Here is a 58587-nt window from a genome sequence, read left to right on the forward strand (position 1 = left end):
CCGAGGAGTACCGACCGCGCAGTCCCACCCAGGCTTTCGTCCGTAGAAATACGGATACCTGAGTGGAGGCTGATCCCGATCGATTTGCCTCCCGTACAAAAGTCAGGAGAGGAAAGCCGGGTGGAGGATACTCATTCCCAAGGGGGCCCCGAAATTATCATTATAGAATAAAATTTAGATTTTCCAAAAGAAAATTCTTCTATTTCTTTTCCCTGTTGCGATCCTCCCAGACGTAACAAGGGTCGTGCAAAGCTTTATAGGGTTAGCGTCGTACTTTCGAAAGATTATAGAAGGGTTTTCAATAATTGCCGCACCATTACATACGCTATTAAAGAAAGAAACAGATACTAAATTCGATGAGGTAGAACTACCTGCGTTTGAGGCACTGAAAATGAAACTTGCGGAATCACCGGTACTTAGTATCTATAGTCCGCACGATGCAACCGAATTGCATACTGATGCGAGTGTTTTAGGATATGGTGCCATATTATTCCAAAAGAAGGAAGTAGGAAAGAATGACCCGATATTTTACTTTTCAATGCGTGCGACCAAAGCCGAGAGTAAATATCACAGCTTTGAGTTGAAAACTCTAACCATAATATATGCAGTAAGGCGTTTTAGGATATATCTTCATGGCATAAACTTCAAAATAATTATTACTAATTGCGAAGCGTTAAAATCGACTTTGGCTAAAAGAGAGGTGAATCGAAGAATTGAACGATGGGCGATCGAGTTGCTTGCGTAAGATTACGTTACGGAACATCGACCAGGTGTGCGAATGAAACATGTGGATGCTTTCGGTAAGATTCATAGCGTGTTGGTGATTGATGCAAATTCATTAGAAGTAAACTTAACCTTAAGTCAGAGTAGTGACGTACGCAGAAAATAATTGGGAAGTGAACTGGAAAAGTAGGAGCATAAGTTGGCCGGGCCTCGCAGCCCGGCGCCCGGTTCCCGCAAGCGCGACACCGGCCGACTAGTACGCGCCGCGGCCGCTACGCGGCGACCCACGGCCCGCGCTCTCTCGCAGGCGCGCGAGACTCCCGAGCACTATAAAGAGGCCCGAGAAAATAGAGCAAGGCAGAGTCGTAGGAATGCAAGAAGCCGGCCTACACATAGACTCTCAAAGTTGATTCGCAGGACGAGACTTCGAATCACTATAGGCGCGAATTCACATCTCCGAAAATAATTCCGACAAGAGATGACACGAACCGAACCTGTACCAACGTGTCACCTCTCCGACCCGGGAGTTCGAACAGTAGGGTTAGAGTCATCACCGCCATTAACGAATAAGTCATATTGTAAAACCAGTAATAGTTAACCGCTGATTACACTTTTCCATTAACCAAGTAAAGATTCCGTATCAATTAGAATTAAGTACGATACCGCTTGTATCCGGTCTGCTTCCAACAATTTCGCTTTCATACCACAGCCGAGTGACGCCGACCGGCAACGGACGAACACCAACCAATAAACGCTGTTATTGTCATCGAGTCGAGAATACTTTACTCCACCCAGGCATTACTCCTCGGGGATACTCAAACGCCCCGAGCGGACCACTGTCGCGGGAAGAGACCCGAACGTGGACCGCGGCGCACGAGGACGCCACCTAACCCGCACGCCCCGAGTCCTATCGTTACATATTCCAAAAGGGAACCTACTGTTTGAAACTATTCATATCGACCATTATGAGCCAATTGATAAGGCTAGGCTGGCGAAAAAACATATTTTAGTGGTTATTGACGGTTTTACAAAATTTACCAAATTGTATGCAACGAAAAGTGTGTACAGGTAAAGAAGCTATAGGATATCTATTCCAATATTTTAACCACTGCGCTATAAAGACGTGCCACGCACGTCGAGATGCTTTTGTTCCAAAACTGCCAGCGACATGTATACCACGTCGATAGGCATTTGTCGCAGAAACAAAATCGATGTGTCCGGCACGTTGTCTAACAGTTGGATCGTTCATTATTCGAGCTATAGTTCCAGAGTGCACGACATCGCGTAGCGTCATCGATATCTTGGAAATATTTCAGAATCGATAGGGTATGTTGTACGGATTTTTTTTACACAAAAATTCTTGTAGTTTGCGATACATCTTATTATAACGCGGAAAAATTGAATAATAGATTTTTTTTATTTCAGTCTTATTAACCCATATTATAAAATGAATAATAACAAGAATCTCAGTAATATTGCTTCGACAAGTACAAAGAGAAAGCGATTAGTTATTACGTCTGATAGCGATACAGATAGCGACTGCGAGGAAATTGTTTGTCCTGTTCGGAATCGGCGTAGAATTATATCTGATAGTGAAGAAGAAAGTGACAGTGCAGATCGTAAAATTAATTTTACATCTGATGAATGGTCATGGAAAAACAAGGAAAATGAAAACAAAATTTGGCAGTACTCACGGGTTCCTGGAATGAGCATAGAAATGGGAGAACGAATCACAGCTTTGCAAATGCTAAACCAATTTTTATCAAAAGACTTTTGGAATATCATTGTTACAGAAAGCAATCGTTACGCGAATCAAACAATAGGAGATGTAACCCGAAAATTAAAACAATTTGAAGAATATTGGAGGGATACGAATATACATGAGATTCATGCTTATTTTGCGTTATGCATCTTGATGGCACAAGTAAAAAAGCCGAATGTCCAATCCTATTGGTCAAGAAGAAGCATTATCGAGACTCCCATTTTTCAGAAAACAATGCCATTACGGAGATTTGCGCAACTCTCCCGTTTTTTCCACTTTTCAAATAATGAAGTTGGAGATAAAGATGATCGTTTATGCAAATTACGAGTTATAATCGATTATCTCAATGAAAAATTTATAAGTATTTATACTCCCGATGAATATGTGTCATTAGACGAATCTCTTATGAAATATACCGGTCGAATGTCATATAAACAGTTCAATCCGTCAAAGAGGGCACGTTTTGGAGTAAAGTTTTATAAGTTGTGCGAGTCTATATCAGGATATTGTATGAAATTTAAAATATACACAGGCCAAGACAAAGTGAAAAATTCAATCACCAGTGCTTTCGAAAATGTTACCATGTTTATGTGCACACCAATAGCTAATTTCGGACACACCTTATTTATGGATAACTGGTATTCTTCGCCAAACTTTTCAAAAATTGCAATCCATGCAAATCAATGCCATAGGGACAGTAAGATCCAATAGAAAGAATATGCCGAAAGAGCTCGCAACGATAAAGCTGAAAAAATCGGAAGCTATTTTAAGATCGTGCAAAGGTATTTTAGCTGCAAAGTGGAAGGACAAAAAAGACATATATTTATTGTCCCCGAAACATAAAAAAATTGAAATGATGGAAGTGGAGAAGAAGAGATTTAAAAATAATATCACTGTTACAAAGCCCAATATCGTTTGGAATATAATAATGGCATGGGTGGGGTAGATCACGAAGATAACCAGTTATCTTCTTTCTCAATCATGAGAAAGTACATAAAAAGTTACAAAAAAATATTTTTTTACCTAATGGATATTGCACTTTTTAATGCTTATGTTTTATTTTCGAAGACATTGAATATACCAAAAAGCAAAAAATACACGTTTTCAAAATTTCGATTAGATGTGGCAAAACAGATTTTAGAAAGTGTATGTATGCCTGAATACACAAAGCGTGAAAGGCTGTCTGCTGGTGATACACCACTTCGATTGCAATCAAAACAATGGGGCCATTTTCCAAGGAATATTACATCCACAGAAGCTAAAGAAAATCCTCAAAGGCGGTGTAAAGTGTGCGCCAAACATAAAAAACGCAGCGAGACTACTTGGGAGTGCAAGGAATGCCTTGTGGCTTTACATATTCCCAAATGTTTTGAAATTTACCATACAGAAGTAGATTATTAATTAATAAAATGTTATTGTTGTTGTGAATATTTATTCATATCCGTGTAAAATTCTTTGTGTAAGACCCTACCAATGCGCTAAGGCACTGCTTAAAGCTTTGCGCTCGCAGACGCGGTGCGGCGTCAATGTAACGCCTTACCGCATGTTATATTGTAGAGCGCGGCACGGCAACCGAAAGTTAAATCGTAGCGCAAATGGTTAGTAGTTGCAGTAGGCCGAAAGTGATGATCTCGGATCGAGGTAGCTGTTTTACATCATCAGAATTTAGGGAATTCGTAGAGAAACGGCATATTGTGCATGTTCTTGTAGTGACTGCGTCCCCAAGAGCGGACGGGCAAGCGGAGAGAATTAATCGCATGTTGGGTCCGATGTTATGAAAACTCCTCGAGAATGATACCAGACGGTACTGGTATCGCATTCTGGATGAAGTCGAGTACACAATCAATAACACAATAAATAAAAGCACAGGGCAGACGCCAAGCAAATTGCTATTTGGAGTGAATCAACGGGGCAAAATAGTTGATAATATTGCCGAATATCTCGAGTCTGATGTAAATTTAGAATCGCACGACTTAGATTCAATACGAAAAAAGGGCAGCCGAAAACATTGTAACTTCCCATAATGATATCAAGGCGTACTTTGAAAAGCATTATAAGAAAAATACATAAATATAGAGAAGGCGGTTATATAATGATTAGAAATTTTGAAAACAATGTCGGTGCATCTAAGAAATTACTGCCATACTACAAAGGTCTGTTCAAAATAGTTCAAAATAGTCTGTGCAAAATGTTGCGTAATGATCATTCTGTGGTGGGTGACCTAGATGATTTCCGAGGGTCCTCTAGGCCTTACGATGGGACATAGAGTGCCGAGAACATGAGATCCTGGTTAGACGTAACGCAAACAGGTGATCCCATAGAGGAAGAGGAAGTCAATAGAGATATAAGTAGTTAGGTAAGATGCGTATTATTATTAATTAAAGTTGCATTAATATAAATTTGCGTTTATAAAAGAAACATGTAACTTCCGGAGGCCGAACTGTGTCAGGACCGTCGAGCTGTAAGTCGTTAGAATGTAAGACGGCGATCAGTGTGCCATCGAGCGACGGCGCACGAAAAGAAACAGTCTCTGGCCCGCGACGAAGAAGCACGCCGTAGATTGTTGTGTTTAATAAAGCCCTAATTAACTCAACGTGGTGTCATCCTGTACCCCTTACAGACATGCGTAGTAGTGGCGGTGAAATTACGATCTTCAAACCCGAGAACCATGCGGTTGCAAGTACGAACCTGCCAGACATATTTATGATTTACTGAGTACCGGTAGAAAATGAGGTAGATGAATCTCATGTGTTAAATGACGAACACAAGATTGCAAAAATGGGTCATGTCGAAAATTATAAGCCAGAAAAGAAGCACGAAATAGAAATATCGATGAAATCAATTTTTAAGGACGAAACTTCGATATATCAGAGACCTAAGCGATTATTTGCGTCGAAAAAGGAAATAGTAGATTCACAGGTAGCTGAATGGTTGAGTAGTGGTATTGTTCAGCCGTTACTTTCGGAGTGGGTTAGTCCCGTAGTGCTGGTTACAAAGAAAAATGGTATGACTCGATTCTGCGTTGATTATAGACGGGTAAACAAGAGAATAGTAAAAGATCGTTATTCGCTCCCTATGATAGAGGACCAGTTAGACTTATTGCAACTTCCGGTTTGAAAAGAGTATCAAAAATAGTATACGTGAGTTTGTCACTCACCTTCGCGAGTAATCGCCCATTTTTCTCCCTCGTTACGTAATGTACTATTCTGTACCTCTACTGTGATTCTGGAAAAATCTCATTGTATCATTGGTTGTCGCTGGTCGCTCCCGGAGGAATCTAGCAATAAGACTCGCAGCTTCTCCATAATCTAAATCCTCGAAGTTCAAAATTTTAGACTCAAAAACCCACTCGATCTCAAATTATGGAGTGGACAAAGAAAAAGCACAATTTCAGATTAGTAGTAACAGCAAATTATTCTATGATACTGCTCGTAACTCAGATTCCGCATAGAATATTTTTAGATGCCGTTCCTGAAAACCTTCTATTTTCTTTGGTGAAATACTTCAATTAAATTTTTACAGTTGCGGTGAAAACAAATCTTTTCTCACCATAACAAAAGAAAATAGTCACGGCAAATAAATCTGTAACAATATGCCTTGTGACATGGTAAATTTTTGCCGCGTCACGACTCCCCAAATTTTTGCCAATGGTTGCCTTTCTCGGGTATTTCAGAGTCCATGGCCCGACAGTCACCGACTTGGGGGACGGGGAAAGCGGACCTATAGTTGATTAATTTTGATTGCGTCTTTTATTTCAGGATAATTTAGCAATCAACGGGAACTCTCCAAATTTTCTGTAAAAGATTCATCCATTTACTGAGTTCCCAGGCGCGCTCTCGAGCACTCGCAAGAATATTACGATAATATTTGGCAAAGTATTCGAGGGCTCACAAATTTCTGTAACTCGTAGCGAGAGTCCGGTCGTCAGGCCGGAGTATAAACACCGTCGACCTCCCGGAGGTTGTGCGCACGCGCTACTGCTCGTCGCCCCGGCTACAAGAGAGAAGCCGCCGAGGAAGCCGCGGCGAGAAAGGGATCAGGACTGGATGCACCGGCCGCGGTGCTACGGCCAGCCCGGCGGGTCCACCCGGAGGGTCGAGTCGGCTCTGCTACGCACCCTGGATGCCTTTCCTGCGGGAGCGGGCGAGACGAGGCCTGGCAGCTTGGGTACGGCAGCCCGCAGGAACCTCGGGACTTCCTGGACAGGAGCCGGACCAGGAGAACGACCCTGGCTGCCACCGACGAGGCGATGGATGGAGGCCGCGCCCACGGAAGGAGCCCGACCCCGTCCTCGCCAGAGTACCTCGGGCTTGTCGGACAATCTACCCCGGGTGAGCCAGGAACCCCGGAGGGGAAGATTTGGGCCGCCACGCAAACCCAGGCATGCCGTGGCCCGACCGGCCACCGCTCGCTACATCGGTCGTGGCATCGCCGGCGGATTGGCGCACGCCGGGCGCGCATCAGCAACCATGCCACCGCAGCCCCCGGCCTTAAGAATTGGGCCGGCGCACGCCGATTCCGCCAAATTCGAAAATCACGGAGTCTTTCAACCAATCAACAACGTGGATTAGGATTCGGACTGACCAGCCGAATCCCTACTAAGGACAGCGCGCGAAGAGCTCCGGTCTTCTTTGCCTTCGACCGTCGGACCGAATTGATCATTGAATCAATAGTTTTCTTTGTGATTATCTGCCTGACTTGTCTATCGTCGCAGAGGACTTCGAGGACTTCCCAGCCCATCGAGGAACTTGAGCCGAGGGGGCGGCGAGCGGCGGCGAATTCTCTACCTAGCAGTACGTGCCACATGCCCGGGCGAGAACTGCCATTGTCGATACATTAGCTAGAGTCTCCGATTGTTTTTCTGAAGCCGTTTGGCCCATATCGTGTCGTGCGGGTGAGCGGAAGCGTACCGCGGCGTCGGTCTTCTAAAGTTTCAGGCAGACGATCTTTCGGATTTCCCTACGGCGGAAAGAAACCGAGCTTTAGGTTGGCCTCCCGGGAGACCGCAGACTCCTCGAGCGGACACGAGAGCGACTTTTCTTCTTCCGTCGCGCACCCGATAATTTTCTGTCGCGCCGTTTTGAGTAGGAACGCGTAAATCGAGATTTAGATTGTCTGGCCGCGAAAATGGAGCTTCATTTTTCTCGCGGAGACTTGTGAATGGTTTTGGTCTCCGTCGAGACCGTTTCTCAGGTATAATAAATTAGTTGGTTTTTCTCGCGAAGGTTTGTGAAAGGTTTTGGCATTCGGCGTGAAAATTTTTCTAACGCAATAATTTAGTCTTCTTGTCGCGGCCAGTGTTTAAGTCATAGGATTGCCTAATCATCTTTCTCTCGGGGCCGGAGGCGGAGGCGGAGAAGCCGTGCGGCGACCACGTGGTCGCCCGCATCCGCGACTTACTTTTCTCTCCCGTAGGACCCAATTGTCTTCCGGGTGCTATCATTGACTTTGCGTTGAGCTTTGAGGTTAGCTTTGCGACTCGTCCTTCGCGTAATTCTTGTGATTAACACGTTGTATAATTTAGAGTTCAAGAAGCGTTGAGATTATTTCGAGCCATTCATTCAGAGTAATATTTTCTCGCGTAACTTTCAGTTCGTCAGTCCATGAGGGTAAGCGCATATTATTTTCTTTGCGACTTAAATTTCAGCCTTGGCGACCCTTTCTTTTTGATTAAAGCCGAATCCTTTTTTCGAGTTTCCCGACTCGGTGTTTTCTAGTTCGATTGTCTCGCCCCTTGTCTTTCCCGGCGCCGAGAAGCTGTGAATCCCTTTTATCTTTGTCAGATTGCGTTTTATTGCGAACCTGCCGTACTTTTGAAGTCTCTCGATTCTGACCTGATTATCTTTTGAGGCGGCCTTCCGTCGAACCCCGTTTCTTTTGTTCTCTATTCTCTCCGCGGCCCAAATTGTTCGATAACTTATTATTCGAATTCTGTTATAGTTCGAATAAATCTGTAAATTTTCTTGATTTCCGTTTTAATTTTCTGGGCTGAATTCTTCCAAATTTTCCCCGACTCGAGTTTCCCACAATCATGTTGAGTTTTCCCTATCCCGTAGTCTGGTCTTACCCCACCTTCACCAAACCAAGCGCGTGCGCTATTCGAGCCTAGAATTTTGAGTTTCGTTTGAGTGTTGAATTTTTTTGAGATTGTCGAGAGTTGAGATTTTGTTTCTTTGGCCTCCGGGGAGGCGTGGCGCCCAACTTCGTGTCTCGTTCCTGAGGGAAAATGTTTGAGTGGCTCGAACGGCTCCGCCTAGACGATCGGGCGAAGGTGACTCGCGATCGTCCGGGCGCGTAGTGCCCGGAACTTATCCCCTCGCTCGTGTCATTCATCCCAGCATACAGTTTAGTAATCATAAAATGTACCCAAGTATACAAAGTTGCAAGAACAGAATATTTTAATATGTTGTAAATAAATTTAATTGTTATACTGACAAGAAGAGATCACATCAATCAGATTAGACATTTTAATGAACTTTTACACATTCATTTAGAGCCAAAATAAAAAGATGTGTCCGAGCATTTATTCGAATAGATCTTATATCTTGAGTCATAGAAATTAGAAATCCTTAGATATCCAGAATATATTATGCAGAACTTAAGGATAAAGTATTATTACTCCTTAGAATCGGTTATTGGGGTGGTTAGAGCATAGGTGCTGTGCTTGCTGGTGTTGAATCCCTGTTGCTGCGTACTTTTTTCGTTTTTAACATTTACCTTTATTTATCAAGAATGCATGTTAGTACCTTTTTGGCATGTTATCTGCCCAAATTAATTTAACTCATTGAAAAATTAAGACATTCATTAATAATAGAGTAATACAACAATTGGTATCTTACAACGAAAGATTTTAGACTTAGAAAGGGTTTAGTCTATTGTTTCTTTCGAAACGGTCTTCAATATGCACATAAAAATTCAGACTACAGGAATGAACCGATATGATTAAAATTTACTTTTACGAATGACACATGAAATAGAAAATAACTATTATGGTACAACTAAAACGGTTAAATCTTAAGGTACAACGAGTTTAGACCCAATTACTTTTAGCAATACGGTCATACCATATTATAACATCACAAACATTTTTTAAATGTACCTATTAGTAATATTAATACTACAATAATTATTATTCCTCCAAATGATGACATTAACATTTATTTTTTTAAATATTTGTACTTATCAATTGATAAATGTGTCTAATTCCATAATACTTGAATGCTACAAAAGATTTGAATGTTAAAATTTATTCTTAGCGTTACACTCCTATTTAACTGTGACCTTGAATATGTTCAATCTGAATCAAAATCAGTTGGAAAGTAAAATATTGTATCAATTATGTGGCAATTCTCAAACTCCGTGTGATCGGTTTAATTTTCTTTTTAATGCATATTATGGAAGCTTGGTTAAAAACAGTTATTTTAGATACGTGTCTAAAGTATCAATTTCATTTAGTTACAGATGGAATAGGGTTGAATATTAAATAAATTCTGTAATACTTTTAGTAACCTGTAGTAGTACATTCATTTAGTGTGCTCTAGTATCTGTACTTTACATGTTTAGCAATGAATGTTAACTTATGTAAACATATCGTCTTGTGGCCCTTTTATGCCATTTTAAACACATTAAATACTTTAATTTTTATTACACGAAACAAATATTTTATGGACCCTTATGAACTTCGATTAAAATTATGTGTAACATATTCTAAAATTATTCAACCTTTCAATTCCGCATTCAATCGCGCATGTCGTAAATAGCTCATTGCCATAACTTCGTTTTTAAATAATTTCGTTTTTCCTCTTTTCGGGATAATGATTCGCTGAATTTACATTTCATAAGTAACCAGTCAATGAATTTACATTCATATATGTCGGCGCGTGAATATTTTTCTTAGAATTTATGACAGGAATTATGGTGAAGTGAAACACGTTGATTAACTTGATCAACGTTGATAAAGAAGATTTTTCTAAATGCCTACGTTGCCGACGTTCGTTTTTATATCGACAGCTGTACCGAATTATATTGGGTATTGTACCAAATGGCATAATCCACCTGTCGTTTTCGTACAATAATTATAAAGAAATCAAAGTAAAACTCTAGAAACCCTCTGGATTCATGCTTTCTGGGGCCCTAATTGACTGCAGAGAGACCCCCTGCGCCATCTGTGATTTCCAGGTCAATTAAATTTTCACTCCGAGACCTCTTATTACCATCGTTTTAGCATAGAAGCGTATACAACACTTTTTTTGCCCTTATCCCGTTCAAATACGAGTTTATCGACTATCAGTGTTCTAAATTGTCATAAAATTGTCCTGACCGTTTCGATTCTCATATCAAAACCTTCGATAATTATATACTGATCGAAATATGAGAGCTCGACGCCATTTTGGTTCTGGTTTGGGCTGAGTTAAAAAATTTTGTTCAAAAATCCAAATTTTGAATGTCAGGACAATTCTTAGATGATCAGGAGTGATGTGTCAAAGTTTCAGACAGTTTAGTCTAATACCCTTAAAAAAAACTGTTGTATTCGAATCGACTGATTTGAAGGATGTTTCACTTCACCTTAACACCAAGTTTGATCTAAGTCCATTACTCTGTCTTTTCTATCCAAGTTTATGTTTCCGGCAACGTCTGGCTTTCCGCTTGGGACATACCTGCGAAGCATGGGAGAGAACCTTAGCCAAGGGCCTTTGTTTTGTCAAAAGCAATGAAGAATCGCCGCGTCTGGCCTGGACTGACAGATTGGGACACTGAATTGCGTTCGAACGAAGCGATTACAACGGAAGAGCAAAACTGGGAAAGTCCTGAATTCGAACGGTCCTAACGAGATTCCAAGCTAACGCCATGAGCCTTGCCCCGGCATCAGTAATCGATCAGTTGGGCTGATATCGGGGCGAGGTCCCCTGATGTTCTTTTGGAACAGTGACAAAAAGTACCTGGCTGCATACAGTGAGAAAGTAACAGTTTTGGCCCACTGTGAGCCTACTGGCCCTTAAATGAAATTATGGCTGCAGTGGTTGACTTTCACGATGAAGCGGCTGACAAGAGAGGTTCCCCAACGCGGAAATTCAAAAAATTTAAAAAATTGGGGAATATTCAGTCTAGGTAAGTTACAATATTTTTTTTTTGTTTTTCGGTAGAAAATTATTTTAAAGCTGTGACATCGTCCCCTGAAAATTATTCAAGTTTGTTTTCATTTTATTTCTTGCAAACGATGAGAGGTACAATAAAATGTTTCCAATAAAAGATATTTCTCTTAATAAGATTTACCATATGGTGAAAGCAAAAATTAAAACAATTGCAAAAAATTATTGCTGTTGGAATTATAAACCTGAAGATTGAGGTTTATAAATGAAACAAAAACCAATCTATGTTTAATGTGTATAGAGAGAGAGAGAGAGTCTGGCCCATGTTTAGTGGAGGGTTTTCAGAAACGATAAGAACCGTTGTTTGGATTAAGAGGCGACGCAGAGTCGCACCTCCACAAAGAGGGTCCAGAGAAAGAATTTAGTCATCACTGGTGCTGACCGAGATCAGCAGTTGCCCTTTTGTAGTTAGTTCGCTAGAGTGATTGGAGAAGTAAAGATGGGTCCTCTGAGCGTTATAGAAAGAATAAAGTCTTTGTTAAATTAAATACAATAAAAGTGTATTATTCTCAAATCCCATTTCCAATAATTGCAAAATTACAAATAACAATTTGTAATTACAAACACAATTTACCAGTTTGGTTTCTTCCTGAAATATTACTGTATATTAAAATGCAACAACATAGGCTCGCCACAATTTTTTTTATTCACGAAATTTACCGATAATTATTGAAAACTCTTACTTAAGGACAATTTTCAGAATTTCTATTTGTGATTTTAGTAAACCGCTTGTAACACCAGCCAGTTTCTTCATACTGTAGGAAAACACCGAGATTATCAGAAATAATATCCTTTATTAGACGAAGACGTCAACTTCATAAGACAGTTTTCAACTGATCCACTGTTCTCAGAATTTCTTATTATGGATTCAGTACACCATTTGTAACATCGACCAATTTCTTAATATATAACAATTCATATTTAACAATATCTATTAAATATGTAAAAGATATGAAAATTGTCACATAGTATAAATTGAAACAGATGTGATACATGTAACTTATCTGCAGATAAAACAGAAGGAAAAACTAGTTTTTTTGTTTGTCTAAATATACTTGCTTCCTGGAAAAATGGAAAAAGGACAAATATTCTCTGGAGGCAGTAAAACAAAAATTTGAGAAAGTAAAAAGTTTACCTCAATTATACAGATAAGAGAGTAGGTATTTTGTTTTGATGGCAACTTATAATGAAAATATTACAAGAATATTTTCTTTTGCATAGAATTAGATGGAAGGTAACTGTCGAGAGAGGACATTCGTGAAGGAATAAATTATTGCACATTTCTGAACATATATTCAATATTTTTCTCGAAAAGGCGGGAGCTTGTCTTATTATCCACGATTTGCATTTGTGGACACGGGCATTGGAAGCTAATGAAGAAATAGGTCTAGGATTTCAAAGCGTCAAAGCACTGAACTTGGAATTCCAAGAAACCGCATAGAATATTGTTTCAGAAAGTTAATAAATTTAAGTCGATCAACCGATTCGGATCCTGCGAAATTAGATGACATTCGTTCAAATTTTATAAATAGTGTGAAACCATATATCCAAACCTATGGTGTGGACAATATATATTTAATGCCGACGAAAGGGGTCTCACATTGGAATGGCACTTTGGTCGAACATTAACTATAAGACAATAAAAAACGGTCGTAGATGTAGTACAGTCTTTATGTGCTATCACTCATACCATATTTTCTATAATAAGCGCTTTAGGCAAACTTTAAACAGGCCATTATATTAAAAAAACAAATTGAAACTTTTGGAGCACGAGTTTTGGAAAGATCAGTCCAACCATCGAATGCTAATGTCGCGGAATCTACATTTGGAAAGTTAATAGCGGCACTTTTCCATGAATTCTTCCACAAATGTACCTACCAAACACTGGAATCTCGTAGTTTGACACTATTAGATTCGTGGACAGGTCACTGCTCATCTTCATTAACGGAAATGGTACCAGCCCTAGCAGGGATGTTTAACCCTTTTAGTGCCGAACAACGATATATCGTCGTTAACAAGTGCTAACGACTTCGGGCGGCACTAAAAAGGTTAAATACTTACAATGCTCAAAAATAAAACAGACATGATTCAATCCCTCAATGTTTACGGATTTCGAATATGAAAAAAACATCGTAAGAAAATTCTACGATATTGTTATATTCACTCATTATGACATCAATTTACGAACATGCGATAATGTAATAAAGTTACATTCTTTAGTACCTAACCAGCTTTCATCGCCGAAATAACACATGTTGTTCACCCATGTGTGGTATAAGAGGTAATAACTAAATGACAGTCGAGATGGGTTTGAAAATTTCGTTGACTTTGTGTTCAGACAAGATTTGTAACAAGCACCATGGTGTTCTATATGCGGTAATCATGTTGTAATTCATGAAGTGACAAATTTCTGTGCTTTACCTATTTCTTTGACACCATTTATGAAAATTGGGAAGAATTAGGAACAGAATTAGAATAATCTAAAAATGTTCGAATCCTCGTAAGGAAAATATTCTATGCCAGCATAATGAGCTTAAAAATTGAACTGTAGCATATGGCAAAATAAAAGTTGTATACATCAAATACAAATAACATAATAGCAACCAGAATAGTACGATATGCAATGAGTGCTCTGCGCAACTGGAATTGACGTACTTGTGTCATTTCAATTGCGACAAGTTTTCAAAATGCAAAAAGTCCATTCATTTTTATACTTAATACTAAGATAAAAAATAAGGGATTTCGTTCTGGCCTCCCTAATACATTTCTACCAAATTTTTTAGCACATTAAATTCTGTTAAGATAATTCTTTGCAAAATCGTTACGTCAAAGTATGAGATATATTGATCAATCTAATCTACTTGAGTAGTTGATGAAATTTGAATAGTTATGCCAACTAAAGTAATAGTTTGAAATCCAATAGTTTTTATTCACTATTCTGTTTTTACAGTACAATATACTGCTAAATGTTACGTTTAGGGGACCCACCTCCGATGACCTTGACATATATCGTCGGGAGGCTCCGAGGAGACCTCCAACCCTAGGGCACGTCACGGGCAGAACGCGTTCACGCACAGTCATCCGGTTGATCGATCTAAGGAGGACGTCACCGAATTGGGCTGCTGATCTAAGCCAGGTACAGGCCCTTTCGCAAGCTCGGGTCACCTTCATCTTTAATCCTAACCTCATCTTTCATCGCAACTAAAACCACCCGAATTCCATGCCTAGCTCCGGTTAACCGGATGGATTAAGTCCTTTGTATCTCCAAAATATTTCAATATCTTGTTTCGCGCTAGAGTCACGCAAACCTCACAAATTCAGAGTGCAAGAAGTGCCATGTTAGCAGATTAGGCGTCCAGTGACCTACTGCCACTGACCGCCTTATCTCGTCACCCGAAACTCCGCAACGCGGAACGAAATCGAATCGTATGAATTAATCGCGAGCACCCTCGAGGACCCTCACGATTTGTATAAACCCCATCTGACGGAAAGACAAATATATACATCCTCGTCAATTTATTGATAACCTCCATTTATTGGGCCCTCCTTAGCTCCCCATTCCTACAAATCCCACCAGAGGATTTGGTCTAGCCGCTCGGACCATCTCCTCACAATAATATCTGATCATTACGTGGACATTCGAGGTAAGACCTTATTGGGCAAAACCCGAACATTCCCCTCGGCCTCGCATCCCCTCGACCGCCATGTAACAGCGTCACAAGGTTTGCCTTATTATGAACCCCAGTCTCATTGTCAGCAGAGAGGAGTGGGAATACCGTAGCGGTATATTTTGAATGAAAATAACCGTTAGCTACGACTCGACAACGCCTCACGTTGTATGCATACTCTGCCTCACTATTAACTTTTTGCACTCGAGAGGTGACTCTCGCTCACCATTTACTTTGTTGCGGCAACTCTATTACGTGGCGGCCGAGGGGATGTGAGGCCGGGGAATTCGGGTAGGAATTACCTAGAATTCTCGCATAACGAATGTATTAATCATATGAGATGACCTGAGCGGCTAGATCAACTCCTCTGGTGGGATCTACGGAAATGAGGACTGGAGAAGGGTTTCAATGAATGGCAATGTGGGCACGTGTGCTATGATTGTTGTATTTGTTCGTTATAATCAGCTATGAGGGGCAGTCGAGGTGCCTTGGTTTTCTCTGGGTTTATCCTATGTCTGCGTCGCGGCGGTTCGGGTGTCGCGATAGCGCGCTTTAGCGGCGGTAGGTTGCTGAATGTCCGGAGTGCTGACGCGGGGATTCTTCGCTGTTAGAGGGAATACGGGCTACGCGGAATTCTATTCTTTCTCGCGATGCTGAGATTTCGAACTCAGCTGTTCGAAGGAAGTTAACGAAATATTATTCTATCCGATATACCAGAGCTAGTCATGGAAATCGGGAAATTGGTTAGTGTTAGATTTTAAACGGAGATGGGGGTTAGGAGGTAAGATTAAAATGGAATGAGGATGAGTCGAGTTTGCGAAGGATCTTCTACCTGGCTTAATCAGCGGCCGAATTCGGTGACACTCTCCTTTGATCGACCCAGCCGGATGACTGCGCGTGGACACCTTCGTCCCGTGGCGTGCTCTAAGGTTGGAGGTCTCCTAGAAGCCTCCCGCCCAACGGAAGTCGCAGTGTCGCCGTCTGTTTCTGACTCGGTGCACTTGGATCGCCGGGGTATCGGATGGCACTACTGCGGCTCGCAGGATAGATGAGCTTCGACAGGGAGTCCGGCGAGTCTCGTCCTCTGACTCGCTAGGAACGGAGTACCGAAGACCAGGAGCTCCACTCGAAATAGTCGACTAACGTCCACGTTGACTAGCTTGTGTCAAAACGGCTAAAAGTTGAAAGGCTGAGGCCCCGCTAGTTTGGCCGTTGTTGGTTTTATAGGTAGGGTGTTCTAATTGATGGAAGGTCCTAGGGCCCAGATGAGAGTGACGTTTCTGGGGCATGCTGATGCGCTGTATAGTAATCAGATTGTTTCGAATCGATCGTCGACTTTTGGAGTCGTCTTGGCCGATGAACTTGTCGTGTTAGATAGCCCGGTTTCTTTCGCAAGAGTTTCTTAATCGCATGCCCGTACTTGTATTTCCATGGCTAGCTTCCGGTGATCGGAATGTTTTTTCCCTAGATTCAAGGGTACTAAGGGCGCCTACGTAACAACTCGAACGGTGACTCAGTCACCATTCGGTTTGACGCGTTACATTGAGCGACGTCGATGTTTATCTCCGTTTGATTTCTTTGATACTCGAAGAATTGTACAATGTATAACCCTTCGACATGTAAAATAACGTACCTTCAAATAGCGATAAGATTTTCTTATTTTAAGGAAATCCTTGAAATGGTGGCAAAAACTATTATTTGGGGGGATAGAAATATGTTTAATGAATTCAAAATGCTATATAAGACAGTAAAAAAACAGAGAAAAGAACAGCATATTAGTCATCTGCGGTATGTGAAAACCTTAGTTCAGCAATTGAGTGGAGATATTCACCTGTTCAAGCTAATACGCAAAGTTCAATTATCTATTGCTATCACTTCTCACATAGTTCACATCATCCACGACCCTCTTCACTTTCTCCGTTTCATGTAAGCTCTTGAGATCCATAACTTAAAACCTCGAATTCTAAAACATGGACTCTGTTCAGATCAATAGGAAAAAGCAATTAGCTATTGACAAAACCAAATCGAATCCGCGTCTGTTTTCTGTTAACCCCACTTTTATTCCTGCAAATACGGAACTATTCGAACTAATCCATAATCTAATTATAACGCTAGATTTCAATTTGGAATGCTTTCTGCACCGATCTGGGTGTTCTATTTCTTCCGTATTTTAAGTTCCATTTATTTTTCCTCGTGTCTCTCATGTCATATAGCACCATTGATTCAGTCACGTATTAAGCTCATAATTTAAATTGATGTCTAAACAGAAACTCTAGCGCTTCGCTCTCTCATCTACTACCGTGGCCCTTTAGCCCATGATTTGTTTACTTCTAGTCCTATAGCCCATTTTTGTTATTTCCCACCTAAGCCTCCTTCAACACTAACTTTTCCCCTTCTCAGTACTCATTAACCAATCACTTTCGATTATTAATCCCTCTTTTATTTCGCTATGCCTATCAGCGAACGCTTTGCAAAAAACTCCGCCCTAGAGGACAGCATCTGAAAGCGCTTAAAAAAAGAGTCCCTCTGGGCACAGACAGAATCTCCTAGAAACTCCTAAGATCTCCGGCAAGACACTTCCTCGTCAAGTGACCAAAATCCACTCTCGCCAGTGATCCGCATATCCGCACTACTTAAAGCACGCGTCCGCCTCTCATCTAACCGTTACGATCGGTATTGATTCGTTTAAGTTTGTGAAAGATTTAAAACTGTTATCAATAAATTCTTGTTGTTGTTCACTCTTTGCACCCGGCACCGCTTTCATTTCTTGGAGTCCGCGATTCCTCGAACATACATATAAACATCACCAGACCTGTGATCGAGCTTTCACTTCAACCTCCTATTTCGAAGATATCCGTATGAATGGAAAACTGCATGTCATTTTAACAGGAAATAGGAAGGATTGCAGGGTCTGCTTTCGAAAAAACGAGTCCAGCGAAAGACACCAGGCATCATTTTTCTGCAATACGTGCCCCGACAAGCCGGGGATGCATCTCGGCAATTGCTTTATAAAATATCATACTAAACAACAGTACAGACACTAATGTTTATGAAATTTTCTTCTCAGTGAAGGAAACATTTCGAAGAGGCAAGGCAAATTATCGGAGGTCCATGGGCGGACCTATTCCCGAATCATGGGCGAGGAAAGGCGAGAATGTTTACAAGATATGAGCATGGCCTAAACAACTGATACGGCTAGACCAAGACGGTCCCTGCGAACAGTGGACGGGACGGCACTTGGTCAAGGAACATAGAACGGAACACTTGGATCCATTTTATATACGCCTCCTCGAGGATCATATCTACAGTTTTGAACAATAATCCAATTAATGTTCCGTAAATCTACAACAATATAGACTCGTTGGCGGTGGTTTCGCTTCGGTAATTTCATCTCCTACATCAGACATGTAAAAATAAATGAAATGTTAAAATATATAAGTTTTATACTTTAATTTATATGTGTAATCATTCTATGTTAGAGGTAAGCAATTCATCAAATATGCCGCGAAACGTCTCGAGTTACTGGTTCGCCCGAGCGAAAAAGGCCTTAAGTGCAAAGGGTTAAAAGTGGGGAGGTATGATGTATAATAGAACAGCGACACGTAAACCCATCACATTTTGTATTTACCCCCCTCGTATTCTCCATCGTGACTCAAATTAGGAATACCATGAATAATTGTACACCTAGGGTAGAAAATGTACGTTCAACTCATCAAAATTATTGTTCATAACTTTTGAACAAACTACGAGTGACGGCTAAAACTTTAGGCAGGTCACTTAAGCGGGTGACCTTGACAACATAGGTCAAGGACATCGGAGGTGGGTCCCCTAAACGTAACATTTACCCAATACACGTGAATATATAAATTCTTGAAGTTTTCCGAATTACTTAATATAACTGACGTCGGACCTTTAAAATATACCTATGTTGGCGTTTTACATAAAAGCCACATTGTTTAAAAATTTTTATTTTATACTTGACTGAGTCCCGTAACAAAATAAAAATAATTAAAGCCATTAATGCGCCAAGTTATCGGGCGAGAGAGTATATAAATACCTTTTTAAATTATTTTTCATCGGCAAATTAATTAATGGATTTGTAACATTGGCATCATATTATTAATTTCATTTTTCTGTCATATCATACATTACAAACCTCTATTTCTGTTATCACCCTTTCCATTTCAGGGTATTTGAAGATTCTGCTAACGGCATGCAACATCCATATACATCTATTAAAATAATCGTGTACAATGTGGCAACAAACGGCAGAAATCAGTCATTCCTTCATCGTTCATACAATTATGCTCCCTGATAAAAAATGTAGATTTATATTAGAAGACGTATTTTAGCCCAAGATTCGCGCTAGAATAAATTAAAATATTCTAAACACTGTTCTATTTATATGTGGAATGTTAGGTCCTTTGACTGAATGTTAGGTTCGATACATTTCCTTAATAGCAATAAAATTGTACTAATGGTTGAACTTAATGCATTTTGCATTTCAACACAGTTTAATTACCACCTGTCTTTTGTGTCGCACCTGTTCCATTAAAAATATTTTACTGATGTGTGAAAAAATTGTTTTCCAATCTCATAAACGAATCATAATGTAAATTTCATGCATAAATATACGTACAATCTCTTGAAACGTTATCAAGATAAAAAGGAAAAGTTCACCATTTAAAAAATACAAATCTTAAAAACTAATGGTCAAAATATGTGCCTAATTATAAGGACACTTTTGACCGATTTAAAAAGAGATGATAAGCTATTCATTGTTGCAATGAAAACACCAATAATTCTCTATTATCTTACTCCATGTCAGGAATATTCTTTCGAAGACAATTAATGTTAACTCGAGTGGTTCGAATTATTTTAACCCTTTGTCCTCGTAGAGCATCTGGATGTGCGTAAATTTTGTCAAGCAAAACTCGTCTTACCATCGCAAAAAGTTAACAACGTGATAAATAATTTTTCAAAGTTCTTAGAATTACATTTTTGGCACTTGAAACATCTCAGCCTGTTTTCAAAAATGAATATTTCTCGCAAACGTCCCTGTGAATTCGTTTCAATATGAAACAGTCTCATACGTGTGGTGCATAACGCGTCTCCATACTACAGACATTTATTAAATGTATTATTCTCAACATTACCACTGTGGTCGGTTCCCGCAAGTTGGAACTGTTTTCCTATTGTAGATCTGAATGTTCCTATTTAGGATCTTAACGACAAAGTGACGACATTAACTATAACCGTAGGTCTTTCTGTTAAGAGCGGAAATCACCTTCTGGTAATTTAAATATTTGCAATCGAAAATAAAATTCTAATTATTGTTTCCGTTGGAAGTAATATCACAAGTTGTATCGAGATCCATAATGAATGCGATAATATCGTATATGTACATAAATAATTTACTACAAGTATCCAAATTTTTCATATGCTTTTCTTATTACTTACTTTCATATCATCGCTATTTGAGTTCGGCTATAAAAGTGAATTATTAAATTAATAATTAAATCAGTAAATTAATAATTAACCCTATGGGCACCAGCGAGGTCGGCAGTGATTCGGCGCTACCGGAAAACAGTACTCTGCCGGCAAATTTCCAAAACGCACGACAAAACATTTGTACATTAAAGGAAAATAGGGGCTACCTGGAAAGGATAGTGAAACGTTTTAGCCTGGTCTTTGAGAAAAAACGTCAAAAGTATTTAGTGGGTCAACTCCTGGTGGATCAAATACGAATAATACAATGTTCTCTAATCAATTGACACGAGCTGAAAATTAATACAAATATCACTCTTTATTGAAGTTTTTGTATTAAAAGGTTGTTTTTTTTTGTTCGTGTATTCATTCAAGTGAAAATAAAAAATATCTATTCAAAATGCGTGGTAAAAGTCGTTTTGAAGCAGTTTAACCAGTTAACTGTGATTGACGAGTATACTCGTCATGGAGAAGTGGCACGATTTTGTGTATTGACGAATATACTCGTCATGCGTATAAAGTAGGGACCATTGGCTATTAAATTTTAGTTTTTGAGAAAAACAAAACATAGTCTCAAATTTCAAGATGTTTAAAATATTTTGAGGCCAGGCCGGAATGAAACAAACGAATAAAAAATATAAATAATTTGAGATAAACTCATGCGCCCCGTATGCACCGGCTAAAACAGCTTGCCGTCTATTAGATATTATTTGTTTGAATTCATATATATTATACAAAAAAATAATGAAACGTTATCGCGAATGAATTTTTTGCTAGAATTTGTTGAGGACACTATTGCATCATATCGAATAACACGGGAAAAATCGACACAAACTCGGCCATCTAGGCCTAATATAACACAATTACTCGGGAATCATGTTCTGGATCATATACCCAGAACTTCGAACACAAAAAATCCTACCCGAAGGTGTGCACGTTGTTATAAACGCAAGATCAGGAAAGAATCCCGTTACTGGTGTTCCATTTGCAAAGTCCCATTATGTGTAACACCCTGTTTTGCCGAATACCACGCCACGGCAGGAATTTAAATTCTTGCTATCATATGCATTTAATTTCTCTTGCGTTTTTCGTCTAATAAGTATGTAATATATGTTTAAGTTAACCAAATAAATATACATTAGTAATAAAAGTGTCAATTTTATAAAATAAACCCATCTTTTTGATCCAGTATCTTAACAGCGACACTTACTCTGTGATTGACGAGTATACTCGTCATCGCTCGATTTCGGCGACACATATAGGTGCGCGCTCGCAAAAGGGGGCGCCACAGCTAATTGGTTAAGGGAGTATTATCGTTTAGAAACTTCAAGAATTCGATTTCCTTTTTTTTTAATTTTCTTATAGTTTGAGGTTCTGAGAATGTGTCTCGAAAATATTAATTTGAAGTTCGTAGAACTCCCATAGTTAGAGGCTTAAAGGCTGCGGTGCGTTGGGGCGCGTCAAGTAGTCATCCCCTCGATCGTTGTGTGCATTGTACGGCTCAATATATTTTTTTTTAAGCTGAGGAAGGTGATTTGTATGGTCCCGGTATAGCCGATTAAAGTGTAAGTTACTCAATTCAGTTGTTATCCACCGTACGTGCTAAATGTATGGCAAACTTTAATCGCGTTTTTCTCGAAACGACATTTTTCAAATCGGGCGGACGTTTTTCTCAAAAACTATTGACTTCGGGTTTTGCACACATTTCGCCGGAACCTTCACCTATAGTCCGAACTAGAATGATACCGATAGCTTCAATATTTTAGCCCCGCTCTCATGTTTTAGTTGAAAATTTTCCGGGATAATGAAACCTTAATTTTCAAACAGCTGCGATTCTGACAAAAAATGTCGTACTTACTTTCAAGGAAACATTCCCAAGTGTCCGCCCCCGATCTTATTGATTTTCATATATGTTGAAGTTTTTATATCTGCAATGGTCCACATTTAAGGGGTGAAACAACCCCCCAAAGTTTGGCGAAAATTCGATTTTTATAACAATTTTCGTAGAAGCAATGGAGGGATTTCGACGAAATTTGGTATAAACGTATTCCTTATAAGGACGGTGAAAACACAATATTGTCCAGCAATGCTACACCCGCCCCCAAGGGGGTGAACTACCCTTCAGGCGACATTTTTTTGTAATATCTGTTAAACAAGCACTCCTACTTAAGTTCCACTTACGCCGTATGATTGCTCACAAAAAATGAAGAAATACGTGATTTTTGGTTTTTACCAATAAACATTTACACATCGGTTGTAAACAAGGAATGAATGTAGGTCGTATACGGGTATATTCCGAGTAGCTATATTGGATTATATCGTGACCAATTCATTGTAGATAAATCTTGTGAACGTGCTTATTCCTCAAAATGTCCTTGGTTTTCATAGCATGCAATTATTTATAAATAAATTTAAAAAAAAGTATAAGAAACTAAAATGGTTTCGCAACAGATCCGATGACGCAGTAATCACCCGTTTCCAACTAGTAATACAATCTCCTTGGTGAAACGGTAAAATTGGATTTTTACCGTTTTTACGATAATAGAGTTAGCGATATTCGTAAATAATTGCATATTATGAAAACCAACGACATTTTGAAGAATTAGCACGATCACAAGATTTATGTACAATGAATTGGTCACGATATAACCCAATAAAGCTACTTGGGATATACCCGTATACGACCTACATTCATTGTTTACAACCGATGTGTAAATGTTTATTGGTAAAAAGCAAAAAACACGGATTTTTCATTTTTTGTGAGCAATCACATCGCGTAAGTGGAATTTAAGTAGGAGTGCTCGTTTATTAGATATTACAAAAAAATGTCGCCTGAAGGGTAGGTCACCTCCTTGGGGGGGTGTAGCATTGCTGGACAATATTGTGTTTTCACCGTCCTTATACGGAATACGTTTATCCCAAGTTTCGTCGAAATCCCTCCATTGCTTCTACGAAAATTATTATAAAAACTGAATTTCCGCCAAACTTTGGGGGGTTGTTTCACCCCTTAAATGTGGACCATTGCAGATATAAAAAAAACACGTGTCTCTTAGATTTTTGTGTTCTTCAACATATATAGAAATCAATAAGGTCGGGGGCGGACACTTGGGAATGTTTCCTTGTTAGTTCCAGTTCAGACGATAACTACATTCATATAGGCTAAAAATGTTTTGTTCTTTCGTTTCGGACGTCTAGAATCGCCGCAACCCGTCCGCCCGATTGGACGAGCGTCTCCCGCAACGACCTGCATAACAATGAATAACTTGCACAGATTTCAATAAAGAATTTCATAACAATTTGTGTTGCCAGTTGAAACATGTCTTAATATGCGTCGAAAACCCCGGCACTGTAGGTTTGATAGTTTTCGCCAAATTAATTCCTAAAAAGTACTTAAAAGACAAGTATCTAGACGATAATACCCCTTTAAGCCTTATTGCGTTTTTCTGTGATTGTGGAAAACGTAACAATCTGGTAAATATAATGAAAAGTTTTGTAAAAAGCATGGCTTATTTTAATAGTAAAAAAAGGGCTGCTATGAGTCTAGTCGAAGTACTAAACGCCCTACAGGAGTCGCCCGACATAAATGACGCTGCACACATGGAATAGCAAACAAGCGACACAGAGAGCAGTCGCATTGAGAATTCAGGGTCCGATTCTGAATGTTTTCCTGATGCTGATAATGCGGCACAGGGTTAGAGAGAAAATCATTTTTCCTTGTTTCTAGAATTCTTGCTTTCTTTCATTTGTAACTATTTATATAATAAAAATACGGTAATCGGGCCTGTATATTCTTATTCTCAATATTTTGACGATTGAATTCTACTTTTTTTCAAATCAAAATACGTATTAAAACATGTTTTATAAACGATTGAATTTGGGAATGACTGGTAATTCTTGCTGGTACTCAACGGATCGCTGATAAATGTTGGTGCCCGGAGGGTTAATATATTAAAATCTTAGGTACGCTTTTCTTTGTGTATTTTGCACTGTCGAATTGTTCATTCATTTTTTTTTTACAATAAAAACATTTTAATCACATCGCTAACCTGAATGTCAAGATAAACATACAAATGAAACCAATAAGTCTGACAATTTATCGTTAAAAAAATTAAATAATAAAGAAGGTAAATAACAGAATGTGAAGTAATTGCAAAAACTTAAAAATGTTGATGCTCGATAAAGGAGTATGACGTGACAATTTGACAGTTAGCACACGATATATATCGTGTTAGTCATTCTCTTCTTAGTTTAAAGTATTGGTTTTTATATTCTATTTATACACGTTAAAGTAAATCGACAAAATCATTTGAATATATCTACTGCAGAAGTAGTTATTTATCGAGGAATGTTCTGTAAGATTATCATTGTAAATTACACATTTCTGGCACGATCCACTGTGACTGATCTACTGCACCTTTACAATATTTTATTCAATACTTATTTACTGTGTTTTGAGAGCGGGGCGAAACACTAATCTTACATTTTAGTAGGAGCGAAAATACTTCTCTCGCCACATCGGTTGTTATAAAATAAAATAATCCTCAACATTTGCCGATTATAACGATAACTCAGTACTTAAATACGTATGCCTAGTTATTCATTCCCGGAGGAAATTTGGACACTACCAGAAAGTAATATTCCTCGAAGGTGTTCAAAGCAATATTAATAAGAAATAGTCTCGATAAACAGTAAGCTATGTGATAAAAAATTATTTCTTTTCGATATCCAACGTAAAACATGTATTTCGTTTAATGTAAAAAGAAACTTTCCAAAACTGATCAACTTTTTTAAAAATGTAAGTTATATAATTTTAAAAAAAAAGTTATACAACGTAGAACAAAAATAAATAAACAGCTTAGAATATTTGACAGTATCCTGCTTCCGTTAACCTAAATACGTTTATACAAAAATTGTGCTCCCTCGAATTACCATTTTCCCACTTAAGAGAAATCAAATGAGAAAGTGGAAAATCTCGTTAGAGAAATTAAGTACTTGGAAGATGTCTTTCTATATTAAACACGATAATATTTTCATCGGATCGAATACAAGTAAAAATTCTACCGATATTTCTGTACATTTTAGTAGACATTCTAAACGGGCATATACTGATAGACACAGTAGACCAGAATCGCTTACGCGGCAAATAGAAAATAACCTGCGCAATACTTGTCGAATTCAAAGCAATTTCAGGATACAGTGTGTACAGATGAATAAAGTAAAGCCATGTTCATCAGGTATATTTTGGAAGCGATTATTATAGTATTATATTAAGAATACAATCTTGCATCGCCGAATTGTTTAGAAGGCCGACGTGAGGTTACTTGCCGAAGTCTTCAAGATCTTCTCTTGCAAAGTCTGGATCTTTTCGCCTGCGCTATTGGTCAAAATCTTTTCGAAGGGTCCGCCTACGCATGCGTATTGCCATATGATTTTACAGTGTTCGCACATTAGGATTAAGAAAGAATCCATAGAACAAAATGGTGGTATATGCATTATTTAGCCTTAGCGCCTTATGACATCTCAAAGATGCAGTTAACTCGATAAGAGTTGCTTTGCTTACTTTAAACGGACAAATCTTTTCAACTACAGCGGGATACATATTATAAGTATGTATATAATAATATTACTATAAACAGAATATGCTTACGATAATGGGAGAAACCATCTTAACAAAAAAAAAAAAAAAGAAAAAAAAAGATAAAGAAGAGGGAAAACCCGGTACTAAAACATGAAAATTGTGAAAATACATCGGTACAACGCGTAAAATAGGACATAGTGTAGCGTGCTAATAACGTGTGTACATTTATCTGTATCAGAATAGTTTGATTACGGGCTATACGCGATAGGACTTGTAAAATTTATTATAATCATTACTGACGGTAATCCCGACCTATAGTAATTTTTCGCTTTCGCTTTCTCACTCCTCCCGCTACACTGTAGAAAGGCTTCGCGTATATCACCTACGTGTAAACTTACACGAATATTCATAGATACATTACAATTTACATGAAGATATTACAGTATTCATGGAAATTGAACTTAGTGATCGAAAGCAACGAAACAATATTTTTCGAAACATCCTAGAAATCTGTAAATGCTGCACAGGACCTTTTTAATGTTCTCCCCCCCTCGCGTATATTTTTACTGAAGAAACACAACTTTAATATAATGATTACTGTAAATTATTTCTGGAATGATACTACTTTTCGCGGGTAATATACGCAAAAAAGTGTTTACAGTATGGCCCTTACATTCTCTCGCTTGTTCGTCGCGTACACACATTCGCCGCTTCCTCTGTCTACTCTTCCTTTTTTGAACATCTTTGGAGAACACAGAAAATTCCGTGTCATAATGTCAAGCTTTAAGATTTTTATTTAAGGAGCTGCAAAGCGCCTTCGGAGCATCTTCAGAATGTAGTCTTCAGTGTCTGGAACGATGCGAAGAATCCGCTCTCTCGTCACGGCGATCTCTCTCTCGTTCTCTCTCGCGTTCGGGCTCTCTCTCTCTCTCCGCTGGCCGACGACTTGATTCCCTTTCTCGATCTCGCTCTCTGTAGCGATCGTCATAATACCTACACAGCACACGTCAGCCATTTATCTTAGTACAAATTTTATTTAACAGTACTCTCGCTCTTTAGACTTCAATGATAACACGTAATGGTCCTATTTCTTAAGGCGACATAAAACCATGGGATAGATTTCAACGTCATTCAAACTTAACTACATTATTTTATACGCGTGCTTGTCTTGGATACTTATTTAGATCAAAAGGAAACCGACTGCTGATTCTCCCCCGTGCTGCAAAATACTGTCAATTACAGCTATCAGCCTCTCGATTACTTCTAATGATACATTTATGTTCTTTGTAAGTAGTAGTAAGTATAAAGGTCGATTTATACACGTCCGATCAGGTCCGTATCAGTTCAGTTCAGTATTGGTACTGTTCCGGTAGCTTCGATACGCGACTATTTACACCTTTCCAGTAGACTCCAGTGCTGTTCAATTCGTGAAATTATAAGCACCGGAGATTGGACAAACAGTGGCTGGACGGCACGGATACAAAAATGTCGAAACGCTCCTATTAGAGAACATTGTATCGTTCATGACGCATAGAATGAAACGGACATTGAACTGATACGGAACAGACCCGAGTAAATCGACTTTAAAGTCAAACGAGGTTTATTTTCAACTTCAAGATTTAAACAAATAATTGATACTTGAACTGAACAAGATCAGATAATAATTTGCATTGAAAATACTCACTAATAAGTGCAAACATTAACGATTCTTTCGGGTAATGTAATTACATTAGGTAATCAACCATTCATAATGCCTTAATATTTACATAAAAAAGTTTCGGGCAGTTTGTAGAGTAATTATCAAATATATCGGATAACTGATTTGACAGTTGTGAGTTAAATCCACTGCATAAAATCCGGGTTTTACGTCGCCCTAACAGTCACAATCAGCTGACTCTGACTTGAAGTTGGGCGCACTTAACTATTTTAGAGATTAAAAAACGCAGTACTTCATACTTATTGGAAGAAGTACGATGGATAGGAAGCTAATATCTAACGATCTGGATAGTTAGTAATGGGATACACGACTTTCGGATAAAGTGTATTTAAATACAGGGCATACAGATTTAAGATTATGCGGAAGAAGTCGAAACTTTTCAGGACCGACAGGCTCTCCTTTTTTAAGAAGGGTTGTTGAATCGACTAAAAAAAAATAACAATGAGAGAGCAGACAAACGTAGTGTAATTTTTTTTCTTTTAATCTCATTAAAGTCTTTCGAGTCTGAGCAAATACAAAAACTAAAATAGCTGGATAGAAGGAAATTTAAAACTTTTCATGAATAAATTTCCCAGATATCTTCATACTATTCTATTTTATGAGTATTGTACATTTCCAGTACTTATAAGGTCGCGAGACAATCTGCTGATAACATAAAACATGCATGGCTAGTATCTAATACTATAAGAAAATTAAAAAACTCAGAGAAAAAAAGTAGAGCTTCAAGTTAGTCACACCCTGCAAACGATGAATGATCTTAACGTTAATCTCGTAGCTTTCAAAGAGAAATCCGCCTTAACGATTTAACATTCTTCGAATAAAATCTGGAGCATTCGTTATTAAATTAACTATCGATTACTTGGTGGAGAACTAATTTTCCTGGATAATATCTGGAAGGCATAACGAGCGCTGAGAGAACTGTTAGCCAATAAGAGGCGATTTAGTTTTTCAACAAGTTCGGAAACAGATAATCCAATACCGTGTTAGTCGAGTTACCGAACGTTTACTTTATGCGCCTTGTGCTACCGAAAGAGTCCCCGTTATGTCAGAAGAACCCAATTGTCGCGGAGAATAAGTAATCTATTTATGTTTAAAACCAAATAAACTGTCAAAATCAGCTGAATCTGACGTGCGAAGCGCGCAGACCGACTTTATCTTATGTAAACGACAAGCTCGCATTCTATATATTCTATGTCAACTTCCCTTTAAAAAAAGTTCAGTCACATCATCAAAAACTACAGTGATTCAACAGTTCCGACTCAATTAGCATACCATAAAATGTAACGGACCTTTCATTTTACAGCAATGACAATTACGCTACTACTCAACTACCTTAACAAACATTTCGAAAATCGTGTTTCAATAACGAAAGTAGTCAAAATTATCCGCTAAAATTGTGTACAGCAAAATATACAGACAAAAGTATTTTCTCCAAAGGATTCAACAAATATCAATCTTTGAAACAAGTCGACAACATAGCGGAAAATCGTACGCCCATTTGCTGAGATCTAGACCACGTTTTTTCGTTGAAATATGTATCTTCACTGTACCGGTGCATTACAAATAATTATCATAAAAATGAAAAGTGTGAGAACATAATTGGATTTTGTTGAGCGATCCAGGGTATCCGACAGGATACATGTATTTTTGTACAACTATCTTACCTACCCGTAAACTACATCGACTAAATCAGGTTGTAATACACGGAAGTGAAATAAGTAGCGAATGTTCTCTGTACAGTGCATTAGTTTAGGGTCGCGTTTCGTCGCTAAACGCAATTTATTAGTATCCTCTGTGACCTAGATGTCCCGTTTTTACCCTGCTCGTGTAATGCGGCCAACTATTCGACGATACAAGTCCTTTCCGTTACGTTTATTACTATTCATAGATAAAGGAGATTGTTGTCGCTCGCCAACGGTCGACATGCATCCACTTTAATTGTAAAAAAGTGAGTTACCTAGACGTCTTGGAAGATGAGACAGGCGGCGTCTCTGGCGGCTCTTCTTTTACTCTTGGCCTGGCTGATTGACGTGTCGTACTAATGAAAAATGACATTACATTATAATATATTAATTTAGATATACCAGATGATGATTTCTTATTATATCCATTAAATTAGTTTTTCAAAGTAAGCAACAATTATTAAAATTAATACCGCGTTATGTGCGGACGTGCATGCGCACAGGAACAATGCAGGCTACTTATGTTATTAATAATGAGCGATTTATACTAATTTGGTGTCACGTATACGCAACGAACGTTGGAACCTAGTTGATAATTCAATACGAATAATTATATATTATATGTAATTATATATAAACATCCATATTCTTATACCGGGTGTCCCATTTTAAATAGTACAGTTAAATAACTTCTAAAGGAGGTGGTGTATGGAAAAACGTCTTCAATAAAAGTTTTGGGGAATCAATGCTCAGGCGGCGTCGATACACCGGGTTCCGTAAAATCATCAAAGTTAAGGTGAAGTGAAACACGTCGAGGAACTCGGTCGACGTCGATAAAGAAGATTTTTCTAAATGCCTACGTTGTCGACGTTCGTTTTTATATTGACAGCTGGGTCGAATTATATTGGGTATTGTACCAAATGGCATACTCCACCTATCGTTTTCGTACAATAATTATCAAGAAATCGAAGTTGAACTCCAGAAATTCTCTGGATTCATGCTTTCTGGGCCCTAATTGATTGCAAAGGGATCCCCTGCGTCATCTGTAATTTCCAGGTCAATTAAATTTTCCCTCCGAGACCTCGTATTCCCATCGTTTTTGCCTTTATCCCGTTCAAACGCGAGTTTATCGATAACCAGAGTGTTCTAAATTGTCGTAAAATTGTCCTGACCCTTTCGATTCTGATATCAGAGCCTTCGATAATTGTGCCCATAATTATGAAAGTGGTCTAAGTCAAAATTAAAAAAAAAAAAATGAATTTATCACTTGTTTCACACGACATGATTTTAAACTAAATTTATTCAATGTAATTTTTACGATATCGTCAAAAATGAGCCTTTAGATAGTAGTTGTAATTACAACGTTATACGGAATTCATTTAGTGTTAATTATGAAAGTGGTCTAAGTCAACAATTTAAAGAACTTATATAATCATAACTTGAAAATACCGCGTGGCCCTCTTTGTCGCGTTTCTGCTCTACATAATAAATCGATAAAATAAATGACAATCAAATAACAGAAATGCCAATTCATTCCGGTTTATCTAATAATATAATTCAGTTGGGCTCTTCGGAACTTATATTATTGGCGGCAAATAGTTTATATATTTTGTCACTATGTCAACAGATAGCGGTTCAAGTAAGTTAATGACAACGTACTTATTATGTGAATACGTGAATATTCGGATAATATGATGTGATGTGATAATATGATGATCTGCAGATATTATACGACCACGTAATACTTCCAAAAAATGGAAAAGAATAAGGCAATTATCATCTTCAGATGAATCATACCAAGATATCACTGTAAATTTAGGAACTCCAGAAATGGTACAAGGTGAAACAATAGAAATGGTGCAGGTAGAAAAAGATAAGAAAAGAAAACGGGCAAAAAATGAAGATGGTTACGCACAAAATATTAGAAAAATTAAGAGAAATAGTGGCGAAGAATACACGACAAAAAAATCAAAACTTGTGAGTGCCAAAATTTTTGTAAATAAGGATTGCTTTTGCTTAAAAAAATGTTTAGATCGCGTAGAATATAATGAAAGAAAATCTAATTTTGATAATTTCTGGAAACTAAAAGATTTTGAAACCCAGAATCTATACCTGTGTACTACAGTTCATCAACAATTAATAAAACAAAGGCGGCCCAGAACTTTTGAAAGACCCATGAGAAAATGCAGCTACAAGTATTTTCTGTCAAGAAGCAATAAGTCAGAAGTAGTGTCGGTTTGCAGAAAGTTTTTTTTAGACACCCAAAAAATTTCTGTAGGGCGGTTAACTCGTGCTCTGAATGCTGAAACTAGTGGAACTGATCGTCGTGGTAAGATCTTCGCGAAAAACAGACGAAATTAAGATAAAAGCTGTACGAGAGCATATTTTAAGTTTTCCAGCATACGAGAGCCACTATACCCGAGCTCGTCACACTCCTGGTCGAAAATATTTGAGTCCTGAATTAGATATTCGAAAAATGTATAGCCTGTATGTAGAGAAATGTGAAGAAAATAACCAATCCTTTGTTAAGGAATGGATTTACAGGAAAATATTTAACACTGAATTTAACTTAAATTTCCATGCTCCTCGAAAAGACACATGCCAAAAATGTGATTTACTCAAAGGAAAAATCGAAGCTTGCAATAATGAGGAAGAGAAATTACATCTTAGAGAAAGCCATGATGTACATTTACAAATTGTTTTTCATTTACAAATGTTGTTTCGATGTAAATTATTGATTTCTTCAATAAATTCGTGAAAGTATTCATCCAAATTATTTGATTTACTCGTTCCAAAATAGATTGCAACTGTAAATGGCTTGTAAATGTTCGGATTGTAATACACTTTGCATAATATCAGCCAACAATGTTTTTTGCCCGATTTCGATAACGGTAAACCGTAAAGTAAGGGATATTTTCGTTATACTTTATAAGTATTGCTCAAGTAAATCTTGTCTACGTAAGCAAAGAAGTGATTTCTGTTTTTGTGAATTTTAATTTCCTAGTAGCGTAAATTATTCTTATTTTAGAAACTTACACAGAAGCAATAAAAAGCTCGCTTCGCGAGCTACAGTTTAAATCAATTTCTTATACGACAGAAGAGATGAAGAGCACGCACAAAAACAGGTATCGACCACAGAGTTTCTTCTAAAAAATGGAGGGCACAGTAAACAATTGGAATAGATTATGACGATGGACAATTTCTCCCCAGTATTTGAGGAGTTACAAAACTCATACGATAGTATGCATTGTAAGTAATAATAATTTCATTTATCACTTTACAGTGAAGGAAATATTTCGAAGAGGCAAGGCAAATTATCGGAGGTCCATGGGCGGACCTATTCCCAAAATCATGGGCGAGGAAAGGTGAGAATGTTTACAAGATATGAGCATGGCCTAAACAACTTATGCGGTTAGACCAAGACGGTCCCTGCGAACAGTGGACGGGACGGCACTTAGTCAAGGATCTTAGAACGGAGCGCTTGGATCCATTTTTGATATACGCCTCCTCAAGGATCATATCTACGGTTTTGAACAATAATCCAATTAATGTTCTGTAAATCTGCAACAATATAGACTCGTTGGCGGTGGTTTCGCTTCGGTAATTTCATCTCCTACAGTTCAGAAGTGGGATAAGTCGCGCGTGCTGTAACAAGTTTGTCAAATCGGACTTGAAGTGATAAAAAGTGCGCTGAGAAATATCGTCCCACGACTCGTCATACCAGCGCAGGGAAGGACGACGCTCGAGAAGTCGACATCGTCATCCTTCGCGTAGCCGTCGTCACGAGCACGAGGAAGAAAGGGGCCTGAGAAGGCATGAGTCAAGGCGGTCCTACCATGAATCGTTGGATGAGAGTCGACCCAGGATTCGAACACTTAGTCCAATAGGTGTTCAAGTCAGAGATTATGGGTCCAGCAGCTCTGTAAGTCGTGAGTCGGATTTTGCCAGATTAAGCGATGTTTTGTCCGGTATAGTTAAAACAGGTTCGAGGAAGTCTCATTACATTAACGAAAAGATATTGCCAGAATTTGACCCCGAAAAGAGAAATTTATCTGCTAGTGACTGGGTTCAGAAAGTTAACACGCGTGGGGAGATGTACGATTGGGACGACAAGACCAAGTTATATCTCGGGATATTAAAACTAAAAGGAAATGCTAAACTTTGGCATGACGGGTTGCAAAACTCATTGTTATCCTGGGAGGTCCTTTCCACAGCGTTAGTTCGACAATTTCCGGTGGAAGAAAGTTTCGGAAAATTGATGGAAGCCGCAGTTTCATACAAGAGTTTGCCCGGTCAAGATCTTCAGACGTATTGCTTTGCCAAATTGGGAAAAATTAATAAGTTAAAATTGGAGCTTCCGGAAGAAAAACTAGTAGATTTAATTGCACAAGGCATTCACGACGAATCCATTTGCACGATTGTGTTAGCAGCTCGCAGCAAGACCATTGCAGAATTTAATAAATGTCTAAGCGTTTTCCCAAATAAAGCAAAAGAGAACAAAGATTTAAAGATTTCGAAAATTGTCAAACGTCCGTTTCCAAATTATGACGAGTCGGAGAAATCAAAGGTCCACTTCGGTGAAGGATGTTTTAAATGCGGGAAAAAGGGGTTATGTCAAGCGATTCTGCCCCAATTCTGAAGAGGCCGATTCCTCCAAAGAGCAACACGATTCTTCTTTTCCGAAAAGTTAGAAAAGGGAAGGGGGCAGAAGCAGAAAGAAATGTTCGTATTGTGGCATCTTGGGGCACTGGGACGACCAGTGCTTTAAGAAAAACAATAAGGAAAGAAAGGAATGGACGGCGTGACTAACCGGTGAAGCACAGTCCCTATCGGTTTTAGAGATAGAAGCGATAAGGATGATCAATTATCAAAACCAATGATGAGTGGACGTAATATACATGAAAAGGATGCAGAGTGCAATAAACTTGCATTACCATCAGGACCACTAGGAGCGGTCCATCTCTTCTTTTCTTTAGGTGTAAACCCAGAGGCATGGCGGATGCAATACTGTCCGCAGTAATTCAGGGTATTGTTGATCGGTTGGATCTCGAGAAGTTGAGGGATCCATTTCAACTTTTCTTTAGGTATAAACCCAGAGAAATGGTGGATGCAATACTGTCCGCAGTAATGCAAGGTACTGTTGATCGGTTGAATCTCCAGAAGTTCAGGAGAAACGCTAAGTGATCAACAGACTTACAGCAGACTGAGCAAAATCTAGGTTTGATGCTCGTCATTTTCGATCGCCAGAGTACAAGGTGGGCGACGTAGTAACGATAAGTTTATCGCTGTAAATGTATTTGGCTCGAAACTCTGCCGAGTTTCTTGGTAGCAGCTATTCTGGCAGCGACTGGCGAAATCAGGAAATTGGCGGCCAAGGCAACGGGACCATTTCAGGTGACTCCAATTTTACTATATAATACATACTAACACCTTTCGGATAGTCTCCGGGAAATGATTGGCGCCTAATTTGGACTTGAACACTCCGAATGGCGACGTCGATCGGGTCACGGTTACTACCCATTTGACTATATTCCCATTTTAGGTAACTCGAAATTGTTTGTTGTTATAGCCTAGAACACGACATGGGAAATAGAGTTGAGGACAACTAAGTGGTCAGGTAGACCGAATGAAGGAAATATTTCGAAGAGGCAAGGCAAATTATCGGAGGTCCGTGGGCGGACCTATTCCCAGAATCATGGGCGAGGAAAGGCGAGAATGTTTACAAGATATGAGCATGGTCTAAAGAACTGATGCTGCTAGACCAAGACGGTCCCTGCGAACAGTGGACGGGACGGCACTTGGTCAAGGAACATAGAACGGAACACTTGGATCCTTTTTATATACGCCTCCTCGAGGATCATATCTATGGTTTTGAACAATAATCCAATTAATGTTCTGTAAATCTACAACAATATAGACTCGTTAACAGTAGTTTCGCTTCGGTAATTTCATCTCCTACACAAGTCCCTTTTTCTGAGATCTTTAAGACGTACTCTTCAATGTATTCAATTTCTTGATATTAATTTTTTATTAATGAATCAACCGTTTACGTTAATCCTGACACTTGAAATTTGATCCTACACATATGTCACTGTTTCAGGTTGAATATTGTATCCGATATTTAATTTGTTGTCACCTAAGAAATATTTTAAATAAAAATTGTTTTGTATAAAAATATATTTGTTTACAAATCAATAAAATCTACCCGAAAAAACAGCCCATATAGCCGTTAAAATCATTTTTTCATAACCAGGGCCTTTAAGGAGTGCACTAGGGACCTCTTTTGGGCCTCTTTAATCTAGTAAGGAACAAATAGGGCTACCCTTTCGGGTCCTGTTAGGTCCCTACCTAACGTTTTATTTTAAGTAATATTAAGAAAGAGACTAAGCAACGCGTCTCGCGCTCCAAAGCGCTCCTGGAGACATGCTATCCCTCGTTCTTATCTCCCCTTTGTTTATCCGAGTACTTCCGCACCCCAAACTAGATGACAGCCCTGGGAAACGTCAAACATTCAGATTCTCTGAAAAAAGACACTTTCCACCTGTTTCCCCTTCGACCTGTCCCCAAGCCAATCACATGAGACATTTCCCTCCTCAATCTTAAAAACCCACCAATAAGCATCCTCCTCCGCGACTAGGAACATCTTTGGTCAGTATAAAAAGGCCCGCTCCAAAGGGCTCGCTCTCTGATCTACCGAAGTTTGAACTGTCTCCATTCTGTAACCTGCGTGCAAGGCACCTGTAACTCTCGGCGAACACTAGTCCCCTTGAGTTGACCGAGTCTACGAGTCGTTCCTGTAAAACCAAGAGGCATCGAAAATAAAGTGTCTTCGTTACTTTGGTCGACGAGGTCTTTGGCTGGTTTCAACCATCTGGAAGCGACTCCCCAAAAACAAACCCACGAGGCACGGTCCGATCGACATCCTTGGATAATCGCTACCACCGCTCCCGAGTAAACGATCCCCGACCTAACAGCCCATATAGGTACTGCTTTGAAGGAACCAGCGAGCGAGGTGTAACACTTCATTAGGCTCTTATGAGGTTTCTCGATGTGGGCTCTTTTTAAGATAAGGAATAATTATCAGGGCCTTTTAGAAGCCACTAACAAATTTTTACATGGGATATTACGTTATTTTCATCGATTTCAGTGATTTTCAGCGGTAAAATCGCATGAAAACGGATAATCATAATACAATGCAGACTTCGTAGAAGATAGCATGACCATGCTCCTGAATCTCTTTTGTCGCTAGTGTACTGTTTTGTAGTGCCATATCCCGTTTAACCAGAAGATGGCCGGTACGAATAGCTAAGAGATTGCCATTGTTACGATATCTCGACGTTATTCCTCACTTTTCCTTATTTAGGGAGGGCATTTCAGTGATTCTATATCATTTATACTCAGATTTCATTATGATGTACTCTGTCGGTGGTACTGTCAACATTTTACCTAGCCGTTTGAAACCAAACGGTTTCCATACGAAAAAACCCAGAACATTTGAACGGAATAGACAACTGACGATGTATGTACAGTAGGCACCCCCACATCGAAAATATGGAATGAAACCTATTAGAGAATTTAGTGCTCTTTTAGTGCTATTTTAGTGCCACAACCTCGATTTTAGTGCTCCACCCCTTATACCGAAAATCGGTGGGTGTGCTGAGTGAACGTTCACTTAGCACCCCCACAGTGCATTCTACGTTAAGGGAAAGATTCACGGGTAAAACGAGTATGCAGCATTTTGGTGCTTTTTTAGTGCTCTAAAAATATCCAAGGGCCAGATCCGAAGCATCACCCCTTCCACCCCAAAACTACCCCCGATCGTACAAGCGCCAAGAGAGAAGAGGTAGAAATAATAACATTTTGCATGTTCTCTTCTCGAATTTTTTTGGTGCTATTTTAGTGCTCTAGAGATGCTCAATAGCCAGGTCCGAAACATCACCTCTTTCATCCCAAAACTACCCCAATCGTATGGGCCTCAAGAGAGAAGGAACCGAAAACCTAATATTTCTCCTGTGCTGCTTAATTTATCGCTGCTTATTACTTTACAAGTACGTTAGATAAATATCTGCTGTTCTGGGGTTATTTTAAGCTTAGGAAGGGGTAGTGTTTCGAATGCGGCTCTTGGATATATCTGGAGCACTAAAATAGCACCAAAATAATTCGAGAAGAGAACGTGCAAAGTTTTGATATTTCTACCTCTTGTATCTTGGAACCTATACGATCCGGGGTAGTTTTGGGGTGGAAGGGGTGATGCTTCGGATCTGGCCCTTGAATATTTGTAGAGCACTAAAAAAGCACCAAAATGCTGCATAGTCGTTTTATCCGTGAATCTTTCTCTTAACGTAGAATGCACTGTGGGGGTGCTGAGTGAACGTTCACTCAGCACCCCCACCGTTTTTCGGTATAAGGGGTGGAGCACTAAAATCGAGGTTGTGGCACTAAAATAGCACTAAAAAAGCACTAAATTCTCCAATAGGTTTCATTCCATATTTCCGATGTGTGGGTGCCTACTGTACATACATCAACTGACGGTATACTCAGAGTCTATTGAAATAGCGAGCGCTATCGCGCCGCTTGGCTCTCTTCGCACTCAATTAAGATTGCGTTGTACGGCATTTTTCGACACTGCGTTTTCAATGACCCCTGGGACTCAAACAGTTAACCTAGGTGAGCATCGACAAGTGTATCACGCTGCTGTACAACCCTAGCATAATCTTAATCGACAAAATCATTCCACTGCAGTAAATCGCAACGTTGAAAGGAATTCTTGCCGAGGGAAAATTGGACAAGGACGACTGCACCGATAAGGTCTCAATCCCGATCATCCTCAAGTGTTATATGTGTTAGCAATAGTACAGATGAATTCTCATCATACTTTGTGAGGAATTTAATGAGATATGGGAGTGCCACACAACACAACGCATTGGATTTTGCAATCTGCTCTTTATCATCCATATCACATTACATTAGTGCAAAGTTTATCTGAACGGGATAAGCGAAATCGTGTCGATGAAGTGCAACTGGGCTTTGGAGACACTGAATGCAGAATTCTTCGGATACGTTCTGTTCAGCGACAAGGCAACCGTTCAATAAACGGGCGTTGACTCGTCACAAATGTTAATATTGGTCCACGTAGAATCCTCATTGGACCGAACACATCAATCATCAACATCGATGGAGTCTAACCGTATGGTGCGGTATTGTCGATGGGCAAGTGCAAGAATATAATTTTTTTCAATGGAACTCTTCCGGGTGAAAAATGCCCCAGGTTTTACAAAATGAAATGCAATCCTTATGCAGCAGGTGACCTTACAAACGAATCCGAGGATGTAATTCCAGCAGGATGATGCAACACCCCACTTTACTCGATTTATCAAGGATGACTTTAAGGTAAGTTTGTGAAAGGCACCAAAATATGTAATCGGCGTCAGCATCGGCGACAACAGTACTTTGTCGCTGCGGTCCTAGCGTCCGGTAAGGGTTAATCTATACTCGTTTCGACGGTAACGCCATTTTGGATATTTAAGTGGTAGCATAAGCTAGCTCGCCTCGTTACTAACATTTATATTTATATCAACGTTTGTTACACTCTACATTGAGAAATATAGGATATGAAGTGCTCCAAATACCATTTCAGTAGAATGATCATAACGAAATCGAAATAAAACTGATGAAATTCCTTGAATCCATGATTTTTGTATACACTGACCAACGGAGCCATCTGCCACATTTAGCTCCAACTAAATTTTCACTTTTAGAGCATGAGTTACACACTTAACAAGCAAGCATTTTCTTACAACTCTTCGTGCAAGTATTTTCCATATTTGCCCATTTGACCCGGTAAGATTCGATTTCCATGGTACTTTAAATTGTTCGAGCTAGGTCATGAGTCTTCGTTTGCGCAATTCTACGCTTTCAAAAGACGTAAAATATACAAAATATGTTGGCGAAGCCATCTTGGTTCTTGTTTAGAATAAATTAAAAATATTTGTTTAGAAAAAAAAAAAAGAAAATTTCACGACTTTCAGGACTATCTTAGAGCTTTCCTATTCACGTCAATTTTGAAACGAATTCGTACATCCAGCTTGGAAAAACTTTCATGAGTGATTTGACCCATCAAACGTCACCTTCACGTCACCTAAAGGTGATACGAAAGAGTCAGCCTATATATATATATATTTGAGAGGTCAAATCGTTGGTGAAAGTATTCTCGGAAATGGGTGTATCGATTCGTTTCAAATTTTACCACGTGAATATAAAGGCCCTGAAGTAGGTCCTAAAATTCATAAAATATCATTTTTCACGCAAAATTTATTTATTTGTCATGAAGTAGAACCAACATGGCGTGGTTTGGGCACGTTTTTTATGTTTTTTACGCTTTTTAAAGGCAGAATCGAAAATGAGGAGTTTCAGGACTTAACTTGTATAACTTAGAATACCACAAAAATGTAATATTACAGAGTCAGGTAGGAAAATATGGATAATACTTTCACCTATTGCAAGAGAATGCTGGCTTGTCTCGTGGGTAACACGTGTTATCAGAGCAAACATTTATTTGCAGCTAAACGTCACAAATGGTGCGAGGGTCCATTACAATTAAAGTCATGAATTCACGGGATTTCAACAGTTTTACGTTGATCTCTTTATCATTACTTTACCGAAATGACATATAAAACGCTTCATTTCGTATAATTCTCAACGTAGATTGTAAAACACATCCACATAAATATAAATATCGGTAATGTGACGCGCCAGCTTATGTTACCACTTAAATATGCAGAATAACATTACCATCAAAGACGGAATGAATGAATTTTATTTTATCAACGTCAATTCAATATCTCAGCGTCTTTCATATCACCTTAATGTTTCTTTTCGCAATTATTAGATTAGTCGAGGTTGTATTCGTTAATGACCTGTCGATCTCAAAATCTCACACCACTTGATTTTTACCTATGGGAACGCATTAAAGGTGCAATGAACAGGAATCGCCCAAAAAAGTCACCAGATTTGCAGAGGATTGCAGATGCTAATCCATTCCTCCGAAAGTCTTCCGATCGGTTGTGGGAAATTTTGGTGTTTTCTTGAGGTGTTACCGTTAAAATCGATGGAAATTACGTAACATATGACATGGTTGAACTCGCATCGACGAAAAAGACATTCTTTATGGGGATCGAAAATACACTTCTCATTTTAAAATATGAACTCACTGCTTACAGCATAAAAACATAAACAGTACGTCAACCTCCTCCTTTAGAAGTCATTCGCCCATACTACTTAAAATGTAAACACCCTATATATATATGTATCACACAATCGTGTATTGTATACCCAATATGTACACAAAATCGTTATCTGAAATTCTAACGCGCCCCATGATATATATGTATATATAAAACTTGTTTCTATTATGACATCACGTTTGCATCCATATGGTGTATATTGCCCAGGCAGCGCACGAAGTGGAATATCCGTATATTACCTGTATATAAATGTTTATTGAATGTATGTAAGACATATATATAGAGATCTATGAATTCTATTTCAGACACACACAAAGGTTAAGTGTCCGGATATGATACGTTATATATATAACGTATATATATCGTAAAAATCTACAATAGATGATTCATCCACGTCTATAGATATTCGTTCGATATGCATATGTATTTGTTAAAAAAAAAAAATGAAACAACAGATTTGAGCCGAGTCTGTTTCAGAACTTGTTCGGTACAGCTATGCAAACAAATCATGCTGCTTTTCACACAGAACAATGTTTTGCAGTTATCGGGATTTGAACCCGGCACTCACGGGTAGAAAGAAGTAACACTGACCATAATGCTACCAAAGCCTATGAAGGAATAAATATTTTTCGGACTTATGAAGACCGCTCCGGTACTTCTCGATCGGTGCTAAAAATACTTATTGCATCTTGTAAACTTATTCTTTAAAAAGAACACGTAAGTGATTGTAAAATTAAGTCATTTGAAAAATTGTAACAGTATCCATCTTTTTTTTTAAAAGTGTCTAATAAATGGATACCGATTCACTTTTAAGATACTAAACTCATAATTTTAGTACAACCTTATATACTAAAAGTGCATGAATTTTATGAATATTATTTAAAGATATTTCATTCAAATGTGCGCAATTTTTTACAGTGTTACTACATTTTTATAAGTCTGGGGAAGCTGAATATAAACTATCAATTTAACATTTTACAATAGTTTAAATTTCTATATAGGTTATTTCTATATAGGTTCTGTATAGGCTAGACTTAGAAGTCTTTTCACACCTATATTTCAGTACATATATCATAGATGATATATGTACTGAAAATATAGGTGTGAAAAAGATTTACATATATATTCGCCGGATATTTTTATTATGCATACCATAGATGATGTAAGCTTTCTATACTTATGCCCTAATTTGTACATCCACTATGAGTATATTATAATTCATACGGTGCCTGCTAAAGCATCCTAATTTACATAGTGGTTAAAAATGACGATGTATGGTCACAAGTCAAAGAGGAAGTAAATAAAAAAATCAGAGTATGGACGAAATTGAGTTTTATCAAGTTGGAATTTAGATATAAACATTAAGTACGTATTAAAAAAGTTAGGTTACATAAGGTATCTTTTTATTATTTTAAATGTATTATCAACGATGTTGATTAACCTTTGATAGATGTCTACCAGAACTACTATATATTTTGTATGCGTCAAGAAATAAGTAGATATTTGTTGATCAATAGGGGATATATCATTTTTATCTACAAGGGACATAGATATTTATATACGTCGTTTAGATATTTATGATATATGAGCCGCTCAGTGCACACATTGATTAACTCCATAAAACAAAAAGTTGATAAATGCGATGAAGTAATGTAGATTCTTTTTTAAAATTCCTATTATAATATAACTTCAAATTTATAATGTAGAATACATAAATACAGTTATAGTTTTCATCTAACGATATATAAAATGAATAAGAAAGAATAGCCAAAAAATAATCGTCTGCATTTTATATCGACAAATGTTTTTGCAGGTATTAAATTTACTGCCCTATTCCTGTATGCCAAACCTTTTGTTCCGTTATGCTTTTGTAAATTTCGTGTCCATTTATCAGGATTACGACTTCTTTTCCTCCCAATCGATGTGTTTGTTGGGGAATTTGTACCGTTGCAATCGGATGAATCCGAGAAACACGATAAACGTCTTCTTGCCCCAGACTTTCTGCTGATAAATCGTATTGAAGAATCATCCCTGCTTTCCACATCTACACTGTTATTAGTTTCACTCATCTTGATTATAACGGTATAATATTTAGTTCTTTAAAAACAATAAAAGACCAAAAAATATGTAGTCCGTGTAATATTGGTGAAGTATACATAACATTCAGCGTGAGAGATCACTGTTATACTAACTACCGTCTGCATTGCGCTTCTTTCTATCTGTTTGCTGATGCGATTTTATTACTCATATTGTTGAAAGAGGGAAAGCATCTTCAGCTGTTTCAAAAAAAAAGCGTCGATGTACGGCCGCAACAAATAATCCAATAATACTATACTGCCAGGTATTCGTCTACGATTTACATTAGAGTATGGAGTTAATCAAAATAGCTTCTGAAATAAATTACTTATTATTCAATGCCCAAAAAAATTTTGCCGTTTAATGGTGTTAATCTCTATTAATCAGGAAAGATATTATGAATATAAAAAGTTATGACTATACCAAGTGCTTTGACACCTAAATTTAAGATTTTTCAAAAAGTGGAGTTAGTCGATGTGTGCACTGAGCGGCTCATATATTCTATAGCCACATACATAAAATAGATCCATACACTTACAAAAGATATTTTTTTTTAGGTGGATGATAAACGATATACATTTGTTATACTACTAGACCTAATTTATACGGGTAATACATGGATATTCCACTTCATGAGGTGGCTGGGTGTATACGTATTACGTGTATGCAATATACAGGGTGAGTCTTGTAAAAGGTCCAAAATCGATGGGAATTATGTGCTATGAAGGCTATGTGCTATTCAGCAAATCAGATGAGCGATCATACGGAAGGGGATGATGAAACAATACTCCGTCACAAAGACAGTCTATTACCACACACGACAGTATCAATAGGAAAACTAGTTAGTGACCACAATTTGCCGTTTGTTAATGACGGGCAATGATTTTACACCACGTAAATTCCACCGATTTTTGATGTTTCATAACACTCATCTTGTATAGGATTACATGTAATCATAGAATATACATTACGTTTCCCACAAGAATGGTTCTAAAGGAAAAATACATAACCTAATAACACCAAATTTCCCAAGTAGAAAAATTAATTTTGACGACTGTTGCAGATTCGATTTTCCAAAAAACCGATTCACATGAGGTGTTTTGGAAGTCGATAATCCAGTATACATGGTCTAATTCTATATGAGAAATTAAATATACGACGAGATTTAACACGACGTTGACATACGTTGGACAAATTATCTAAGTATTCTTTTGGAGAATTGCATCAAATATATAGATCATTCAAAAATGAGCATCCCGTAAATAACGTTTAAATTGCTGTGTGAATGTATGTTCAGGCCCAGGTTTTAAACAATTTACGCTTGAAGTACTTAATGTAATTCTTTTTATGATTCACTCAAACAAATGAAACCACTGTATAGTAATTATTTAGTGAACACGTGAAAAGCTTGTTCAATGGGAAACGTTCTTTAGAAACAAGGTTGTATTCCATTTCTTTTAATTATGTCTTTCCAAATAATAAATCCATTCAAAGTGGATTGTATCATAAAAAAATGACAATTGCATAATGTCTCTGAAATGTTGAACATTATCAATATATTATTATAGAAAATCCTTCAATGGGGAAGATTTAATGGCTTATTCATAACTTGACTGAATGTTCGCGGTATCTCACACGATACTACAAGAGAAAAAGAAACAAGAAACAGAAAGTGTACTAAATCACTGCACTAGTATCCATGTCAAGTAATTATATCGGGGTAGAATTTTATCTGAATGAAAACGTTTATCACACGATGTAGTTATTAAAAATTATACGCATATCGCACTTGGACCGTAAATTGTAGATATCTTTACTCCTCAAAAATGTTAGTTAATACACTGATTTATAACTTTTAGAGAGATAATAGAGTATGTACCAATCGGCGTTATAGGTTTCTCCTTTGCAAATGTGTCTATGAAGGTCTGTGAGTGTCATCCAGTTTGTGGTTGTGCTCATCTAATCACGAGGAAGGTTAAATCTGTATTGACAATTGTCGACATTGCCGCAAAGCATAGAAACAACCTCACCAGACTGCCTGGTGAGTTGAACGCTTGGTTTTGTATTTTCATAGTTCCAGCCGACAATTGTATTTTACAAAATTTGCAACTGATAAGTCCATTGTAAATGCCTATAGAGACCAGTGCGCACATGTCCAATATGGAATTCGCGGTGGGATACACTGTGGATGAAATAGGATACTATGCATATGCATATATCCGGTGCCGTACACGCAACTTCGTCACGTAGTACACTGTTGTATTATAATTGTCGTTGCCAGAATGGTCAAATCGGGCTTTTTGTAAATTACCTAACAGTTTTATAATACGCGGCCAGATGGTCAAATTTCGTTCACATAAGGTGAAGTGAAACACGTCGAGGAACTTGATCGACGTCGACAAAGAAAATTTTTCTAAATGCCTACGTTGCCGACGTTCGTATAAAAATATTGACAGCTGTGTCGAATTATATTGGGTATTGTACCAAATGGCATACTCCACCTGTCGTTTTCGTACAATAATTATAAAGAAATCGAAGTAAAACTCCAGAAATCCTCTGGATTCGTGCTTTCTGGGGCCCTAATTGACTGCAGAGGGACCCCCTGTGCCATCTGTGATTTTCAGGTCAATTAAATTTTCACTGTGAGACCTCGTATTACCATCGTTTTAGCATAGAAGCGCATACAACACTTTTTTTGCCTTTATCCCGTTCAAATGCGAGTTCATTGATCACCGGAGTGTTCTAAATTGTCGTAAAATTGTCCTGACCCTTTCAATTCTCATATCAGAGCCTTCAATAATTGTATATTGATCGAAATATGAGAGCTCGACGCCATTTTGGTTCTGGTCTGGGCTGAATTAAAAAATTTGTTTACAAAATCCAAATTTTGTATGTGTCAGGACAATTCTTAGATGATCAGGAGTGATGTGTCAAGGTTGTGGACAGTTTCGTCCAATATCCTTAAAAAAAAGTGTTGTATTCGAATCGACTGATTTGAAAGGGGTTTCACTTCACCTTAAAGAATCTAAAACTGCAAATATTGTACCTGCATGTATGCCTTACATTTCGATGTATAATATGTTCGAAAATTCTCATTATCCTCTCCACAATTAAGCATTACCGAAAACGTTGGTCAATTTACCCCAGTCTCCTCCATAAGGATATTTTATGAAACAGAAATTGTAATCCGAAATAAAAAGAAAAGTGAAATTAATAAATGAACGGCACACTAAAAACAATTTTTTATTCGTTTTAAGGTTTACACCTTCTACGTGTGAATGATTTAAATAATCGCAGGTACACACGACACGGACTTTGGTACGTGTAGATGTGAAGTTTATGATTCGTACAAACGTTCAAACATCTTCGCGAACCTCAAATTTCACGTCAATACGTACCGAAGTAGGTTTGATGTGAGCAGGCTATAAGGATTTACTCCAACTATTAAGGTGAAGTGAAAATCCCCTCAAATCAGTCGATTCGAATACAACACTTTTTTTTAAGGGTATTAGACCAAACTGTCCGAAACTTTGACACATCACTCCTGACCATCTAAGAATTGTCCTGACATGTTCAAAATTTGGATTTTTTAACAAAATTTTTTAACTCAGCTCAGGCCAGAACCAAAATGGCGTCGAGCTCTCATATTTCGATCGATATACAATTATCGAAGCCTCAGATATGAGAATCGAAAGGGTCAGGACAATTTTACGACAATTTAGAACACTCTGGTAATCGATAAACTCGCATTTGAACGGGATAAGGGTAAAAAAAGAGTTGTATGCGCTTCTATGCTAAAACGATTTTAACACGGGGTCTCGGAGTGAAAATTTAATTCACCAGGAAATCACAGATGGCGCAGGGGGTCCCTCTGCAGTCAATTGGGGCCCCAGAAAGCTTGAATCCAGTGGATTTCTGGAGTTTTACTTCGATTTCTTGATATTTATTGTACGAAAACGACAGGTGGAGTATGCCATTTGGTACAATATTCAATGTAATTCGACACAGCTGTCAATATAAAAACGAACGTCGGCAACGTAGGCATTTAGAAAAATCTTACTTATCGACATTGATCAAGTTTCTCGACGTGTTTCACTTCACCTTAATCCAAAATCGGTTACATTCAACGCAGGAACGAATCGGTGTACTTAATACTGAAATCAGTAAAGTGAGTATTTTAAACGTAACACAGCTGTGTAAAAGCACAGATTATGCACGATCTTTTTCAGCTTACGCTGGTATAAGAAGGTATTGTTCAAATACAGTAATCTCGTATATTATTGCAGGTCAAGATGTCATGATTCCAGGCGAATTCAATGGCACACAAGTGAGACAGAAATTTAGTGCCTACAGGATGTCCCAGAAATTAAAAAAAAAATAGTTATTGCGTTTTTTATATATTCATAAAAAAGGATTTCTTCCACAATTTACAATTTATGAACTAATTAAACAATGTTACTAAATTAGAGTCAAAAGCGCACCAAACGCTTAACGCAACGCAACAGTAATTCTGATGACAAACTTTCAATGTATAAGAGGATCCAGGTGTGAGCACATTTATGTGCTTTAATAACGTGCGCATGTGATGGCCGTATCCGTAAAGGTGGATCCAGGCATATTTTTACTCTCACGAACAACGGGCACATACTTCTCGTTTTTTCATATAGTATATCTTTTCTTGTTTCCGAAAAATTCTGCTCGTGTGTAAAATCACGCTCAAATTGTGCATGGTATCGTTTAAACTTCAGTGGCTTTAAAGTGAAGTGAAACCCCCTTCAAATCAGTCGATTCGAATACAACACTTTATTTAAGGATATTAGACCACTGTCCGAAACTTTGACACATCACTCCTGATCATATAAGAATTCGCCTGACATTTAAAATTTGGATTTTTGGACAAAATTTGTTAACTCAACCCAGACCAGAACTAAAATGGCGTCGAGCTCTCATATTTCGATCAATATACAATTATCGAAGGCTCCGATATGAGAAACGAAAGGGCCAGGACAATTTTACGACAATTTAGAACACTCTGGTAATCGATAAACTCGCATTTGAACGAGATAAAGGTAAAAAAAATGTTGTATGCGCTTCTATGCTAAAACGATGGGAATACGAGGTCTTGGCGTGAAAATTTAATTGACTTGGAAATCACAGATGGCGCAGGGGATCCCTCTGCAGTCAATTAGGGCCCCAGAAAGCACGAATCCAGAGGATTTTTGGAGTTTTACTTCGATTTCTTGATATTTATTGTACGAAAACGACAGGTGGAGTATGCCGTTTTGTACAATACCCAATATAATTCGACACAGCTGTCAATATAAAAACGAACGTTGGCAACGTAGGCATTTAGAAAAATCTTCTTTATCGACGTCGATCAAGTTGCTCGACGTGTTTCACTTCACCTTAACAAATCAGTTCATGCTGAACATCGATACGTACAAGAATTCTTTGCTGTATCGACATGCGACGGATAGTGTTCGTGCGAGCTCAGAACATATCCACGTCTAGACATGAGCATTAGTACATCCACGCTTTTCGTGCGCGGAATTTTTCGAAATTTATGTTTGGATTCACGTCTAATATTTTCGTTCCCAAAAATTTCTGTTCATGCGCGCGAAGTCGCGCTCAACTTGTATGCAGTATCGTCCACGTTTTAGAGGTTTCAGCAAATGTGTCCATACCGATCACCGATCCGCACAAGCATCCTTTGATGTTCATATCCTGACATGCGACGAATATTAGGTATAAGTAGTATCAAGCGACCCAAGCGAAGTGAAATATTAAAAAATGCACATCTCTGTATTAAATGAACCAATCGGTTTCGTTCATAGCTTAAAAGATGCAGAAAAATCGACCACTCTCGATGGCCTCGTTAAAGTTGACTTTACTCATTCAAGAGGTTCAAAAAACAACATTCATTGTCTAATTTGACACGCCAGGCTGAACATCGCAGATAATGACTAGGTCTGAGTTNATCTATGAACTCTATTTCAGATACACTCAAAGGTTAAATGTCCGGATGTGGTACGTTATACATATATATCGTAGACATCTACAATAGATGTCTACGATATTCTATACGTCTATAGATATTCATTCGATATACGTGTGTATTTGTAAAAAAAAAAATGAAATTGATAATTTTTTTGAGCCGAGTCTGTTTGAAAACTTTTTCAGTACAGCTATGCAGACAAATCCTGCCGTTTTTGACACAGAAAACCTTTTTTGTAATTGTCAGGATTTGAACCCAAGCCTTACGAGGAAGAAGCAGGAACACTGACCACGATGCTACCAAAGCCTATGAAGGAATAAATATTTTTAATATTTTTCGGACTTATGAAGACCACTACGGTACTTATCGATCAATTCTAATGATACTTATTGCATCTTCTAAACTTATTCTTCAAAAAAACTCGTAAGTGATTATAAAAGTGAAAAGTCAAAAAAAATGTAACAGTGTGATATAAAATCATCTTTTTATTTAGAAGTGTATAATAAATGTATACGTAAACGATTCACTTTTAAAATACTAAATTCGTAATTTTAGTATAACTTTATATACTAAAGGTGCTTGAATTTTATGAATATTTTTTTAAAGATTCTTCATCTAATGTGCACAAATTTTTACAGTGTAACTACATTTATAGAAGTCTATGGAAGCTGAATATAAACTATCAATTTAACGTTTTCCAATAGTTTGGATATCTATATAGCTTATGTAGACTTCTATGATATATATACTGAAAATATAGGCGCGAAAAAGATTTACATATATATTCACGGGATAGTTTTATTATTCATACCATAGATGCTGTATGTTTTTTGTACTTGTCCTAATTTGTACGTCCACTATAATATACTTGATACGGTGCCTGGTAATGCATCATAATTTACATACTACATAAAAATCATGATGTATGATCACCAGTCAAGGAGGCAGTAAATAAAAAATCAGATTTTGGATAAAATTAGCGGTTCTATCGAGTTGGAATTTAGATATAAACATTAAGTATGTATGTAAAATGTTAAGTTGCATGAGGTGTCTTTTTACTTTTCTAAATGTATTACCAATGATATTGATTAACCTTTGGTAGATGTCTACCAGAGCTATTAAATATTTTGTATGCGTCAAGAAATAAGTAGATATTTGTAGATCAAAAATGAGCGCGCACTCACTTTTGACACACACACACACGCACGTACACACACACCGTTTAGATATCTATGACATATTTTGTGTAGCTATGTACATAAAATAAATCTATATATTACAAGACATTTACTTTAGGTGAATGATAGACGATATCCGTTTGCTATACCTTTTGACCTAATTTAGACGAGGAATATACGGATATTGTACTTCGCGCGGTGCCTGGGAAACTCATAAAAATTATAGGCGCTCACTATACAATGCTCCCATACCGCTAGTTTTAATTTTAATTATTTTTAATCAGTTACTGGCTAATAAGGTTCAATAATGTATGGGTAAACTTATGCAAAAGCTTAATCTTTTTACTTTATCTTCAATTCATCTGTCAATGCAATTTAATACAGCCTCAAATTTAGTACTCGTATGTAAAAACCTTTTGAAAGTTGGTGAAAAAATCAACTCATAAAACATGAATGATTAGTACGAATTATAAAATTGAAAATATTATCATTAGTCAGACAAGATTTCAATAGATTCACAACAAAATAATCTAAAAATATCAATGTTGGCATTATTGTAGTAATATGACCTAATAAACTAGAATCATTGTTAAAAAAAATATATTATTTTTATTAATTGTCATAAGACATATTTTCGATTTTGTTCTCTTTCTCTCATATTATACAGAGATTAAAAAACAGTAAATGTCAATAAGACTACAATTTGTCGGTATTTTTAATAATCATTAGCAGTATTTTCCAAATTTTTATGATTTAATTCATCATTTTATAATCCGATATTTTTCTTCATGCACTTAATAAAATAAAAAGAAACAAAGATCAGTACAATCGTAATGTAAATGATTAGTACATTTTTTGTTGGCCATTACAGATAGCCTGTATCTAGTAATACTCAGGTTTAAACACTTGTAGGAAGTATTTAACACTTTGACTGCCATGTCACCCAAATATGAGTGACATTCCAGTCACCCATGGATAATGTGGCGGTCAAAGTGTTAAGGTGAAGTGAAACACGTCGAGGAACTTGATCAACGTCTATAAAGAAGATTTTTCTAAATGCCTACATTGCCGACGTTCGTTTTTATATTGACAGTTGGGTCGAATTATATTGGGTATTGTACCAAATGGCATATTCCACCTGTCGTTTTCATACAACAATTATAAAGAAATCGAAGTAAAACTCCAGAAATCCTCTGGATTCATGCCTTCTGAGGCCCTAATTGACTGCGGAGGGACCCCCTGCGCCATCTGTGATTTCCAGGTCACTTAAATTTTCACTCCGAGACCTTGTATTCCCATCGTTTTAGCAAAGAAGCGCATACAACACTTTTTTTACCTTTATCCCGTTGAAATGCGAGTTTATCGCTTACCAGAGTGTTCTAAATTGTCGCAAAATTGTCCTGACCCTTTCAATTCTCATATCAGAGCCTTCGATAATTGTATATCGATCGAAATATGAGAGCTTGACGCCATTTTGGTTCTTGTCTGGACTGAGTTAAAAAATTTGTTTGAAAAATCCAAATTTTGAATGTGTCAGGACAATTCTTAGATGATCAGGAGTGATGTGTCAAAGTTTCGGACAGTTTAGTCTAATACCCTTAAAAAAAAGTGTTGTATTCGAATCGACTGATTTGAAGGATGTTTCACTTCACCTTAAGGTGACACGAAAGGCGCCAGTAAGAGAGCGTAAACAGTCTCGTTCTAAGAAATGCATACAAGATAACATGTAAAAATAATTAATTCCTTCGACCCCAACACCGGCTATAGCCGGAATCCATAAAACAGTGCCCAGGGATGAACCGGCTATAGCCGTAATGAGTACACTTTTAACGCAGGATCCTGTTCAGTGATGGCGCTTTGGCGGAGCGAACCGCCGTGGCGAAAGAGTTAAACGCAGTACATTTGTAAGTTCAATGTAATTTTGAAATATCACTATATTGTGCAAGTAAATTAAATTGTCTACACGACAAATATTTTGTCTATGATTGCACAACAGAAATGAAACAATACTAGTAGATCTGATGCCAACTGAGGTTTTTCCTCGAAAGTTTCACATGGATAAATAAATAAATAAATAAAACAATTCATTATTTAATTAATTAATGTAGTCATGTATATACGATAGATACTATATAGAGGAAATGAATACATATCAGGAAACTCGGAAGACTTTCGCGCCAAATATACACTTATATACGTTGTGTATATTTATACATAAATAAATATTTGTTTCCTCTATATGTATTAAGTAACCGAAAAAGTTCGTGCCGTTTACGAACCTTTTTTGTTACCTAATTTGATGTAATAAGATAAGGCAATCGGACACTATATTCAGCTTACCTCTCCTCTCTGCTCCGCTCGCGATATTCCCGGTCTCGTTCGCGTTCCCGATCTCTCTCCCTGCTGCGTGACCGTTCTCTTGGATAGGGTTCGCTATAGTAACGTTCTCTGTCTCTTTCGCGATCTCTCTCCCTCTCACGATCACGATCTCTGTCACGTTCTCTATCTCTCTCCCGACTACGCTCCCTGTACTCCCTATCACGACTTCTGGATCGCTCTCGACGTCTTCTGTGACTGCGCTCTCTATCGCGTGATCGTGAGCGCTCTGCCAAAAGAAATAATGCGTTATTTCATAGTAACGACGTTTCCTTTCCAGTGAAACACTGTGCCTCAAACTTACAAGGAAACATTCCCAAGTGTTCGCCCCCGATCTTATTGATTTTCATACATGTTGAACAACACAAAAATCTAAGAGACACGTGTTTTTTTATATCTGCAATGATCCGCATTTAAGGGGTGAAACAAGCCCCCAATGTTTGGCAAAAATTCAATTTGTATAATAATTTTCATCGAAGCAATGGAGGGATTTCGACGAAACTTGATATAACCGTATGTTGTATAAGGACGGTGAAAACACAATATTGTCCAGCAATGCTACAACCCCCCAAGGGGGTGAACTACCCTTCTGGCGACATTTTTTTGTAATACCTATTAAACAAGCACTCCTACTTAAGTTCCACTTACGGTGTGTTCTTGCTCACAAAAAATGAAGAAATACGTGTTTTTTGCTTTTTGCCAATAAACATTTACACATCGGTTGTAAACAATGAATGTAGGTGGTATACGGGTATATTTCGACTAGCTATATTGGGTTAAATCGTGACCAATTCATTGTACACAAATCTTATGAACGTGCTAATTCCTCAAAATGTCGTTGGTTTTCATAACATGCAATTATTTATAAATAAATTTTAAATAAAGTTTAAAAGACTAAAATAGTTTCGCAACAGATCCGATGACGCAGTCATCACCCGTTTCCAACTAGTAATACAATCTTCTTGGTGAAACGGTAAAATTGGATTTTTACTGTTTTTACGAAAATAGAATTAGCGATATTCGTTCACCCCCTTGGCGGGGTGTAGCATTGTTGGACAATATTGTGTTTTCGCCGTCCTTATACAGAATACGTTTATACCAAGTTTCGTCGAAATCTCTCCACTGCTTCTACGAAAATTATTATAAAAATTGAATTATCACCAAACTTTAGGGGGTTGTTTCGCCCCTTAAATGTGGACCATTGCAGATATAAAAAAACACGTGTCTCTTAGATTTTTGTGTTCTTCAACATATATGAAAATCAATAAGATCGGGGGCTGACACTTGGGAATGTTTCCTTGTTAGGAAACCGAACATCACATCTTGCTCTATTCGGTATTACAGAACCAGTAATTAAAATTATACTTTCGACCCGTACTACCAACCCGCAAGTTAAATTAATGTTTTCGGTAATTAACTATGAGATATCGAATACTTGGAATTTGAAATATTTGGGTGTGGTTTACTTTTCTATTTGTCACTTCAAATATATTAAGGTGATATAAAAGGCGCCGAGAAATTTAATCAACGTTGATAAAAATAGAACTGATCTATAGCTTTTTCGACAATGACGTCGTTATTTTGGATACTTGAGTGTTAATATAAGCTGGCGCTCCACGTTACCAACATTTATATTTAGTTCTGTTAAGCTGGCACAACCACTTTAGCACGATTAAAAAAATATACGGGAAATTTAGTGTTCTTTTGGTATGCCACATGCGCGGGTGCAAAAACCAAGATAGTATCTGTGTCATAATTTATTGCTCTTTTGTTGCTCGCGAAATATACGATCTTCAGCCACCTAAGATCCGTCCCTTATCCGAAAATCGCACCTCTTCCGGCGTAGAGCAGAATTCTATTTTTTGCACTACCTGTCGTGGGGCAAAAGATAGAAAAACACCTACGCCATAATGTGTTACTCTTTCGTTGTTCGGGAAATATACGATTTTTAGTTGTCTTACGTTTGTTCCTTCCTCGCGGATGCATTTCTTGAGCAAGGGGTGAACATTAGGTTGCTGGAAATTCTGTATTCTGCGAGCATCAAAAGAGCGCCAAAATATGACATAGATATTCTCCTGGTTTTGGCGCCCCACGCGTGGCATGCTGATCTTCGCCGTAAAGGGTGCGTTCCTTGAGTAAGGAATTAACGTTAGAAGACTGAAATTGTATATTTCGCAAGCAACTAATTACCAACAAATGTCATTGATAATCATTTTTATTTTTATCTATTCAGCGTTATGGGCGTAGCACATGGGTATGTTAGGAAAATGGGGGTAGCGATCATTTTTTTAATTATTGCTGTTGAGGAATTCTGATTAATGAATTCTTCGAGATACTAAATAGCAACAAGATCTCCTCTGCTTGCTTTTTAAATTTTATGTAATTAATCGTGCCGGCTTGATAACAAATTGGCATTACTCACGTTAGGCATATAATGTCTCGAGCAACTAATGTTTCAATCGGGGAACACACCAGCAACAATAAAGCACTTAATTTTTCCAAATATTTTCTTGATATTTGAATGCGCCAAAGTTGTCGTGCCAGCTGAAAGACGTTCTACATTGATAATTATACGAACTGAAGCACTCTGTACGCTAATTCAGTAGAATGATTATAACGAGATCGAAGTAAAACTCAAGAAATTCCTTGAATTCATGATTTTTGATACTCTAATCGACTAACGGCGCCATCTGTCACATTTAGCGGCAACTAATTTTCTTCTCCAAGGGCGCTTACAAAACACGCGTTGCTTACAAGATATCCAAGAATTTCATTACACAACTTTTATAATTTTTCTCGATATTTTCCACATGAATTTATAATGTTCATTGTTTATAGAGTTTTAAATTGCTGTTCGTTTTCAATTCTACGTTTTTAAAAGACGTAAAATATAAAAAATACCAGTTGACCAAACCATCTTGGTTCCAGTCTGAGATGAGTTAAACAAATGTTATTTTAAAGATCAAATTTCATACGTTTTGCGTTCCTTTTTAGGGCCACCATAATCACATAAAAAAGTTTCAAATGATTCGGCGTACCCACCTTGGACAAAAAGTTTCATAAATATTTTGACACTTCAGAGACCACTTTCGTATCACCTCAAGTGGGCCTGTGGGTCGAACAATCAATGGAAATACCGCGATAGAAAAAAATATGTTCAACTTCATCCTCGAAAAACACATCTAATGAGTATTTCAGGGTTTAGACAATTTTTTAAATCACCATTGTGACACTACAGGATGTAAATACAGTTCTTAATGAAATCAAAGTATAAAATGATGTTATCTGTCTTATCTTAAATATATTTATCGATATACGTGACTAATTAATATGATGAAGTTCTATATTAATCAAATTAGGTGCATTTATGTATTCGTTTTATCTTTCACCTAATAAATTTAAATATTTTATTGACATTTTTAAATGTTCTCGATTATACACTAAGGAAAAAGATGGGCCTTTTGAAGAAAAAAGTAATCAAATGGCTGGTTTGGGCCTGAATGTAAGGTATTTCATAGAAAATTGAGGTGAACAAGTTACAGAGCATGTATATAAACAAGTGAATATTCTATATTGATATCAAGTATCTTGAGCAATCAAACGATCAACTGACAATACTTTAAATTAATAAAATGGCGAAGTTTAAGATATTGCTTGACTCGAATTTTGTGATTGCTTACTTTTCCTTCTTAATTTACAAATAATAAACGAATGAGTGTCCATGTGAAAATAAGTTAATCAAATTAAGTACATGAAAATAGTACCTCTTCGTGCCGACCCGTAGCTCTTAGTTTCAACACCGCGCAGCGTGTCTTGCAGGGAACTAATGAGGATCTTGCATCTGTCATCCGCTGCAACCTTTGATTGTTTAATCAGTGAAATAGCAGTCACTAATGTTTCTATGGCACTGGCAAATTCACCGGCTGCAGCATCGGACACGGCACGAGCAATAGCCGACGAAGACACCGTTCTATTGCGAATCATGATCTCTTCAAATTCCTGTTCCGTAAGTGGAGGTGGTCCTTCGGGACGATGATCAGGACCTGGAGCACCATACGGTGGCTTCAAGAAGAATGAAAATTTATTAGACAAGAAAGATCGTATACTCTCTCAATCGAAGATTTCATTTATCCTTTAAATTATAACTTGTAGTAATAATGAAATTGATTCATATATCATATACAGGGTATCCCAGAAGATAGAATAACCCCCGAAAACCGTGGGATTTGACGATGTTTGAAGTCGAAAATTCCTTTACCATTTTTTCCTAAAGTGATTATTTACAAAATTATTAATTCTTAACGTTGACTCATCTCAATCTCGCGATTCAAACCTTATAGCTTCGGTGAGCAGTGCGTAGCACCGCGGTGCCACGAAGTTCCAAGTGCTAGTTTTTATTTAATTTGCTTTTTATTTTCAATTCATTATTAAGATACATGAAAATAATTATAATTTGAATAATAAAATACGAATAATTAAAAAATTCCATGTAACTACTAGTTCATTAAGCTTTTATTAAATACGAAAATTCATGAAAGCAACATTAAATTCACACATCAATCAATTGATTTAACCCTATTTAATACAAACTTATTGGTATATTTAATTAGTAATTTGATAATTATTTATGAAACGTAACTCATAAGTTATTAATCTTATTAATTTAATCATTTGTTATTACTTATAATTCATTAATTTAATTATTTAACTAATTAATTAAGGAATAATAAAAAATGATACACAAAAAAAAACATAACCTATAATAAAATTAAAAAATTTAATTTCAATGAGCAATTTAATAAGTGGTCAAATAAATACCAATAAAATCAACAAATTAATATTATATACACAATTCAAATAAAAACACTCTCACAAGTTATGGTTCGTTAATGGGTCACTGATTAATTGAATAAATACATTTCTTTCATTCAATGGGAGTTAATTCATTTAATTTATTGAATTTAATGCTGCCTTGTTTAATTATTTTATTTAACCGTTTGCATACCAGATCGCGCCCCTTCGATTACGTGTCGAAAAAAGCCGTAGAGCGCAATAGCGCTCATCATATTCAAATTTCAGGTGGGCCGTCAATCATCTGTTTCGGTCAAATGCCCTGGCTTTACTCGACACAAAATCTGAAGAGCGCGAAAGTGGCTCGTGGTACGCAAACGGTTAATAAACCATTAACTTGAGGTTATGTATAATTTCCAAATTATTAGTATTTTAATACTTACATTATAATTAGTTATTATTAGCTTGGTAATCAACTAAAACTAAAAAGATTAAATTGAATATAAACCAGAACCTGGGACTTAAGGTAAAGTGAAACACGTCGAGGAAATTGATCAACGTCGATAAAAAAAGATTTTTATAAATGCCCACGTTGCCGACGTTCGTTTTTATATTGACAGCTGTGTCGAATTAGATTGGGTATTGTACCAAATGGCATACTCCACCTGTCAGTTTTCGTACAATAATTGTAGTGTCAGTGTCCTGTGCGATCCAATAAAGTTAATAGAATAAAAAAAGATGAAAGCGTTTAGCTATACGAATAGTTGTGTCGCCAATAAGGCAATAAAGATTAAGAATTAGACTAAATAGAAGTTAGAGTGAAATGTAATGTTTGTATGACACTAGTGTGAAATGAGAAGTATTTAGATTAAATGACAGCTCGATAGGGGATACTGTTTATGCGTGGTTGAGAGTTCGTGAAGTGCGAGCGGCCGTATGACTCAGTGAGTGAGAATTTTGACGCACAAAGAAATGTATTGATGAGTGTGGGAATGAGAGAGTGAGGAATATGAATTGAGTGAGAAATTAGAGTGAGGCTGGATGAGAATGATCGAATGAGAGTTAGTTCTAACTGAGGAGAACTCGAGCGAAGTCGGAGGGAAAGTCAAGTCCCTTTTTCTGAGATCTTTAAGACGTACTCTTCAATGTATTCGATTTCTTT

General features: G+C 37.6%; 1 protein-coding gene across 1 annotated transcript; it reads right to left on the minus strand.

The window, feature by feature from the left end:
- Nucleotides 1-26010: 26010 nt before the first annotated feature.
- Nucleotides 26011-56696, minus strand: LOC111674044 (cleavage and polyadenylation specificity factor subunit CG7185-like; the record flags this gene model as incomplete). The annotated part of the gene is given in 4 exon segments (XM_023432938.1): nt 26011-27360; nt 30042-30122; nt 52599-52863; nt 56399-56696. Coding segments are annotated over 4 exon segments (795 nt in total), but the record flags the coding sequence as incomplete, so codon positions are not given.
- Nucleotides 56697-58587: the final 1891 nt, after the last annotated feature.

Source organism: Orussus abietinus, unplaced genomic scaffold (genome assembly GCF_000612105.2).
Source record: "Orussus abietinus isolate OABI.00-Male unplaced genomic scaffold, Oabi_2.0 scaffold501, whole genome shotgun sequence".
Lineage (NCBI taxonomy): Eukaryota > Metazoa > Arthropoda > Insecta > Hymenoptera > Orussidae > Orussus > Orussus abietinus.